This window comes from Salmo trutta, unplaced genomic scaffold (assembly GCF_901001165.1).
Source record: "Salmo trutta unplaced genomic scaffold, fSalTru1.1, whole genome shotgun sequence".
Taxonomy (NCBI): Eukaryota; Metazoa; Chordata; class Actinopteri; order Salmoniformes; family Salmonidae; genus Salmo; species Salmo trutta.
In genome coordinates this window covers 5,013,229-5,068,389 of record NW_021822911.1, presented here as the reverse complement: position 1 = coordinate 5,068,389, position 55,161 = coordinate 5,013,229, and the positions used below count along the sequence as shown (strand labels likewise).

The 55,161-nt window shown below is 40.1% G+C and overlaps 2 protein-coding genes and 1 long non-coding RNA gene across 3 annotated transcripts; 1 reads left to right on the top strand and 2 right to left on the bottom strand.

Moving 5' to 3' along the window:
• Window positions 1-4,635: 4,635 nt before the first annotated feature.
• Window positions 4,636-6,056, bottom strand: LOC115186423 (zinc finger protein 180-like; the record flags this gene model as incomplete). Its single annotated transcript, XM_029746057.1, has 2 exons — window positions 4,636-4,653; window positions 5,091-6,056. Coding segments are annotated over 2 exons (984 nt in total), but the record flags the coding sequence as incomplete, so codon positions are not given.
• A 6,446-nt stretch (window positions 6,057-12,502) lies between these two features.
• LOC115186421 (zinc finger protein 883-like) lies at window positions 12,503-52,730 on the top strand (the record flags this gene model as incomplete). The annotated part of the gene is made up of 4 exons (XM_029746056.1): window positions 12,503-12,584; window positions 22,009-22,731; window positions 30,195-30,211; window positions 52,002-52,730. Coding segments are annotated over exons 1-4 (1,551 nt in total), but the record flags the coding sequence as incomplete, so codon positions are not given.
• On the bottom strand, window positions 34,887-41,303 carry LOC115186605 (uncharacterized). The gene is made up of 2 exons (XR_003875793.1): window positions 41,205-41,303; window positions 34,887-35,002 (listed from the first exon to the last, which is right to left on the bottom strand). It is a non-coding gene; the product is annotated as an uncharacterized LOC115186605 (long non-coding RNA).
• Window positions 52,731-55,161: the final 2,431 nt, after the last annotated feature.

Sequence of the window (55,161 nt, the reverse complement as noted above, 5' to 3'; positions counted from 1 at the left end):
ACCTCTAGTTGTTGTTTCTTCTTGTAATCCTGATAATAATGCAGATATCTCACCTCTAGTTGTTGTTTCTTCTTGTAATCCTGATAATAATGCAGATATCTCACCTCTAGTTGTTGTTTCTTCTTGTAATCCTGATAATAATGCAGATATCTCACCTCTAGTTGTTGTTTCTTCTTGTAATCCTGATAATAATGCAGATATCTCACCTCTAGTTGTTGTTTCTTCTTGTAATCCTGATAATAATGCAGATATCTCACCTCTAGTTGTTGTTTCTTCTTGTAATCCTGATAATAATGCAGATATCTCACCTCTAGTTGTTGTACTCTTCTTGTGGTCACATTTCCATTGAATTCACTGCAAATTGCAGCCCAACCCTCTTGTTCTACTGCTCAGTAGCAGCAGTGTGGTTTTTACCTTGAATAACTGGATGGTTTGACAACATTTGTTTTGGAGCATTTTTTTCATGCACACAAAAGTTTTTTGGAACAAATTATTTTTGCCTCTGCCATTGTTTCGTCTCCAGATTCACACCAGTATTGGTGTTTTCTATTCCGGGTTTTAATGAGCACCACTAGACCAACAGCATGTGTTCATACTGAACCTAATCAGGATTAACCCAGGTGTTCATACTGAACCTAATCAGGATTAACCCAGGTGTTCATACTGAACCTAATCAGGATTAACCCAGGTGTTCATACTGAACCTAGTCAGGATTAACCCAGGTGTTCATACTGAACCTAATCAGGATTAACCCAGGTGTTCATACTGAACCTAATCAGGCTTAACCCAGGTGTTCATACTGAACCTAATCAGGATTAACCCAGGTGTTCATACTGAACCTAATCAGGATTAACCCAGGTGTTCATACTGCACCTAATTAGGATTAACCCAGGTGTTCATACTGAACCTAATCAGGATTAACCCAGGTGTTCATACTGAACCTAATCAGGATTAACCCAGGTGTTCATACTGAACCTAATCAGGATTAACCCAGGTGTTCATACTGAAACTAATCAGGATTAACCCAGGTGTTCATACTGAACCTAATCAGGCTTAACCCAGGTGGTCATACTGAACCTTATCAGGATTAACCCAGGTGTTCATACTGAACCTAATTAGGATTAACCCAGGTGTTCATACTGAACCTAATCAGGATTAACCCAGGTGTTCATACTGAACCTAATCAGGATTAACCCAGGTGTTCATACTGAACCTAGTCAGGATTAACCCAGTTGTTCATACTGAACCTAATCAGGATTAACCCAGGTGTTCATACTGAACCTAATCAGGATTAACCCAGGTGTTCATACTGAACCTAATCAGGATTAACCCAGGTGTTCATACTGAACCTAATCAGGATTAACCCAGGTGTTCATACTGAACCTAATCAGGATTAACCCAGGTGTTCATACTGAACCTAATCAGGATTAACCCAGGTGTTCATACTGAACCTAATCAGCATTAACCCAGGTGTTCATACTGAACCTAATCAGGCTTAACCCAGGTGTTCATACTGAACCTAATCAGGATTAACCCAGGTGTTCATACTGAACCTAGTCAGGATTAACCCAGGTGTTCATATTGAACCTAATCAGGATTAACCCAGGTGTTCATACTGAACCTAATCAGGCTTAACCCAGGTGTTCATGCTGAACCTAATCAGGTTTAACCCAGGTGGTCATACTGAACTTAATCAGGCTTAACCCAGGTGTTCATACTGAACCTAATCAGGATTAACCCAGGTGTTCATACTGAACCTAATCAGGTTTAACCCAGGTGTTCTCATTTAGGCTTACTTACCTGACTCCAGTCTCCGACTAACTAAGCCTAATTTAAGCCACGTTCAGGAAAGCTACTTAAATGTCCTAGTTTAACTAGTTCTGGCTTAATCTAAACCCTGCAGGGTCTGAATGAAACCTAATGTCCAGTGGGATTGATCTGTTTGATCCAATTGTTTGTTTCAGTTTTCAGTTGTTGAATCCTTGACGTATTGTTGACTTCAAAACTTTTCAGTTTCAACAAATGCACTGGGTTGGTTGAAAAGTGATACTGTTTTGACATAGTGGAAGATATACTGAATTGATACTGTTTTTCATACTAAGATATGTGCTCATTGGTTATGCAAGAGGGCGGCAGGTAGCCTAGTGGTTAGAGCTGACAAGGTAAAAATACACTGCTCAAAATAAATAAAGGGAACACTTAAACAACACAATGTAACTCCAAGTCAATCACACTTCTGTGAAATCAAACTGTCCACTTAGGAAGCAACACTGATTGACAATACATTTCACATGCTGTTGTGCAAATGGAATAGACAACAGGTGGAAATTATAGGCAATTAGCAAGACACCCCCAATAAAGGAGTGGTTCTGCAGGTGGGGATCACAGACCACTTCTCAGTTCCTATGCTTCCTGGCTGATGTTTTGGTCACTTTTGAATGCTGGCGGTGCTTTCACTCTAGTGGTAGCATGAGACGGAGTCTACAACCCACACAAGTGGCTCAGGTAGTGCAGCTCATCCAGGATGGCACATCAATGCGAGCTGTGGCAAGAAGGTTTGCTGTGTCTGTCAGCGTAGTGTCCAGAGCATGGAGGCGCTACCAGGAGACAGGCCAGTACATCAGGAGACGTGGAGGAGGCCGTAGGAGGGCAACAACCCAGCAGCAAGACCGCTACCTCCGCCTTTGTGCAAGGAGGAGCACTGCCAGAGCCCTGCAAAATGACCTCCAGCAGGCCACATGTGCATGTGTCTGCTCAAACGGTCAGAAACAGACTCCATGAGGGTGGTATGAGGGCCCGACGTCCACAGGTGGGGGTTGTGCTTACAGCCCAACACCGTGCAGGACGTTTGGCATTTGCCAGAGAACACCAAGATTGGCAAATTCGCCACTGGCGCCCTGTGCTCTTCACAGATGAAAGCAGGTTCACACTGAGCATGTGACAGACGTGACAGAGTCTGGAGACGCCGTGGAGAACGTTCTGCTGCCTGCAACATCCTCCAGCATGACCGGTTTGGCGGTGGGTCAGTCATGGTGTGGGGTGGCATTTCTTTGGGGGGCCGCACAGCACTCCATGTGCTCGCCAGAGGTAGCCTGACTGCCATTAGGTACCGAGATGAGATCCTCAGACCCCTTGTGACACCATATGCTAGTGCGGTTGGCCCTGGGTTCCTCCTAATGCAAGACAATGCTAGATCTCATGTGGCTGGAGTGTGTCAGCAGTTCCTGCAAGAGGAAGGAACTCTACTCTAACTCTACTCTAATACTGACTAACGAGGTGACACCAATCAGTGCTAACGAGCTAGACGTGCTAAAGTCCAACCTCAAAACATAAATGGAAAAACCAAAGCCTGTAACACCTTCCCCTTTAAGACAACAAATATATCCTATTGGACAAGTTTGCTCACCACCAACAGAAAACAACTTCCATTTCACATTATAATCAACTACAATGCTTCACCTTCACCAATATAAACATGATGTCTACTGGCTGTCAACAATTAAAAACAAGAAAAAACAAGTACTTTTAAATAATAATAATATACAATAATATTTTTTCACCTTTTTCTTTCTATAGAATCCCCCACCTTGGTTCACTTACTATAGAATCCTAAAACACACTAGCTTCTAGAACTCTCGTCTTCCTAAAGCTCACTAGCTTCTAGAACTCTCATCCCCTTGGAACGAGCCCAAACTAAACTCATCACCAATACAGAAAAACGTGCAGTCAAAATAAATTGTGATCCATGGCAACGCACTGGCTAAACGCAAAACACAAATCTTTTTGACAAATCTTTTTGAGCCAATCAGCAACCAAGTTGTCCTTACCACAGACATGTCTGATTTCAAGAGGAAACTCCTGCAATATCCGTAGTAACTTTCCACCTCACCGCGGAGCTTCTCTCTCTTTTCAGGGTTCACTAGATAGGCATGTTGTTGGATCGGGGCCCAGTCCCCAATGTCATGCTCTAGCACATTTGGGTTGGCACATCTGCGAATTAACCCTGATATTATAAAAGCAGGGCAACAATGTCAATATAATTGTACCAAAAATTGTCAGTTGGTTACATAAATAATTATGATTACTAAATGTCACATGAAATGTAAATATGAAATATTTGGTTGCATAGTCTTATTTTCAAAGTCTTTTCAATTACATTTTGCTGGGTGGGATATCCCCAATGTCAAAACACAGTTTTAACGTGTCCAAATCAATAACCAATATGCAAAAACTGTTTGTGATATATTGAAAACGTAAACATAAAATGTGCTATATACACAAACATCTACCACAATAATCATATTACTTGGATTTTTTTTTAAACAAGCACCTTATAAAACTGCACAAGCAGCAATAAATCACTGATATCCATTAGGGGGGAAATCAGGTTGTTCGTGCTGTTGAAACTAACACAACTAAAAAAACACATGGAAATGGGAGATATATTTTACCTCACTGGTTAGAGGACAACCTGCAGAAGACAGTCAGCTACATTTTGGAGTGATGCATTTAAATGTAGGGGTCACTAAACAAAGGAACGCAACACTTATTTGTCATAACTCATCGATATCATGTTGAAATCAATTGTGCCGAGAGGAGGGAGATGAGGTTGCAAGTCCTGTTAAAACTAACAGCTCAAAAACCACACGGAATCTGGGAAGAATGTGTACATCACTTGTTAGTGGACAACATGTAGAAAACAGCCAGATACATTTTGAAGTGTTGCATTTTGATTCCAGTGGGTCACCAACGTGGTAAGTGGAACACAACTCTTTTTGTGTTAGTCACTTTTTGTTAAATCACATAAATAGTAACTCTTCCATTTCAGAGCCTGGATTTTCCCCCTGAGGCTAATATCCATATCATGTTGAAATCAATAGAACAGGGGACAAACGTTTAGGTTTCTACATTGTGACATCATTAAAATACTCCTACTACAATGTTAAAACATTCTACATTGTGACATTAATTCATTGATATCATGAAACAACTCCTTCATGTATTTTCTGATGTTTAATCAGAAGTCTTTTATCAGATTATCTCTGGTCACAGCTATAAGATTTCTCTCCTGTGTGTATTCTCTTGTGTACTGTCAGACCTCTAGATGAAACAAAACTCTTCCCACATTGATTACAGCTATAAGGTTTCTCTCCTGTGTGTGTTCGTCGGTGTATAGTCAGATAGCTAGATTGACTAAAACTCTTCCCACATTGATCACAGATATAAGGTTTCTCTCCTGTGTGCGTTCTCTGGTGCATTGTCAGATAGCTAGATTGACTAAAACTCTTCCCACATTGACCACAGATATAAGGTTTCTCTCCTGTGTGCATTCTCTGGTGCTTTGTCAGATAGCTAGATTGACTAAAACTCTTCCCACATTGACCACAGATATAAGGTTTCTCTCCTTTGTGCGTTCTCTGGTGCATTGTCAGATAGCTAGATTGACTAAAACTATTCCCACATTGATCACAGATATAAGGTTTCTCTCCTGTGTGTATTCTCTGGTGTGAAGTCAGAGAGCCAGATGTAGTAAAACTCTTCCCACATTGATTACAGCTAAATGGTTTCTCTCCTGTGTGTGTTCGTCGGTGTATAGTCAGATAGCAAGATGTAGTAAAACTCTTCCCACATTGATCACAGCTATAAGATTTCTCTCCTGTGTGTCTTCTCTGGTGTAGTGTCAGAGTTCTAGTTGCAGCAAAATTCTTCCCACATTGACCACAGCTATAAGGTTTATCTCCTGTGTGTATTCTCTGGTGCACTGTCAGCTCTCCAGATCGACCAAAACTCTTCCCACATTGATCACAGCTATACAATTTCTCTCCTGTGTGTGTTCTCTGGTGTGATACCAGATGGCCAGATTGACCAAAACTTTTCCCACATTGACCACAGCTATAAGGTTTCTCTCCTGTGTGTATTCTCTTGTGTTGAGTCAAATGGCAAGATTGACCAAAACTCTTCCCACATTGACCACAGCTATAAGATTTCTCTCCTGTGTGTGTTCTCTGATGAATTTTAATGCCTGATGAGGAAGTAAATCTCTTCCCGCAGTCAGAGCAGCAGTGAGTTCTCTTCCCTGTGGATCTCTGCAGGTGTTTCTTGAGGTGTTCTGATGTGGAGAGACTCTTCTCTGCCTCTTCAGCATCACGAGGTTGTTGAGGCTCCCCAGAGGATCCACGATAGTCCCGTCTCTCTCCTGTGTTAACAACAAAGTCAGACAGATGATTAAAGGCCCACAACAGCGGTAATCCACTGTAAAAGGTGATGCCAACAGCGGCGCCATGATGTTGGACAACAATTGACGTCTGTAATGAATGTTAAAATTATTTGACATTTGCCTTAAAATGAGCAAGAATAGTCATATTTTGTCTTGTTTTCACATTAGTAGTGACATTGATGATTGTAGGCTAGAAATAAGTTATTCATGTTGTTGAAACTCTAAGCAGTGTGCCGGGCGGCTTTTGGTCTCCAATATAGGCCCCTTTCTGTATTTGCTAAAATTGCGGCACGAGGACAATTTGATTGCAGAAACTCCTCCCTGCTAATAAGGAAACCGATAGTTATGGATGTACTATATCTGCCTGGAGCAAAAATGGTGAGCAAAGATTTTAGTTTTTCACAATGTATTCTGAATGTGAATGGGGGAAAACTCAGGGGAGCAACCTCCATTACCAGGTTGCTTATGAGTGCATTTCACACTACTTTGGATTATAATTGTAAGGCTCGTTTGAATGTCCTGTTTAACCTCTATGGGCTAGGTGGGACGCTCAGCCAGTTGAATCCCGTGGCGTGATATTCAAATACCTTAGAAATGCTATTACTTCAATTTCTCAAACATATGACTATTTTACACCATTTTAAAGACAAGACTCTCCTTTATCTAACCACACTGTCCGATTTCAAAAAGGCTTTACAACAAAAGCAAAACATTAGATTATGTCAGCAGAGTACCCAGCCAGAAATAATCAGACACCCATTTTTCAAGCTAGCATATAATGTCACAAAAACCAAAACCACAGCTAAATGCAGCACTAACCTTTGATGATCTTCATCAGATGACAATCCTAGGACATGATGTTATACAATACATGCATGTTTTGTTCAATCAAGTTCATATTTATATCAAAAACCAGCTTTTTACATGAGCATGTGACGTTCAGAACTAGCATACCCCCCGCAAACTTCCGGTGAATTTACTAAATTACTCACGATAAACAATCACAAAAAACATAACACAATTAATCTTCTCCTTTCCCCCTTCTGATAACCAGGCGGCGAATCGCATCTCTGCATGTCTGGCAGACATATCAGTGTGGATGACGGATCACCACCTCAAGCTGAACCTCGGCAAGACGGAGCTGCTCTTCCTCCCGGGGAAGGACTGCCCGTTCCATGATCTCGCCATCACGGTTGACAACTCCCTTGTGTCCTCCTCCCAGAGTGCTAAGAACCTTGGCGTGATCCTGGACAACACCCTGTCGTTCTCCACTAACATCAAGGCGGTGACCTGATCCTGTAGGTTCATGCTCTACAACATTCGCAGAGTACGACCCTGCCTCACACAGGAAGCGGCGCAGGTCCTAATCCAGGCACTTGTTATCTCCCGTCTGGATTACTGCAACTCGCTGTTGGCTGGGCTCCCTGCCTGTGCCATTAAACCCCTACAACTCATCCAGAACGCCGCAGCCCGTCTGGTGTTCAACCTTCCCAAGTTCTCTCACGTCACCCCGCTCCTCCGCTCTCTCCACTGGCTTCCAGTTGAAGCTCGCATCCGCTACAAGACCATGGTGCTTGCCTACGGAGCTGTGAGGGGAACGGCACCTCCATACCTTCAGGCTCTGATCAGGCCCTACACCCAAACAAGGGCACTGCGTTCATCCACCTCTGGCCTGCCGGCCCCCCTACCTCTGAGGAAGCACGGTTCCCGCTCAGCCCAGTCCAAACTGTTCGCTGCTCTGGCACCCCAATGGTGGAACAAGCTTCCCTCACGACGCCAGGACAGCGGAGTCAATCACCACCTTCCGGAGACACCTGAAACCCCACCTCTTTAAGGAATACCTGGGATAGGATAAAGTAATCGTTCTAACCCCCCCCTTAAAAGATTTAGATGCACTATTGTAAAGTGGTTGTTCCACTGGATATCATAAGGTGAATGCACCAATTTGTAAGTCGCTCTGGATAAGAGCGTCTGCTAAATGACTTAAATGTAAATGTAAATGTAAATAACAATTATTTTAAGAATTATAGATACAGAACTCCTTTATGCACTCGCTATGTCCGATTTTAAAATAGCTTTTCGGTGAAAGCACATTTTGCAATATTCTGAGTACATAGCCCGGCCATCACAGGCTAGCTATTTTGACACCCACCAAGTGTGGTACTCACCAAACTCCGATTTACTATTAGAAAAGTTTGATTACCTTTGCTGTCTTCGTCAGAATGCACTCCCAGGACTTCTACTTCAATAACAAATGTTGGTTTGGTTCAAAATAATCCATAGTTATATCCAAATAGCGGCGTTTTGTTCGTGCGTTCAAGACACTATCCGAAAGGTAAATAAGGGTCATGCGCACGGCGCATTTCGTGACAAAAAATTCTAAATATTCCATTACCGTACTCGAAGCATGTCAACCGCTGTTTAAAATCAATTTTTATGCTATTTTTCTCGTAAAAAAGCGATAATATTCCGACCGGGAAACCCTGTATACGTTCAAAGAGAGAGAAAGTAAACATGGAGTCGTCTCATGCACGCGCGCACCATTCTCATTGTCCTCTGATAGACCACTTACAAAAGGCGCTAATGTGTTTCAGCCTGGGGCTCCAAAGCAACCATTCAAATTTCTGCCGCCTTCTGAGAGCCTATGGGAGCGTTAGAAAATGTCACATCATGCCAGAGATCCCCTGTTTTGGTTAGAGATGATCAAGAAGGCCATGAAATGGTCAGAGAGAGCGCTTCCTGTTTGGAATCTTCTCAGGTTTTGGCCTGCCAAATGAGTTATGTTATACTCACAGACACCATTCAAACAGTTTTAGAAACTTTGGAGTGTTTTCTATCCAAAGCTAATAATTATATGCATATTCTAGTTTCTGGGCAGGAGTAATAATCAGATTAAATCGGGTACGTTTTTTATCCGGCCGTGCAAATACTGCCCCCTATCCCCCTATCCCCAACAGGTTAATATAATGTTTGCTACAGTATTATGAGTTATGTGTAATTATTGAAGAGCTGTGTTAATGACAGTATCCATTTGGGTGTTGTCAATAAAGTAAAAAATATATATATATTATTTTCACCTTTATTTAACCAGGTGGCCAGTCGAGAAACAAGTTCTCATTTACAACTGTGACCTGGTGAAGATAAAGCAAAGCAGTGGGACACAAACAACAGTTACACGTGGGATAAACAAACGAACAGTCAATAACACAATAGAAAAATCTATATACAGTCTGTGCAAATGGAGTACGGAGGTAAGGCAATAAAATAGGCCATAGTAGCGAAGTAATTACAATTTAGCATATTAACACTGGAGTGATAGATGAGCAGATGACGATGTGCAAGTAGAGATACTGGTGCGCAAAAAAAGCAGCAAAGTAAATAAAACAATATGGGGATGAGGTAGGTAGATTGGGTGGGCTATTTACAGATGGACTATGTACAGCTGCAGCGATCGGTTAGCTGCTCAGATAGCTGATGTTTAAAGTTAGTGAGGGAAATGTAAGTCTCCAACTTCACCAAGTTTTGCAATTTGTTCCAGTCATTGGCAGCAGAGAACTGGAAGGAAAGGCGGCCAAAGGAGGTGTTGGCTTTGGGGATGACCAGTGAGATTTACCTGCTGGAGCGCGTGCTACGGGTGGGTGTTGTTTTCGTGACCAGTGAGCTGAGATAAGGCGGAGCTTTACGAAGCATAGGCTTATAGATGACCTGGAGCCAGTGGGACTGGCGACGAATATGTGGCCAGGGCCAGCCGACTAGAGCATACAGGTCACAATGGTGGGTGGTATAAGGGGCTTTGGTAACAAAAACAGATGGCACTGTGATAGCAAATTGTATGTAGTCTAAGTAGAGTATTGGAAGCTATTTTGTAGATGACATCGCCGAAGTCGAGGATCGGTAGGATAGTCAGTTTTACTAGGGTAAGTTTGGCGGAGTGACTGAAGGAGGCTTTGTTGCGAAATAGAAAGCCGATTCATGATTTGATTTTGGAGATGTTTGCTATGAGTCTGGAAGGAGAGTTTACAGTCTAGCCAGACACCTAGGAATTTGTAGTTGTCCACATATTCTAGGTCAGAACCGTCCAGAGTAGTGATGCTAGTCGGGCGGGCGGTTGCTGGCAGCAAACGGTTGAAAGCATGCATTTGGTTTTACTAGTGTTTAAGAGCAGTTGGAGGCCACAGAAGGAGTGTTGTATGGCATTGAAGCTCGTTTGGAGGTTAGTTAACAATGTGTCCAAAGAAGGGCCAGATGTATACAGAACGGTGTCGTCTGCGTAGAGGTGGATTAGGGAATCACCCACAGCAAGAGCGACATCGTTGATTTGTGTTTCCTAGCCTCAGTGCAGTGGGCAGCTGGGAGGAGGTGCTCTTGTTCTCCATGGACTTTACAGTGTCCCAAAACTTTTTGGAGTTAGAGCTACAGGATGCAAATTTCTGTTTGAAAAAGCTAGGCTTTGCTTTCCTGACTGATTGTGTGTATTGGTTCCTGACTTACCTGAACAGTTGCATATCGCGGGGACTATTCGATGCTATTGCAGTACGCCACAGGATGTTTTTGTGCTGGTCGAGGGCAGTCAGGTCTGGAGTGAACCAAGGGCTATATCTGTTCTTAGTTCTACATTTTTTGAAAGGGGCATGCTTATTTAAGGTGGTGAAGAAATTACTTTTAAAGAACGACCAGGCATCCTCGACTGACGGGATGCGGTCAATATCCTTCCAGGATACCCGGGCCAGGTCAATTAGAAAGGCCTGCTCGCAGAAGTGTTTTAGGGAGCGTTTGACAGTGATGAGGGGTGGTCGTTTGATCGCAGACCCATAGCGGATGCAGGCAATGAGGCAGTGATCGCTGAGATCCTGATTGAAAACAGCAGAGGTGTATTTGGAGGGCAAGTTGGTCAGGATAATTTCTATGAGGGTGCCCATGTTTACGGATTTAGGGTTGTACCTGGTGGTTTCCTTGATAATTTGTGTGAGATTGAGGGCATTTAGCTTAGATTGCAGGACGACCGGGGTGTTAAGCATCCCAGTTTAGGTCACCTAACAGAACAAACTTTGAAGATAGATGGGGGGCAATCAATTCACATATGGTGTCCAGGGCACAGCTGGGAGCTGAGGGGGGTCTATAACAGTTGGCAACAGTGAGAGACTTATTTCTGGAGATTAATTTTTTAAATTACAAGCTCAAACTGTTTGGGCATAGACCTGGAAAGTATGACAGAACTATGCAGGCCATCTCTGCAGTAGATTGCAACTCCTCCACCTTTGGCAGTTCTATCTTGACGGAAAATATTGTAGTTGGGTATGGAAATTTCAGAATTTTTGATGGCCTTCCAAAGCCAGGATTCAGACACGGCAAGAACATCAGGGTTGGCGGAGTATGCTAAAGCAGTGAATAAAACAAACTTAGGGAGGAGGCTTCTGATGTTAACATGCATGAAACCAAGGCTTTTTCGATTACAGAAGTCAACAAACGACCCGCGGGGCCTGGGATCGCCTCCACATCACCCGAGGAACAGAAGAGGAGTAGGATGAGGGTACGGCGAAAGGCTAGCAAAACTGGTCATCTAATGTGTTGGGGACAGAGAATAAAAGGAGCAGATTTCTGGGCGTGGTAGAATAGATTCAGGGCATAATGTGCAGACAGGGGTAAGGTGGGGTGGAGGTGAGCCCAGGCACTGGAGGTGAGCCCTGGCACTGAGTGATGATAAGAGAGGTTGCATCTCTGAACATGCTGGTTATACTGGGTGAGGTCACTGCATGTGTGGGAGGTGGGACAAAGGAGGTATCTAAGGCATGTACAGTGGGACTAGGGGCTCCGCAGTAAACTAAAACAATGATAATTATCCTAAACAACAGTATACATGGCATATTGACATTTGAGAGAGACATAAAGCGAGGCATAAAGCAATCACAGGTGTTGATTGGGAGAGCTAGCTAAGACAACAACGGGTAAGACAACAACAGTTAATCAGCTAAGACAACAACAACAGGTAAAATGGCGATGAATGGGCAGAGAGGGTCGATTAACTACACACAGGGCCTGAGTTCGGAATAGGGCCAACAGATAAACAAAGGTAAACCAAGTGGAGATAAATGAACAGTCCAGCAGGCATCAGCTATGTAGCTAAGTGATCATAGGGTCCAGTGTACAGCAATAGATGGAACAGGGAAGCCGCGGGGTAGTCGTTGCTATGCTAGCAAGCGGGAGACACAGCGTTTAAAGTTAGGGGTAAGGGTAAGTAGAAGCATCTGCACCGACGTCCGGCAAAGCCGGTTGAAGGCACAGCGGATGGAATTACGTCTGCGGACCAGTCGCGGTGGTACGGCGGGGCGCCGTATCGACGAAGGGAAAGGGCCAGATGGCGAAAGAGGTATTGTAGTTGTGGTAAATTTGTTTGCAAGCCGGGAGATGCGCCGGGCTCAGGGATAGCTTTTGGGGCTGGGTCACTCAGTGGCAGCTAGCTAGCTGTGATGATCAGGGGTGGCCCAGGGTTTACGGCAGGAATCCGGCGTTGTAGTGGAGAAAAACAGTCCGAGGCTGGCAGGTATTATCCAGGCTAAAAGTGGCTGGTGCCTGAGCAGAGGGTAAAGGCCTCTAGCAGTGGCTAACAATGACTACATAGCTAGTAGCTAATTAGCTGGTTAGCCTCTAATGAATGTTTTGGCTATATTTAAAAGAAAAATAGCGGATCTGTGTCACATTGAGATTAACATCGGGTTAAACTAAGTGTTTGCCAAATTGGCCCATAACTTCACCTAACAATAACATAGACCTACTGTAGGACCCATAACTTCATCTAATAACAACATAGACCTACTGTAGGACCCATAACTTCACCTAATAACAACATAGACCTACTGTAGGACCCTGTAGATGTTATGTCCCTGTATTGCTACTGCTGTATCAAAGGAATTATCTAAGTGAGTTTCAGAGATGAACAGTACAGTGCATTCCAAATTCAATAGGCAGGCAAGTAAACAAAAACGTTTTCAAATAAAAACTATTCCAGAAAATGTATATAACATACAGTCCTTGGACCTTGAGGAGTAACGGGGGCAGCAATCAGCAGTAGAAACAATAACAAAGCGTACTCCCTGCCCGTTTCGGTAAAAAGCTGAGGGATGGGGCTGGAGAAATGCAACCATCCATGATCTCAACATTCTAGTTTTAACCATGTTTTGAGGCTATACAGTGTTTGTTTATATTTACTGACAAACATTGGAGTAAATAAATGCTTATATTTTGGGTTCTGATGGGGTACGACAGTTGAACTAAGCTCATGAGGCATTTATAAGTGATTTATTCAAGAAACAGATGGGTACATATCATTAATGTATAAGTCCCTAAATGGATGTAACAACTGCTGATTGCCCCTTTAAGAGAACATATTGGGCTAATCTAATAGGAGATATTGAGGACTACAGTATTTCAGGCATTGTCATTGGATGCATTTGATCAATTGTTAATGTTTTGTTGATGGTCCACTCTTGATGTTCTACACGTTACAGTGCAGCTTCAGCCATTCCTACAGAACAACATTAAAGTGTAGAACCCCTTTACGGCATATTGGTTCAACGACTGCAGAGACGGTACTTACTGGTGTTAAACAGATCTCCAACCTCCTCTTCTTCCTCCAATGTGACAGTCATCTCCCCCTCCTCCTCTTTCACTCCATAAACTGCTTCCTCCTCTTCTTTTACTGTAACATCCTCCTCCTCTTTCACTCTGAACGCGTCTTCCTCTTCTTCTTTTACTGTAACATCCTCCTCCTCTTTCACTGCAGAAACGGCATCCTCTTTCTCTTCCTCCTCTTCTTTCACTGAAACGTCTTTCTCTTCTTCTTTCACGGTAACAGCCTCACCCTCTACTTGTTGTTGTATTGTAACATCTTTCTCCTCCTCCTCCTCCTCTTTCACGAGAGCTTCTTTCTCTGTCCAGCAGACCTCCTCTTCTTTATCAGGAGGAGAGTAGCTTAGTGAACTCATGGTCGGGGATAATAGCTAGCTAGCATTAGCGACTAGCCTAGTTCTAAGCTAACTTAGCAAACCAGCTAGCTGACAAACAACGTAAATATAGAATTAAATGGGCCAACAAGTACATACGACAGAAATGTGTTTCATACACAGCGACTAATTTACATCAAAACAGTGTAAAGAGCGTGAATGTTGTAGCTATGTTTGCTAGAAAGCTACCGAGGTGTCTGACTAGCTGTTGTTGTTGAAGGAGCGTCCCGTCCACTAGATTATACGTCACACTGGCAGCATCGCCTGAACCTAAAAGACGCACATCGCCATCTGCTGACTGGAGGGCAACGCAGTTGAGGAACCAAACGTTTATTTTTCATTTATTTCATAAAAGTTTAATATTATATTAAGTCGTTCAAAGAGAAGCATGTGTTGATTGATTTGTGTTTAATGAGTGAGCATTTAAAACAAACTTTACACCCACTACATATTTGCATTGAACCATACTTCTGACATGGATCATTTTGACCCCAGACCCTAGACAAATGTGGTTTATTCAATTCTATTACATTTTTCATGACTTTGTCAATCAACTTGTTGTTAGTAAATCTAAATCATGGTTTAGTGTTTCTGTATCAATATGGACTTTTAACAAATTCAAATCCTTTGGAGTCATTTTGACCCCAGCCAAAAGCAGCTTTGATAAATAGGACGTTTATTTCAAATAAAAATCTAATCACATTTTATCATACACATGTTTAGCAGATATTATTGTGGGTGTAGTGAAATGCTTGTGTTTCTAGCTCCGACAGTGCAGTAATATCTAACAAGTAAAATCTAACAATTTCACAACATATACCCAATACACACAAATCTAAGTATTTGAATCTAGGTTTCTCTGTAGACATGGTCCATCCCACCAGAGGGTGGAGACACCTGCAGATACACAGTATAGTGCCTCCCATGTACTCTCCTAAGATTGGACTTTTCTATATCACATGACAGTGTATAAACTTTGATTTGATCATGTACAAAACTGCGGTAGAAAAGTAAAGTATTCAGACCCCTTCACATTTTCCACATTTTGTTACGTTACAGCCTTATTCTAAAATGTACTTTTTCCCCCCTCATCAATCTACACACAATACCCCATAATGACATCACAATACCCCATAATGACATCACAATACCCCATAATGACATCACAATGCCCCATAATGACATCACAATACCCCATAATGACAAAGTGAAAACAGGTTTTTAGAGATTTTTGCAAATGTATTTACTTAGGTATTCAGACCTTTTGCTATGAGACTCGAAATTGAGCTCAGATGCATCCTGATTCCATTGATTATCCTTGAGATGTTTCTACAACTTGATTGGAGTCCACTTGTGGTAAATGCAATTGATTGGAATGATTTGAAAGGCAGACATCTGTATATGTAAGGTCTGTATATGTAAGTTTGGAACCACCAAGACTCTTCCTAGAGCTGGCCGCCTGGCCAAACTGAGAAATCGGGGGAGAAGGGCCTTGGTCAGGGAGGTGAACAAGAACCCGATGTTCACTCTGACAGAGCTCCAGAGTTCCTCTGTGGAGATGGGAGAACCTTCTAGAAGGACAACCATCTCTGCAGCACTCCAGCAATCAGGCCTTAATGTAGCAATGATTAAATTGTCAAAATGTATTTCAATGGACAATTCCGTGAACTGTTCTGTGAAAGGTGTTGGCTAGAGATGACATGCAGGAGCTTGCAGGGATTTGTAGTCTTGATGGACAATTCAGTGAACTGTTCTGTGAAAGGTGTTGGCTAGAGATGACATGCAGGAGCTTGCAGGGATTTGTAGTCTTGCATGTCGTCTACTTTGATGCTAATTAGCTTTTTCGAATCCGAGAGTAAAGAGACACAAATATATTGATACAAGTATTTGTATTGATTGTGGATCCCCATTAGTTCCTGCCAAGGCAGCAGCTACTCTTCCTGGGGTTTATTATGGATCCCCATTAGTTCCTGTCAAGTAAGGTCAGGGAGCGTGCCAGCCTGCCTGAACCACCCCTGAATTAACAGGTATAAATGATGGGTTATGAATTAACAGGTATAAATGATGGGTTATGAATTAACAGGTATAAATGATGGGTTATGAATTAACAGGTATAAATGATGGGTTATGAATTAACAGGTATAAATGATGGGTTATGAATTAACAGGTATCAATGATGGGTTATGAACTAACAGGTATAAATGATTGGTTATGAATTAACAGGTATAAATGATGGGTTATGAATTAACAGGTATAAATGATGGGTTATGAATTAACAGGTATAAATGATGGGTTATAAATTAACAGATATAAATGATGGGTTATGAATTAACAGGTATAAATGATGGGTTATGAATTAACAGGTATAAATGATGGGTTATGAACTAACAGGTATAAATGATGGGTTATGAATTAACAGGTATAAATGATGGGTTATGAATTAACAGGTATAAATGATGGGTTATGAACTAACAGGTATAAATGATGGGTTATGAATTAACAGGTATAAATGATGGGTTATGAATTAACACATCCCCTCCAGGCATTTCAATACATTCAGGACTTCTTATAGTGAGCATAACATGACAATACATAACATCTAAGTAGCTGAATATGATTATGGACTAACAGTTTGAAGGACACAACTCATGTTATTCTAGTTAAACAGTGGGAGACTAGTTGATTAAGGAGTGGGGATATTTTTACAATTAAGAAATAATGTGTCATGTTTTACTCGTACCTCAGCCAGCATTGTGAATGTTTAGGAAATAATATGTAATGTTTTACTCGTACCTCAGCCAGCATTGTGAATGGATAGGAAATAATATGTCATGTTTTACTCGTACCTCAGCCAGCATTGTGAATGGTTAGGATATAATATGTCATGTTTTACTCGTACCTCAGCCAGCATTGTGAATGGTGTCTGATGCAGTGACATACTAGACCATGGCAGTAAATCTAATACTTAGGTGTTTTTAGTCAGGCATGAAAGGTCTGGAGTGGTTCTGTGGTTATAAGTTACTGACCTTGGAATACATTTCTGGCCATGCTGGCAGGGACTGAATCAAACCCAATGTCCACCTGGTACACTGACAGGGTCTGAATCAAACCCAATGTCCACCTGGTACACTGGCAGGGTCTGGATCAAACCCAATGTCCACCTGGTACACTGACAGGGTCTGAATCAAACCCAATGTCCACCTGGTACACTGGCAGGGTCTGGATCAAACCCAATGTCCACCTGATACACTGACAGGGTCTGAATCAAACCCAATGTCCACCTGGTACACTGGCAGGGTCTGAATCAACCCAATGTCCACCTGGTACACTGACAGGGTCTGAATCAAACCCAATGTCCACCTGGTACACTGACAGGGTCTGAATCAAACCCAATGTTAAGGGGAGGGAAGATTGGTCAAGAGGGTGATGATTATTGTTGTTCTACTGCCTGATTGTTATGCAACAACACTGTTAACAAAAGCTTTGTTAAATCAGCACAACAGTTTTCAGCTGTGCTAACATAATTGCAAAAGGGTTTTCTAATGATCAATTAGCCTTTTAAAATGATAAACTTGGATTAGCTAACACAACGTGGCATTGGAACACAGGAGTGATGGTTGCTGATAATGGGCCTCTGTACGCTTATATAGATATTCCATAAACAATCAGCTGTTTCCAGCTACAATAGTCATTTACAACATTAACAATGTCTACACTGTATTTCAGATCAATTTGATGTTATTTTAATGGACAAAAAAAGTGTTTTTTCTTTCAAAAACAAGAACATTTCTAAGTGACTCCAACCTTTTGAACGGTAGTGTTAATCATTTTAGAATAAGGCTGTAATGTAACAAAATGTGGAAAAAGTGAAGGGGTCTGAATACTTTCCGAATGCACTGTATTGTTACACCATGTAGGAGCAGTATAGACCTAGTCTGTTCATTATATACATCTACATGATGTATTGTTACACCATGTAGGAGCAGTATAGACCTAGTCTGTTCATTATATACATCTACATGATGTATTGTTACACCATGTAGCAGCAGTATAGACCTAGTCTGTTCATTATATACATCTACATGATGTATTGTTACACCATGTAGGAGCAGTATAGATCTAGTCTGTTCATTATATACATCTACATGATGTATTGTTACACCATGTAGGAGCAGTATACACCTAGTCTGTTCATTATATACATCTATATGATGTATTGTTACACCATGTAGGAGCAGTATAGACCTGGTCTGTTCATTATATACATCTACATGATGTATTGTTACACCATGTAGGAGCAGTATAGACCTAGTCTGTTCATTATACACATCTACATGATGTATTGTTACACCATGTAGGAGCAGTATAGACCTAGTCTGTTCATTATATACATCTACATGATGTATTGTTACACCATGTAGGAGCAGTATAGACCTAGTCTGTTCATTATATACATCTACATGATGTATTGTTACACCATGTAGGAGCAGGATAGACCTAGTCTGTTCATTATATACATCTACATGATGTATTGTTACACCATGTAGGAGCAGTATAGACCTAGTCTGTTCATTATGTACATCTACATGATGTATTGTTACTCCATGTAGGAGCAGTATAGAGCTACAGTAGCTGGCTACTTATTTATATGTTGTTTGACTGAATGAAACTGCCTTAAATGTGCTGTAGTAAACATGTTTTATTCTCACTAATCAATCATCACATTCCTGTCTTTGTATGTCTCAATATAAAAGTATTATTTAATTAAACCCATGTAAAATAATCTTTGTCCGAATATAAAATGTGATCCTCAACTGCGTTTCCCTCCAGTCAGCAGACGGCGATGTGCGTCTTTCAGGCGATGCTGCAGCGTGACGTATAATCTAGTGGACGGTTCTTCATAAACAGCTCGTCAACCACCTCGGTAGCTTGCTAGCCAACATAGCCGAAACATTCAAGCTATTTATACGCTTTCGGTCTATATTAGCTACTGTGTTTTAGACACACTTCTGTCGGATCTACTTGCTAACCTATTTAATTTAATATTACGTTATTTTTTATTAGTCAGCTATAGTAGCTGGCTGGTTAAGTTAGCATTAGCCTAGTCGCTAATGATAGCTAGCTAGCTAACATCCCCGAACATGAGCTCCCTAAACTACTCCCCTCCTGTTAAAGAAGAGGAGGTCTGCTGGACGGAGAAAGAAGCTCTGGGGCTGAACATTGTCGTGAAAGAGGAGAAGGAAGAGGAGGCTGTTACAGTAAAACAAGAAGTAGAGGGTGAGGCTGTTACAGTGAAAGAAGAGAAAGACGTTTCAGTGAAAGAAGAGGAAGACTCGTTCAGAGTGAAAGAGGAGGAGGCAGTTTTTGAAGTGAAAGAGGAGGAGACAGGTCAGATTAACACCAGTAAATACTAATATTTAATAACGGGGCACAAACCCTGCAGTTGTTGAACTGATGTACACAAACGTGGTTTTAAAGCAGCAATGGTTTTTGTTTTGCACACATTTTAAAATGAAAAATCAGAGTCTGGTGTAATTCTGTTACTGTGGAATTGCCCAGCTCCTAACTATACTCAACAAAAAATATAAACGCAACATGCAACAACTTCAAAGATTTTACTGAGTTACAGTTCATAGAAGCCAATTGAAATATATTCATTAGGCCCTAATCTATGGATTTCACGACTGGGCAGGTGTGCTGCCATATGCCCACCCACTGGGGCACAAGACCCAGCCAAACAGAATGAGTTTTCCACACAAAAGGGTTTTATTACTGACAGAAATACACCTCCGCACCCCCCTCCCACAGACGATCCCGCATGAAACATGGGACCAACACTTTCCATGTTGCGTTTATATTTTTGTTCAGTATATAAACTTAGAAACACATGTCAGCGTAGAGCCCTGAACTATAATAATAAGGCAGCAGTTAATCTGGCAGGACAGTGTGGTGGGTAGTGATCAGCAGTTTATCTGGCAGGACAGTGTGGTGTGTAGTGATCAGCAGTTTATCTGGCAGGACAGTGTGGTGTGTAGTGATCAGTTTATCTGGCAGGACAGTGTGGTGTGTAGTGATCAGCAGTTTATCTGGCAGGACAGTGGTGTGTAGTGATCAGCAGTTTATCTGGCAGGACAGTGTGGTGTGTAGTGATCAGCAGTTTATCTGGCAGGACAGTGTGGTGTGTAGTGATCAGCAGTTTATCTGGCAGGACAGTGTGGTGTGTAGTGATCAGCAGTTTATCTGGCAGGACAGTGTGGTGTATAGTGATCAGCAGTTTATCTGGCAGGACAGTGTGGTGTGTAGTGATCAGCAGTTTATCTGGCAGGACAGTGTGGTGTGTAGTGATCAGCAGTTTATCTGGCAGGACAGTGTGGTGTGTAGTGATCAGCAGTTTATCTGGCAGGACAGTGGTGTGTAGTGATCAGCAGTTTATCTGGCAGGACAGTGTGGTGTGTAGTGATCAGCAGTTTATCTGGCAGGACAGTGTGGTGTGTAGTGATCAGCAGTTTATCTGTCAGGACAGTGTGGTGTGTAGTGATCAGCAGTTTATCAGGCAGGACAGTGTGGTGTGTAGTGATCAGCAGTTTATCTGGCAGGACAGTGTGGTGTGTAGTGATCAGCAGTTTATCTGGCAGGACAGTGTGGTGGGTAGTGATCAGCAGTTTATCTGGCAGGACAGTGTGGTGTGTAGTGATCAGTTTATCTGGCAGGACAGTGTGGTGTGTAGTGATCAGCAGTTTATCTGGCAGGACAGTGTGGTGTGTAGTGATCGGCAGTTTATCTGGCAGGACAGTGTGGTGTGTAGTGATCGGCAGTTTATCTGGCAGGACAGTGTGGTGTGTAGTGATCAGCAGTTTATCTGGCAGGACAGTGTGGTGTGTAGTGATCAGCAGTTTATCTGTCAGGACAGTGTGGTGTGTAGTGATCAGCAGTTTATCTGGCAGGACAGTGTGGTGTGTAGTGATCAGCAGTTTATCTTGCAGGACAGTGTGGTGTGTAGTGATCAGTTTATCTGGCAGGACAGTGTGGTGTGTAGTGATCAGCAGTTTATCTGGCAGGACAGTGTGGTGTGTAGTGGTCAGCAGTTTATCTGGCAGGACAGTGTGGTGTGTAGTGATCAGCAGTTTATCTGGCAGGACAGTGTGGTGTGTAGTGATCAGCAGTTTATCTGGCAGGACAGTGTGGTGTGTAGTGATCAGCAGTTAATCTGGCAGGACAGTGTGGTGTGTAGTGATGTGTTGTGTTATGGAGGCACTTTGTTTTATTCTTGATGTTCACTTGTACAACTGTTCATCATTACTATTGTATCTAAATGAATTATTTTAACACATTGGTTAAAAGACTCTTGTCACAATTTTTTAAAATTACATTGAGCAATATAACACATTACTTCTTACTTACATTCCTTGTGTTACAAACATTGCCAAGCTGCTCATTAGTTTTCTTGTAGTTGTGATTTTTGGTGTGATCAGTCATGGCAAAAAAAGATTTTGGCTGGTAAAAAATCAGTGGCTGGTATATTCTATCATCTGCCTGCTACAGTGGCTGGTATATTCTATCATCTGCCTGCTACAGTGGCTGGTATATTCTATCATCTGCCTGCTACAGTGGCTGGTATATTCTATCATCTACCTGTTACAGTGGCTGGTATATTCTATCATCTGCCTGCTACAGTGGCTGTTGGACCAAAATCAATCTAAAACAAGACTTAGAAGACATTTGTCAAAGTTTGTAAAAACATTTAAACACTACATTCACTACATTGACTGTCTGATTTTGACTTTCATACAGGAGAGAGACGGGACTATCGTGGATCCTCTGGGGAGCCTCAACAACATCATGATGCTGACGAGGCAGAGAAGAGTCTCTCCACATCAGGACACCTCAAGAAACACCATCAGAGACCCACAGGGAAGATATCTCACTGCTCTGACCGTGGGAAACGTTGCAGATTTTCATCAGAACTTAAAAAATACCAGCGAGTACACACAGGAGAGAAACCTTATAGCTGGAATCAATGTGGGAAGAGTTTTACTCATTCAAGTAATCTGAAAACACACCAGAGAACACACACAGGAGAGCAGTCATATAGCTGTGAGCAATGTGGGAAAAACTTTTCTCGGGGAGAAAGCCTTAAAGAGCACCAGAGAATACACACAGGAGAGAAGCCTTATAGCTGTGATCAGTGTGGCAAGAGTTTTACTCAGTCAAGCAACCTGGTAACACACCAGAGAACACACACAGGAGAGCAGCCATATAGCTGTAATCAATGTGGGAAGAGTTTTTCTCGGATAGACCACCTTAAAGGACATCAGAGAACACACACAGGAGAGAGACCTTATAGCTGTGATCAGTGTGGGAAGAGTTTTACTCAGTCAAACAGCCTGAATAGACACAAGAGAACACACACAGGAGAGAAACCTTTTAGCTGTGATCGATGTGAGAAAAGCTTTTCTCGGATAGAATACCTTAAAGGACACCAGATAACACATACAGGAGAGAAACCTTATAGCTGTGATTAATGTGGGAAAAGCTTTGGTAGAACTTATTATCTGACTGAACATAAGCAAACACACCCAGGAGACAAACCTTACCATTGCTCTGACTGTGGGAAGCTCTTTAATTCCCTAAGAAGCCTGACACAACACCAGAGAACACACACAGGAGACACACCTTACCACTGCTCTGACTGTGGGAAGAGCTTTGCTTCCCTAAGAAACCTGACAAAACACCAGAGAACACACACAGGAGACAAACCTTACCAATGCTCTGACTGTGGGAAGAGCTTTACTTCCCTAAGAAGCCTGGCACAACACCAGAGAACACACACAGGAGACAAACCTTACCACTGCTCTGACTGTGGGAAGAGCTTTACTTCCCTAAGAAACCTGACACAACACCAGATGTGTCCTCTCTGGAAAAAAGCAGGAGCAGACATTTCTGAACTCTTAACCAACAGGCCTTTACACCCAAGAAAAAGTATGTGAACCCTTTGGAAATACCTGTATTTTTGCATAAATTGGTCATAAAATTTGATCTGATCTTCATCTAGGTCACAACAATAGACAAACACAGTCTGCTTAAACTAATGACACACAAACAATTATACGTTTTCATGTCTTTATTGAACACACCGTGTAAACATTCACAGTGCAGGGTGGAAAAAATATGTGAACCCTTGGATTTAATAACTGGTTGACCCTCCTTTGGCAGCAATAACCTCAACCAAACGTTTTCTGTAGTTGCGGATCAGTCCTGCACAACGGTCAGGAGGAATTTTGGACCATTCCTCTTTACAAAACTGTTTCAGTTCAGCAATATTCTTGGGATATCTGACGTGAACTGCTCTCTTGAGGTCATGCCACAGCATCTCAATCGGGTTGAGGTCAGGACTCTGACTGGGCCACTCCAGAAGGCGTATTTTATTCTGTTTAAGTTATTCTGTTGTTAATTTACTTCTGTGTTTTGTGTCGTTGTCCTGTTGCATCACCCAACTTGAGCTTCAACTGGCGGACAGATAGTCTAACATTCTCCTGCAAAATATCTTGATAAACTTGGGAATTCATTTTTCTGTTGATGATGGCAAGCTGTCCAGGCCCTGAGGCAGCAAAGCAGCTGCAAACCATGATGCTCCCTCCACCATACTTTACAGTTGGGATGAGGTTTTGATGTTGGTGTGCTGTGCCTTAACAGTGGTCATTTATACCTGTTAATTCACAACCCATCATTTATACCTGTTAATTCATAACCCATCATTTATACCTGTTAATTCATAACCCATCATTTATACCTGTTAATTCATAACCCATCATTTATATCTGTTAATTCATAACCCATCATTTATACCTGTTAATTCATAACCCATCATTTATACCTGTTAATTCATAACCCATCATTTATACCAGTTAATTTATAACCCATTATTTATACCTATTAGTTCATAACCCATCATTTATACCTGTTAGTTCATAACCCATCATTTATACCTGTTAATTCATAACCCATCATTTATACCTGTTAATTCATAACCTATCATGTATACCTGTTAATTCATAACCCATCATGTATACCTGTTAATTCACAACCCATCATTTATACCTGTTAATTCATAACCCATCATGTATACCTGTTAATTCATAACCCATCATGTATACCTGTTAATTTATAACCCATCATTTATACCTGTTAATTCATAACCCATCATTTATACCTGTTAATTCATAACCCATCATTTATACCTTTTGCTCGAAAGGGGCGGTTCAGGCAGGCTGGCACGCTCCCTGACCATACTTCTTACTTGACAGGAACTAATGGGGATCCATAATAAACCCCAGGAAGAGTAGCTGCTGCCTTGGCAGGAACTCATGGGGATCCATAATAAACCCCAGGAAGAGTAGTTGCTGCCTTGGCAGGAACACAGTCATGTGATATGTGGTATAGAAAAGTCCAATCTTAGGTGAGTACATGGGAGGCACTATTCTGTGTGTCTGCAGGTGTCTATCTGGTCAAAACCACTGATACAGGAGCCCCTCCCCTCTCTGGTGGGATGGATCATGTCTACAGAGAAACCTAGATTCAAATACTTAGATGTGTGTGTATTGGGTATATGTTGTGAAATTGTTAGATATTACTGGCTAGATATTACTGCACTGTCGAAGCTAGAAACACAAGCATTTCACTACACCCGCAATAACATCTGCTAAACATGTGTATGTGACCAATAAAATGTGATTTGATTTTGTTTTCAAATAAACGTCCTATTTATCAAAGGTGCTTTTGGCTGGGGTCAAAATGACTCCAAAGGATTTTAATTTGTTAAAAGTCCATTTTGATACAGAAACACTAAACCATGATTTAAATGTATTAAGAACAAGTTGATTGACAAAGTCATGAAAAATTGGTAGAATTGAATAAACCACAATTTGACTATGATCAAAGATATGCCTCTGAGGTCAAAATGATCCATGTCAGAAGTATGGTTCAATGCAAATGTGTAGTGGGTGTAAAGTTTGTTTTAAATTCTCACTCATTAAACACGAATCAATCAACACATGCTTCTCTTTGAACGACTTAATATAATATTAAACTTTTATGAAATAAATGAAAAATAAACGTTTGGTTCCTCAACTGCGTTGCCCTCCAGTCAGCAGATGGCGATGTGCGTCTTTTAGGTTCAGGCGATGCTGCCAGTGTGACGTATAATCTAGTGGACGGGACGCTCCTTCAACAACAACAACAACTCCTCTTTCACTCTGAACGCGTCTTTCTCTTCTTCTTTCACGGTAACAGCCTCACCTTCTACTTGTCTTTGTAGTGTGACATCCTCCTCTTCCTCTTTCACGACAACGTTCAGCCACAGTCCTTCTTTCTCCGTCCAGCAGACCTCTTCTTTAACAGGAGGAGAGTAGCTTAGTGAACTCATGGTCGGGGATAATAGCTAGTTAGCATTAGCGACTAGACTAGTGCTAACTTAACCAGCCAGATAGTTGACTTACAGCGTAAATATTAAATTAAATGGGGTAGCTAGTTGTTTACACATAAGTATGTTTAAATCATAGTAGCAAATAAACCACGAAATTGTCTAAAGAACTTGAATGTTCCGACTTTGTTGGCTAGCGAGCTACCGAGGTGGCTGCAGTTGTTGAAGAAGCGTTCCGTCCACTAGATTATACGTCACACTAGAAACATCGCCTGAAAGACACATATCGCCATCTGCTGTCTGGAGGGAGGAAACGCAGTTGAGGAGGGAAAACTATTTTTCTTCTTCATTGAATTATAATATTATAAAGCAGTTTAGGGAAACGGTTTTTTCTCTCCATTAAATATGAATATTATATCAACACGTACAAAGAGCAACAAGTGTTGTTTGATTAGTTCAGATTTTTTTATGATAATTTAAAACAAACTCTAAATCTACTCCACATCTGTATTTCTGATTCAGTCAAATAACTAGATATCAAAATAAGCAACAAATAAATAAACTTTACCCACTACCAGGATATTTTAGCCCAAAACCTGGTTACCTCTCTGCTAGGAGGCTGAAACTTGGCCATAAGTGGATCTTCCAGCAAGACACATCAACATCCACAAAGAAACGGTTATTTGGCACAAAATCTCAGTCTTCAGACTTGAACTCCATTGAAAACCTGTGGTTTGAATTGAACAGGGCAGTCCATAAGCACAGACAAAAGAAATCAAGGACCTGGAGAGATTCTGTATGGAGGAATGGTCTAAGATCCCACCCAATGTGTTCTCTAATCTCATTAAACATTTCAGTGTCGTTATTCTCCCAAGGGGAGGGTGCTGGAGTATTGAAAACATGGGTGGCAATAATTCAGACCCCTACCTTTTGAGAATTACATGTTAAACTAAATCTCTTTCTCTGAGCAATTGTATTAGTATAAAATAATACAATTTTTTTTTTTTTTTTACATACAATATAAATGAAATGAAAGTTTATTTGTCACGTGCGCCGAATACAACAGGTGTAGACCTTACGGTGAAATGCTGAATACAACAGGTGTAGACCTTACGATGAAATGCTGAATACAACAGGTGTAGTAGACCTTACGGTGAAATGCTGAATACAACAGGCCTTACGGTGAAATGCTGAATACAACAGGTGTAGACCTTACGGTGAAATGCTGAATACAACAGGCCTTACGGTGAAATGCTGAATACAACAGGCCTTACGGTGAAATGCTGAATACAACAGGTGTAGTAGACCTTACGGTGAAATGCTGAATACAACAGGCCTTACGGTGAAATGCTGAATACAACAGGTGTAGACCTTACGGTGAAATGCTGAATACAACAGGCCTTACGGTGAAATGCTGAATACAACAGGCCTTACGGTGAAATGCTGAATACAACAGGTGTAGACCTTACGGTGAAATGCTGAATACAACAGGTGTAGACCTTACGGTGAAATGCTGAATACAACAGGTGTAGACCTTACGGTGAAATGCTTATGTAACAGGGTTATATTGGTGATTCCCCTAATTTATATCAATTTGTTTCTAAATGTTATTCGAACATCACACATAAGATGCAGCGTTTTTTGGTGAATATTGGTTGTGCATTTTGTTGTAGAGAATTCCAGCTAATACTAGCTAGCAACTTACTGTGTCTGGGGGGGTTGTATATTTTGTACAGTGTGTGAGTGCAGAGTTGGATGGTGAGCCGTGTATTGCATGACGTGCAATTTTGTGCTGTTCCTATCAGAATAAAGCTCCATGACTGGTGTTACAAGTTGGAGTTCGTGTCGATGATTGATTGTACACAACGCAAGAAGAGTACTGTTACACCTAAGGACAAACAGTTATGGTTTAATGTTATTACATATTTATTATATAACATAATATACACTACTGGTCAAAAGTCTTAGAACAACTACTCATTCAAGGGGTTTTCTTTATTTTTACTATTTTCTACATTGTAGAATAATAGTGAAGACATCAAAACTATGAAATAACACATCATGTAGTAACCAAAAAAAGTGTTAAACAATTCAAAATATATTTTATATTTGAGATTCTTCAAATAGCCACGTTTTACCTTATTGCCAGCTTTGCACACTCTTGGCATTCTCTTAACCAGCTTCACCTGGAATGCTTTTCCAACAGCCTTGAAGGAGTTCCCACATATGCTGAGCACTTGTTGGCTGCTTTTCCTTCACTCTGCGGTCCGATTCAGGGAGCCGTCAGTTGGACTCATTTCTCAATGTGTCCACCTGACCCGTCAAATAGTAATTCAAGTCATTTGCAATGTCAGGTGGTTTTGGTAATGAATGTTATAATGGGAAGGAATTCAAACATGTCTGCCACTTGTGTTGAATCAAAGTTGTCCATAGATGTTTTCCATCAGCCTTGATTTAGTGATGATAATATCCTTTCTTTTTACCTTGGTCACCAGATGTATTCATTTACAATAACTGGTCTAGCTTGGTCACTAGAAGTATTCATTTACAATACCTGGTCTAGCTTGGTCACTAGATGTATTAATTTACAATAACTGGTCTAGCTTGGTCACTAGAAGTATTCATTTACAATACCTGGTCTAGCTTGGTCACTAGATGTATTCATTTACAATAACTTTGCTCATCAGACAGATCTGTCCGCTACCTTTTTGGTTTCATTACATTGAACCGTTCTTATATAGTGGGGAGGAGGTGTTTATATAGTGGGGAGGAGGTGTTTCATCGTTTATAACCCCATGTCTCTACAAAGGGTTGGGCCACTGATCGGGCAGGGCACTTTCCTTGTGAAAACCCAATTCTCTCATTTGGAAGCTAAAATTACATTTAATCTCCTAAAAAACTATTTCAATATCAAACATTTCAATTGCATAACAATTCCATGTGACTCTGATAACTAGAGGGTGTATACTTTCTCAGGTAAAGTTTATGTCCTCCTGTCATCAATCATAATGTCTCAGATAACAATGAACTGACATACATACTCATTACGTTATCAAGCATATTTCCAACTGGTTTTATTACCAAAATATGGTTCCTTTTCCCCATTTGTTTGATGTTCCCAGACTCTCTATATTTAACACAGGCTATTCCAGTCCTTCAGTAGGGTCAGAGAGAGAGGGGAAGGGAGAAGGTATTTATGGGGGGGGTCATAAACCTTACCCACAGGCCAACGTCATGACAAAGTATTCATTTACAATAACTGGTCAAGCTTGGTCACTAGATGTATTCATTTACAATAACTGGTTTAGCTTGGTCACTAGAAGTATTCATTTACAATAACTGGTCTAGCTTGGTCACTAGATGTATTCATCTACAATAACTGGTCTAGCTTGGTCACTAGATGTATTCATCTACAATAACTGGTCTAGCTTTGTCACTAGATGTATTCATCTACAATAACTGGTCTAGCTTGGTCACTAGATGTATTCATTTACAATAACTGGTCTAGCTTGGTCACTAGATGTATTCATCTACAATAACTGGTCTAGCTTGGTCACTAGATGTATTCATTTACACTAACTGGTCTAGCTTGGTCACTAGATGTATTCATTTACAATAACTGGTCTAGCTTGGTCACTAGAATTATTCATTTACAATAACTGGTCTAGCTTGGTCACTAGATGTATTAATCTACAATAACTGGTCTAGCTTGGTCACTAGATGTATTCATTTACAATAACTGGTCTAGCTTGGTCACTAGATGTATTCATCTACAATAACTGGTCTAGCTTGGTCACTAGATGTATTCATTTACAATAACTTTGCTCATCAGACAGATCTGTCCGCTACCTTTTTGGTTTCATTACAATGAACCGTTCCATTTCTCAGCTCATCAATCCCTGGGGTGTCACGTCCTGACCAGTAGAGGGTGTAGTTGGGTCAGGCCGTGGCAGAAGTGAAGTGTGTGTTTTGATTGTTTTGTTTATTTTGGCCGTGTGACTTCCAATCAGGCACAGCTGTAGAGGGTTGTGGCTGATTGGGAGTCACACATAAGTAGCCTACGTTTCCTTTGGGGGGTTGTGGGTAATTGTTCTTGTTACAGTGTTTGCACCTGACAGGACTGTGTTGGCTGTCAGTTTATTGTTTTTGTAATTGTATAGTGTTCCGTTTCATTAACTACATCATGAACACTAACTCCGCTGCGTTTTGGTCCACTATCTCTAAAGGCAGCCGTTACAGAATTACCCACCACAAAAGGACCAAGCAGCGGAGGAAGGAGCAGCAACAGGAGTACAGCTTGATGGACTCGTGGACATGGGACATGGGAACAAATCCTGGACGGAGAGGGACCATGGACTCAGGCTGGGGATTATCGCCTCCCGCAGTGGGAGATTGAAGCGGCAAGAGCGGAGAGGCGCTATTACGAGGAGAGAGAGCGCAACGAGCGCGAGAGGCAGCCCCAAGAATTTTTTTGGGGGGGCACACGGGACAGTCGGTGGAGCCGAGGTCGGAACCAGAGCCAGTCGGGCTGACATTGGAGGTGAGCGAGGGGTACGAGGCAGAGACTGTGACGGAGTTAATGGGGACTTTCCATTCTCTAACATGTTGCTAGGTGGGATATCCCCAATGTCAAAACAGTTTTAACGTGTCCAAATCAATAACCAATATGCAGAAACAGTTTGGGATGAATTGAAAACCTAAACATAACATGTGCTATATACACAAACATCTGCCACAATAATCATATTACTTGTAATTTTTAAAACAAGCACCTTATAAACTGCACAAGCACCAGAAACGCTGTTGTTTTGACAAGTAGCAATAAATCACTGATATCGATTAGGGGGGAAATCAGGTTGTACGTGCTGTTGAAACTAACACATCTAAAAAAAACACATGGAAATGGGAGATATATTTTACCTCACTGGTTAGAGGACAAGTGTGAGTACCAGTACTGAGTCAATGTGCAGGGGTACCAGGTAGTTGAGGTAATAATGAGACTATAAGGAGAACCAGTACTGAGTCAATGTCCAGGGGTACCAGGTAGTTGAGGTAATAATGAGACTATAAGGAGTACCAGTACTGAGTCAATGTGCAGGGGTACCAGGTAGTTGAGGTAATAATGAGACTATAAGGAGTACCAGTACTGAGTCAATGTGCAGGGGTACCAGGTAGTTGAGGTAATAATGAGACTATAAGGAGAACCAGTACTGAGTCAATGTCCAGGGGTACCAGGTAGTTGAGGAAAGTTGAGGTAATATGTACATGTAAGTAGGGGTAAAAGTGACTAGGCAATCAGGATAGAGATTACATCTCCTCATCCAGGGAGAGCACACACACACACACACACACACACACACAGAGGGAATGTGGTGTTTGTTTAATATTGTTTTAGGACTATGAAAATGGACAATAGGATTAGCCTATGGATTATGAAAACAACAAAATGAAATGTGAAAATGGGAGGAGAAATGACTAGAGACAGTGTTGTTTTACTCACTGACCATGACCCATGAGTTCTTCTTACCTTTGTTCAGTAGAAAAGTCTCCCTCTCTAAACTCTATAGGTTTATCCATAGACCGGTCACTCTTCATGGACACACAGCTGGGAACAGGGGAGGCTGGTCTCTCCTGCTTGATTGGTCTTCAACACAACAGAGACAAACATTACATCTCTCATCTACTCTGAGCTCAGATGGGAAACATAAGAAGAGTTTCATTCCAAAACGCTATATATCACTTTTCAGAAATGTTCGTAAATTACCTTTTATTGTTTAAAAAAATTATGAAAGAGACTGGTGTGTTTTTTCACCATCTAATCATGGCATGGGGTTGTTCAATGACAGACATGTATTTGTTTAAAATCTATCACTTGATGGTTTCATGTAAGAGAGACAAATAACCATGTTTTTTTTCTAAATGCTTTATATGTCATTAATGATATATATCTGTCTCACTCTCAGAGAAATCAGTAGTACTGCTAGGTTTTACACAGTAATAATATATATCTGCCTCACTCTCAGAGAAATCAGTAGTACTGCTAGGTTTTATACAGTAATAATATATATCTGCTTCACTCTCAGAGAAATCAGTAGTACTGCTAGGTTTTATACAGTAAAAATATATATCTGTCTCACTCTCAGAGAAATCAGTAGTACTGCTAGGTTTTACACAGTAATAATATATATCTGCCTCACTCTCAGAGAAATCAGTAGTACTGCTAGGTTTTACACAGTAATAATTTATTATTACCTGTTTTTATCTGAAAGCCAAGGGCATGTTGACGTAAATTTAATTTAAAGGTAAAATGTTGAGGTAAATTTACTAACTGGATGGTTGAATGATGTAATTTATTGGAGGGCTGGAAGACGCACTCGTCTTTTCTATTCTGAGGTTGTTTACTCACAATATCAGATATTAAGATGATTTTTATAATGCATGTATACTGAGGTTGAGGTTCTGACTAGTGATCATTTACCCGGGGTTCAATACCTGCTATAGTCACTATTTTGTTGCTCTCCCAAAAGCAACACAGGCCAAATACCAGATATATAGCTAACTAAAGTAATGAGTGACCATTTTAGAAAATCATGGGACAAATAGTCTTTGGTTGCATGCTATTTTATGTCAATCATATTGCTGCTTGTAGCCTATAACTGATGCTTCTTGGTCTTATGCTGCTGTTACGCACGCCTCTAGGAAGAGGGAACGCAACACCCTGCTACAACTCAACTCCCCGTGGAGCGAAAGAGGTATGGGACTGTAGGTGGAGTGAAAGAGGTATGGGACTGTAGGTGGAGTGATAGAGGTATGGGACTGTAGGTGGAGTGATAGAGGTATGGGACTGTAGGTGGAGGTAAAGAGGTATGGGACTGTAGGTGGAGGTAAAGAGGTATGGGACTGTAGGTGGAGCGAAAGAGGTATGGGACTGTAGGTGGAGCGAAAGAGGTATGGGACTGTAGGTGGAGGTATAGAGGTATGGGACTGTAGGTGGAGGTATAGAGGTATGGGACTGTAGGTGGAGCGAAAGAGGTATGGGACTGTAGGTGGAGCGAAAGAGGTATGGGACTGTAGGTGGAGGTAAAGAGGTATGGGACTGTAGGTGGAGGTATAGAGGTATGGGACTGTAGGTGGAGGTAAAGAGGTATGGGACTGTAGGTGGAGGTAAAGAGGTATGGGACTGTAGGTGGAGCGAAAGAGGTATGGGACTGTAGGTCCGAGTAAGGATGACAAAAGGCAGAAAATTTACCGTTTACTGGGAATTTATTCCTTCACACGGTAAATTTGGGGAAAAGGGTCTGGACGGAACCAAAGCAAAGAAAGTAAATGTCAAAGCCCCCTCTCTTATATTACCTGCCTACCCACTGCTGACCTAACTTAGCACCACCTGGTGACCTACCCACTACTGACCTAACTTAGCACCACCTGGTGACCTACCCACTACTGACCTAACTTAGCACCACCTGGTGACCTACCCACTACTGACCTAACTTAGCACCACCTGGTGACCTACCCACTACTTACCTAACTTAGCACCACCTGGTGACCTACCCACTACTGACCTAACTTAGCACCACCTGGTGACCTACCCACTACTGACCTAACTTAGCACCACCTGGTGACCTACCCACTACTGACCTAACTTAGCACCACCTGGTGACCTACCCACTACTGACCTAACTTAGCACCACCTGGTGACCTACCCACTACTGACCTAACTTAGCACCACCTGGTGACCTACCCACTACTGACCTAACTTAGCACCACCTGGTGACCTACCCACTACTTACCTAACTTAGCACCACCTGGTGACCTACCCACTACTGACCTAACTTAGCACCACCTGGTGACCTACCCACTACTGACCTAACTTAGCACCACCTGGTGACCTACCCACTACTGACCTAACTTAGCACCACCTGGTGACCTACCCACTACTGACCTAACTTAGCACCACCTGGTGACCTACCCACTACTGACCTAACTTAGCACCACCTGGTGACCTACCCACTACTTACCTAACTTAGCACCACCTGGTGCGCTAACCAAAATACAGGGGATGGTCCGCCCAGGTCTTACCTAGTGTGCATAGACAGTAAATACTACGGGTTATGTATGCCTGCAGGCCTCTTGCCTAAGCACTCCCTAGGTGCCTTCCCCTTCCCCCCTAGGAACAAAAACAGAATACTACAAACAATGTCAATAATCCAAAGAAACTGCGTCCTATTGACACACAGGACATACCAATCAGCTCTCTCTCTCAGCAACAACCAACATAGGACATACCAATCAGCTCTCTCGCTCAGCAACAACCAACACAGGACATACCATCAGCTCTCTCTCAGCAACAACCAACACAGGACATACCAATCAGCTCTCTCTCTCAGCAACAACCAACACAGGACATACCAATCAGCTCTCTCTCTCAGCAACAACCAACACAGGACATACTAATCAGCTCTCTCTCTCAGCAACAACCAACACAGGACATACCAATCAGCTCTCTCTCTCAGCAACAACCAACACAGGACATACTAATCAGCTCTCTCTCTCAGCATCAACCAACACAGGCCATACCAATCAGCTCTCTCTCTCAGCAACAACCAACACAGGACATACCAATCAGCTCTCTCTCTCAGCAACAACCAACACAGGACATACCAATCAGCTCTCTCTCTCTCAGCAACAACCAACACAGGACATACCAATCAGCTCTCTCTCTCAGCAACAACCAACACAGGACATACCAATCATGATATTACATCTCCTCATCCAGGGAGTAAGTGAGTGAGTACAGACAGACAGACAGACAGACAGACAGACAGACAGACACACACACAGAGAGACACACAGAGGCATACAGAAACAGAGACAGACACACAGAGACATACACACAGAGACATACAGACAAAGACAGACAGAGAGACAGACAGAGAGACAGACTGACAGACAGAGACAGACACAGAGACAGACAGATACACAGACAGAAAGATACAGACATACAGAGACTGACACACAGACACAGAGCCAGCCAGCCAGCCAGCCAGCCAGCCAGACGGACGGACAGACGGAGAGACGGAGAGAGGGAGAGAGGGAATGTTGTCTTTGTTTAATTTTGTTTTAGGACTATGGAAATGGACAAAAGGTGGATTATGAAAACAACAAAAAGAAATGTGAAAATGGGAGAGGAGAAATGACTAGAGACAGTGTTGTTTAACTCACTGACCATGACCCATGAGTTCTTCTTACCTTTGTTCAGTAGTAAAGTCTCCCTCTCTAAACTCTATAGGTCGATACATAGACTGGTCACTCTTCATGGACACACAGCTGGGAACAGGGGAGGCTGGTCTCTCCTGCTTGATTGGACTTCAACACAGCAGAGACAAACATTACATCTCTCATCTACTAAATGTATGGGGTTTTTGGTTTATGTCAGTTTCATTGTTTGTTATGCTATAAATTGTTATTTTATGGTTGTAAGTGGTAAAATGAACTAGAAAATGTTATATTTTGCAATTCGGAGTAAATACTACTTTAGTAAGGAATTACACATTATTCAGTAGTACTGTATTTGCTAAATAATTTCAATAGATGGAAGTATATGACCACGATAGATAGTTCAACAGATTAGTTTAGTTCTCCCACCACTCCCCCCCCACAGGAAAATAATCAGGATGCTGCTGGTGGAGTAGCTAGCTAGCTTACCTAGCTGTACCGACTAGCTAGGATAACTAGGATGCTGCTGGTAGAGTAGCTAGCTAGCTTTCCTAGCTGTACCGACTAGCTTGGATAGGTAGCAGGTTGTTCTGTACCTCGTCTCGAGGCTGATGACGAATCCGATGAACAACAAAATGAAACAAGGATAGAGAGTGAAAAGGATCTGGCTACACTCATACTATCCCTGACCATTAAGCAAAAAGCAAATTGAATAATAAACTTCGGCATCTCAACACTGTAGTGAACTCTGTAGTTATTCCCCAAGATCACCTCAGCCCACTCTGCTCGTAACCGCGTGGCACCACACAGGACGTGGACACGGACAGTTCTGTACGGGAAGTTCCAGAACAGTGGCACAAAACAACTAAACCCATTCTTTATGGTGGGTTACATTAGTAATATTCATTTTTTTTTATTATAAACAAACATTCAAAGTTTTTTTATAACTATATTTTGAGATCTGGGCCCATATCCACAAAGCATCTCTGAGGAGAAAATTGGTTGTAGAAGTGCTGAGAATAAAGACAATTTACTCTTATGGTTATATGGGTGGGGGGGGGGGGGGGGGGGGGGGGTTAAGAACGAAGCAGAAGAGGCATGTTGGTTGTTTGCTGTAACTAATGGACAAAGTTGTATTGTAATGTATTGTATTCTATTGTAATGTATTGTAATTCATTGTATTGTAAAAAAAGTCAGCCAGAGTTGACGTGGGCCATCGTTCAAACAAAGAGATGCCTCCCTGACCACCAGTGTGTTTGGATATAATGAAGATCAATTCAGAGAAGAAGAACCTCTAGAGTTCTGATCAAAGAGCCCAATAAAGGATTCTATATATATATTATATATACTGTATACTCAGACACTTCCTAACCTCCTATAAAGGGTTCTATATATATTATATATACTGTATACTCAGACAGGCTAACCTCCTATTAAGGGTTCTATATATATTCTATATATACTGTATACTCAGACACTTCCTAACCTCCTATAAAGGGTTCTATATATATATTATATATACTGTATACTCAGACACATCCTAACCTCCTATAAAGGGTTCTATATATATTATATATACTGTATACCCAGACACTTCCTAACCTCCTGTAAAGGGTTCTATATATATTCTATATGTACTGTATACTCAGACAGGCTAACCTCCTATAAAGGGTTCTATATATATTCTATATATACTGTATACTCAGACACTTCCTAACCTCCTATAAAGGATTCTATATATATATTATATATACTGTATACTCAGACACTTCCTAACCTCCTATAAAGGGTTCTATATATATATTATATATACTGTATACACAGACACTTCCTAACCTCCTATAAAGGGTTCTATATATATTCTATATATACTGTATACCCAGACACTTCCTAACCTCCTATAAAGGATTCTATATATATTATATATACACTGTATACCCAGACACTTCCTAACCTCCTATAAAGGATTCTATATATATTATATATACTGTATACCCAGACACTACCTAACCTCCTATAAAGGGTTATATATATATATATATTCTATATATACTGTATACTCAGACAGACTAACCTCCTATAAAGGATTCTATATATATATATATATATATATATATATATATAATATATACTGTATACTCAGACACTTCCTAACCTCCTATAAAGGGTTATATATATATATTCTATATATACTGTATACCCAGACACTTCCTAACCTCCTATAAAGGGTTCTATATATATTCTATATATACTGTATACTCAGACACTTCCTAACCTCCTATAAAGGGTTATATATATATATTCTATATATACTGTATACTCAGACACTTCCTAACCTCCTATAAAGGATTCTATATATATTCTATATATACTGTATACTCAGACACTTCCTAACCTCCTATAAAGGATTCTATATATACTGTATACCCAGACACTTCCTAACCTCCTATAAAGGGTTCTATATATATTCTATATATACTGTATACTCAGACACTTCCTAACCTCCTATAAAGGGTTCTATATATATTATATATACTGTATACTCAGACACTTCCTAACCTCCTATAAAGGATTCTATATATACTGTATACCCAGACACTTCCTAACCTCCTATAAAGGGTTCTATATATATTCTATATATACTGTATACTCAGACACTTCCTAACCTCCTATAAAGGGTTCTATATATATTATATATACTGTATACTCAGACACTTCCTAACCTCCTATAAAGGGTTCTATATATATTCTATATATACTGTATACTCAGACAGGCTAACCTCCTATAAAGGGTTCTATATATATTCTATATATACTGTATACTCAGACACTTCCTAACCCCCTATAAAGGGTTCTATATATATTCTATATATACTGTATACCCAGACACTTCCTAACCTCCTATAAAGGGTTCTATATATATATTCTATATACTGTATACTCAGACACTTCCTAACCTCCTATAAAGGGTTCTATATATATTCTATATATACTGTATACTCAGACAGGCTAACCTCCTATAATGGGTTCTATATATATTATATATACTGTATACTCAGACACTTCCTAACCTCCTATAAAGGGTTCTATATATATTCTATATATACTGTATACTCAGACACTTCCTAACCCCTTATAAAGGGTTCTATATATATTATATATACTGTATACTCAGACACTTCCTAACCTCCTATAAAGGGTTCTATATATATATTCTATATATACTGTATACCCAGACACTTCCTAACCTCCTATAAAGGATTCTATATATATTATATATACTGTATACTCAGACACTTCCTAACCTCCTATAAAGGGTTCTATATATATTCTATATATACTGTATACTCAGACACTTCCTAACCTCCTATAAAGGGTTCTATATATATTATATATACTGTATACTCAGACAGGCTAACCTCCTATAAAGGGTTCTATATATATTCTATATATACTGTATACTCAGACAGGCTAACCTCCTATAAAGGATTCTATATATATTCTATATATACTGTATACTCAGACACTTCCTAACCTCCTATAAAGGGTTCTATATATATATTCTATATACTGTATACTCAGACACTTCCTAACCTCCTATAAAGGGTTCTATATATATTATATATACTGTATACCCAGACACTTCCTAACCTCCTGTAAAGGGTTCTATATATATTCTATATGTACTGTATACTCAGACAGGCTAACCTCCTATAAAGGGTTCTATATATATTCTATATATACTGTATACTCAGACACTTCCTAACCTCCTATAAAGGATTCTATATATATATTATATATACTGTATACTCAGACACTTCCTAACCTCCTATAAAGGGTTCTATATATATATTATATATACTGTATACACAGACACTTCCTAACCTCCTATAAAGGGTTCTATATATATTCTATATATACTGTATACCCAGACACTTCCTAACCTCCTATAAAGGATTCTATATATATTATATATACACTGTATACCCAGACACTTCCTAACCTCCTATAAAGGATTCTATATATATTATATATACTGTATACCCAGACACTACCTAACCTCCTATAAAGGGTTATATATATATATATATTCTATATATACTGTATACTCAGACAGACTAACCTCCTATAAAGGATTCTATATATATATATATATATATATATATATATATATAATATATACTGTATACTCAGACACTTCCTAACCTCCTATAAAGGGTTATATATATATATTCTATATATACTGTATACCCAGACACTTCCTAACCTCCTATAAAGGGTTCTATATATATTCTATATATACTGTATACTCAGACACTTCCTAACCTCCTATAAAGGGTTATATATATATATTCTATATATACTGTATACCCAGACACTTCCTAACCTCCTATAAAGGGTTCTATATATATTCTATATATACTGTATACTCAGACACTTCCTAACCTCCTATAAAGGGTTCTATATATATTCTATATATACTGTATACCCAGACACTTCCAAACCTCCTATAAAGGATTCTATATATATTCTATATATACTGTATACTCAGACACTTCCTAACCTCCTATAAAGGGTTCTATATATATTATATATACTGTATACTCAGACACTTCCTAACCTCCTATAAAGGGTTCTATATATATTATATATATACTGTATACTCAGACACTTCCTAACCTCCTATAAAGGGTTCTATATATATATTCTATATATACTGTATACTCAGACACTTCCTAACCTCCTATAAAGGGTTCTATATATATATTCTATATATACTGTATACCCAGACACTTCCTAACCTCCTATAAAGGATTCTATATATATTATATATACTGTATACTCAGACACTTCCTAACCTCCTATAAAGGATTCTATATATATATTATATATACTGTATACTCAGACAGGCTAACCTCCTATAAAGGGTTCTATATATATTCTATATATACTGTATACTCAGACAGGCTAACCTCCTATAAAGGATTCTATATATATTCTATATATACTGTATACCCAGACACTTCCTAACCTCCTATAAAGGGTTCTATATATATTATATATACTGTATACTCAGACACTTCCTAACCTCCTATGAAGGATTCTATATATATATTATATATACTGTATACTCAGACACTTCCTAACCTCCTATAAAGGGTTCTATATATATTCTATATATACTGTATACTCAGACAGGCTAACCTCCTATAAAGGATTCTATATATATTCTATATATACTGTATACCCAGACACTTCCTAACCTCCTATAAAGGGTTCTATATATATTATATATACTGTATACTCAGACACTTCCTAACCTCCTGTAAAGGATTCTATATATATTCTATATGTACTGTATACTCAGACAGGCTAACCTCCTATAAAGGGTTCTATATATATTCTATATATACTGTATACTCAGACACTTCCTAACCTCCTATAAAGGATTCTATATATATTCTATATATACTGTATACTCAGACACTTCCTAACCTCCTATAAAGGGTTCTGTATATATTCTATATATACTGTATACTCAGACACTTCCTAACCTCCTATAAAGGATTCTATATATATTCTATATATACTGTATACTCAGACACTTCCTAACCTCCTATAAAGGATTCTATATAGATATTATATATACTGTATACTCAGACACTTCCTAACCTCCTATAAAGGGATCTATATATTCTATATATACACACTGTATACCCAGACAGGTTAACCTCCTATAAAGGGTTCTATATATATTATATATACTGTATACTCAGACAGGCTAACCTCCTATAAAGGATTCTATGTAGAACTTTAGTGGTTCCGTATATTAAGCAAGACAGAACCCTTTTTGGTTTAAACAGGAGTGAAGAGTGGGTTGATATAACGGATATATTGTCCAAATTCAGCTTGTAACAACGATCAGAATAAGAAAGAACAATAAAGTTATGCCTGCCAACATATTAGGCAATAATTAAGAGTAGGCTAAATGATTGTGTCATGCTAAAATTCTATAGATATGTGTGTGTATACTGGTAAAGGTGTGTGTGTGTGTGTGTGTGTGTGTGTGTGTGTGTGTGTGTGTGTGTGTGTGTGTGTGTGTGTGTGTGTGTGTGTGTGCTTGTGAGACAACCACATATCACAGTGAAATATACAGGATACAAACATTTCATTCCAGCTATATAGTGTTTTGCAAAACAAAAATTAATACACAAAAATCTATGAATTAAAATCAATATTTTAGACACAAGGTACCCGTAAGCAATAATTTCCGATGAAAAATAACAAATGTGAAAAAATGGTGGAAATAATGTTTTAGAAACAAAGTCCTTAAACAACATTGTCATCTCACCTCTTAGCTTTGTTGTCATGTTCCCCAGAGAGATGCATTTTAGAGGCAGGGCCCCCTCTCTCTCCCCAGAGAGACTCATTTTAGAGGCAGGGCCCCCCTCCTCTCTCTCCCCAGAGAGACTCATTTTAGAGCACTGACCCCTGTAAACAGAGATCCAGCATGTTGGTTGTGGTTAACACAGTGACAACTAAACAGAGATCCAGCATGTTGGTTGTGGTTAACACAGTGACAACTAAACAGAGATCCAGCATGTTGGTTGTGGTCAACACAGTGACAACTAAACAGAGATCCAACATGTTGGTTGTAGTTAACACAGTGACAACTAAACAGAGATCCAGCATGTTGGTTGTGGTTAACACAGGACAACTAAACAGAGATCCAGCATGTTGGTTGTGGTTAACACAGTGACAACTAAACAGAGATCCAACATGTTGGTTGTGGTTAACACAGTGACAACTAAACAGAGATCCAACATGTTGGTTGTGGTTAACACAGTGACATCTAAACAGAGATCCAGCATGTTGGTTGTGGTTAACACAGTGACAACTAAACAGAGATCCAGCATGTTGGTTGTGGTTAACACAGTGACATCTAAACAGAGATCCAGCATGTTGGTTGTGGTTAACACAGTAACAACTAATTATTGAATGTCAATTGTTGTATTTTATTCATTATCTCTTAGAAATAAAACATTTACTAACAGATACATCCCAACAGTCAGGTGATTTAATGCATCACATGAACATGTAGTCGTGACTGATATTTTTCACCTTTTCTCCATGTAGTGGAACTAATAATAATAATAATAATGTCTAACTTTCTCTTTTAATAATTTCTCTCATTCTAGTGTGTTTCTTTGTTCAACAGGTATGATATTATTATGCTGTTACTGAATTCAGTTCATAATATCAATGTTAAGAAAAGTATGTTCAGTGGTTTCAAACCAAATTACACAGGAAGCAGGAGATCATTGTAGTTTAGAAAACAACAAATGTTCTGATATTCTGAAAGAGGATTTAGAACTATGATACATTAACATTTTTACAAATGGTAAAATAATTACGATATATGAATCGTATAATACGATATATGAACAATATGTTATTGAATGTGACTTGCCTACGCCCAGTTAGCACCATCTTGTATGATTGAACTGTCACATAACTGTCCCAGGTGAAATGGACTGTTAGATCTGAGTGTTTTACTGTCAGTCACTATACTAAAATAACACCATACATTTAATTTCTCTACACACTTTACAATAATCCCTGGGAAGATTCTTACCTTGTAGCCTGAATTCACAACCAGAACGTGTCAAGTCATTGAGATATTTTCCGTTGTTCTGAGAGAGCAGCTTCCTGATAACAAGTGGCTCTGTATCTATGTTCTAGGTACAGTTGATCTTTGGATGCAATAATATCTGGTCAAAGTCTAGTGACACAACACCATAGTATATCATAAACATAACAGCAGTTTAACCTTTGGCCAGTAAAGGCCATGGCATACTATAACATGTAGAATCATTATGATGGATCCAGGTTCATACTATAACATGTAGAATCATTATGATGGATCCAGGTTCATACTATAACATGTAGAATCATTATGATGGATCCAGGTTCATACTATAACATGTAGAATCATTATGATGGATCCAGGTTCATACTATAACATGTAGAATCATTATGATGGATCCAGGTTCATGCTATAACATGTAGAATCATTACGATGGATCCAGGTTCATACTATAACATGTAGAATCATTATGATGGATCCAGGTTCATACTATAACATGTAGAATCATTATGATGGATCCAGGTTCATACTATAACATGTAGAATCATTATGATGGATCCAGGTTCATACTATAACATGTAGAATCATTATGATGGATCCAGGTTCATACTATAACATGTAGAATCATTATGATGGATCCAGGTTCATACTATAACATGTAGAATCATTATGATGGATCCAGCTTCATACTATAACATGTAGAATCATTATGATGGATCCAGTTTCAACATATCTCTAACTTTGAAGTATACAGTGGGGTCCCTCAAACCAACTCTTAGTTTCCTGATTCAGATCTGTTCAAACCAACTCTTAGTTTCCTGATTCAGATCTGTCCAAACCAACTCTTAGTTTCCTGATTCAGATCTGTTCAAACCAACTCTTAGTTTCCTGATTCAGATCTGTTCAAACCAACTCTTAGTTTCCTGATTCAGATCTGTTCAAACCAACTCTTAGTTTCCTGATTCAGATCTGTCCAAACCAACTCTTAGTTTCCTGATTCAGATCTGATCAAACCAACTCTTAGTTTCCTGATTCAGATCTGTTCAAACCAACTCTTAGTTTCCTGATTCAGATCTGTTCAAACCAACTCTTCGTTTCATGATTCAGATCTGTTCAAACCAACTCTTAGTTTCCTGATTCAGATCTGTCCAAACCAAGTCTTAGTTTCCTGATTCAGATCTGATCAAACCAACTCTTAGTTTCCTGATTCAGATCTGTTCAAACCAACTCTTAGTTTCCTGATTCAGATCTGTTCAAACCAACTCTTAGTTTCCTGATTCAGATCTGTCCAAACCAACTCTTAGTTTCCTGATTCAGATCTGTTCAAACCAACTCTTAGTTTCCTGATTCAGATCTGTTCAAACCAACTCTTAGTTTCCTGATTTAAGAGCAGTTGGAGGCCACGGAAGGAGAGTTGTATGGCATTGAAGCTCGTCTGGAGGTTAGTTAACACAGTGTCCAAAGAAGGGCCAGAAGTATACAGAATAACACCAATAACAGAGGGGGTCTGATCTTTGTGCCTCTGTAAATTTCTCATTCATCATCATTCACGATTTATTCATGATTATTCATAATCATGGTAGCATCCACATGAATGTAGAAGTGTTCAGAAACATCTTCTATTCTTACTGACAATACAAATGAAGTGACTCCAAAATGACAGGACATTATTCACCAATCAGTTTCTATTAGGAAAAACATCATCTAAAACACAACCAAGACAAACTGCAAATGAATTCAACAAGTTTGTAGAATCACAAGCTTGATGTAATCACTGCAGGCATGGAACATGGGACCACATACTAAACTTATGACTACTTTAATACAATATAAGTGAATTTGTCTGAATATTTAAAACTTTTTCAAATGGGAGAACTAAATACATAAAGTGCTTTCCTTTCTTAACAGTAACACAGCTATGTATGAAAATACCCTCAAATTAAAGGTGACATTCTGTACTGTCACCTAATATGAAACATTCTATCTCAAATCCAAAATGCTGGAGCATAGCACCACATTTAAAACTGTAAGCTTCACTGTCCAAACACATATGGTGTGGACTATGTGCCTGGTAAACACATGTGGATCTGGTGAACATTTATCACTTGTTGACCAACTACAGGAATACTGACCTCAGAGTCTCCAGTTTACAGTGGGGATTCCCCAGTCCAGCAGAGAGCAGCTCCACTCCTGAATCCTTCAGGTCATTGTTACTCAGGTCCAGCTCTCTCAGGTGTGAGGGGTTTGACTCCAGAGCTGAGACCAGAGAAGCACAGTCTTCCTCTGTGACTCCACAGCTTGACAGCCTGACAAAGAATCAAATCATATCAAAATCACACTGCTATTCTCTGATGGTGAAAATAGTGGCAGTATATTTTTACAAAATGTTCAGATTCATTAGTGTCCTGAAACCTTCAATATCTTTTCATAAATGAATGTATCATTATTAGAAATGACACATTATCAAAGTATTGCTTGTAGATAGAAAAATGCATATTACAAATATTTGAGTAGACTGACCAGACCAGTTTAAAAAGCAGTATCAGTCAAAAGACAGACAGTAAGGTATCAGATTTAGATTGTATTGAGTATACAGTCCACACCATATCTATTTTGACAGTGAAGCTAACATTTTAAATGTAGCTCTATACTCCAACATTTTGGATTTGAGATCAAATGTTTCATATGAGGTGACAGTATATAATGTCACCTTTTATTTGAGGATAATTTAATACATATCTGTTTCACCATTTAGAAATGAAAGCACTTGTAACGGTCGTCGTACGTAGTGGACCAAGGCGCAGCGGGTTGATGTTCATAATGACTTTTATTGAACACAAACAAAAGAAAACGATCGAACAAACAGGATTGCAGGCTAAACCACACAGCTATGCAACCACAACAATGTACAGCTGTTCCTGATTGAGAGCCATACCAGGCCAACACAAAGAAATATACAACATAGATAGAGCATAGAAATACAAAACATAGAACATAACCAAAACCCCGGAATACTCTAAACAAACATCCCTCTACATAAACACATATATCAACACATCCCGAACCACATAAAACAAACACTCCTCTGCCACGTCCTGACCAAACTACAATAACAAATAACCCCTTTACTGGTCAGGACGTGACAGCACTTTATGTATCTTGTCCCCCCATTTGAAGAAGTCATAAGTATTTTGACAAATTCACTCACTGTATTAACCCCTGTGCGGTCCCATCCCGTGAGCGGGACGGACATCCAGCAAAAAACTCCTATGACATTAGCATAACGAAATTTAATATTATTATTTTTTCAAATATAGGACTGTCTCATATCGTTTTATTGATACACCTCTCCTGAATCGACCCACGTTGTCCGATTTTCAAAAAGGCTTTACAGGAAAAGCAAAACATTAGATTATGTTAGAGGAGTATATCGTAAAAGTAGCCACATAGCCATTTTCCGACCAACCACATGCATCACAAATAACCAAAAAACAGCTAAATGCAGCACTAACCTTTTACAAACTTCATCAGATGACACACCTAGGACATCATGTTACACAATGCATGCATTCTTTTGTTCGATAAAGTTCATATTTATATATAAAAACAGCATTTTACATCGGCACGTAACGTTGACTAACTATTTTCCCTCAAATGCATCCAGTGAAACAGTGCTACAATTTACTCAATTACTATTCGAAAACATTTTTAAAATGTAATATTGTCATTCTAAGATTTATAGATGAATATCTCTTGAACGCACCTGTCATACCAGATTTAAAAATAACTTTACTGGGTAATCACACTTTGCGATAAAAGGGGATGCGATACTCAGAAAAGTACCTAGTAAATACAGGTCTGCGCCATCTTTGAACAATCGCATATCACATCTAGTCTTGTATACTATTGTCAACAATCCCTTACCTTCGATTATCGTTATCAGAATGCACTTCTAGGGATCCCAGGTCCACAACAAATGTATTTTAGTTCGAAAAAGTTCATCCTTTATGTTCCATTAGCTTGTTGTTGTTAGCGCGTCTGAAGGTTGATTCAAATGCTCCGTCGGCCGCGGGACAGCTATTTCGACAAAAAGCATTTTTTTCCCATTTAGGTTCGTTCAAACATGTCAAACGTTGTATAACATTAATCTTCAGGGCCTGTTTCAACAAGAGAGCCAATAAGATTCGAGTGGGACGATTTCATTGTGTTTCAAAACGTTTCCAAAGGTGGGGGCAGACACGGCCGCCGACGTCACAATGCTGATGGCCCTCCTACTGTGACCAATTGCCACATCGTCTCCTTCACTGAGTATCGACAGCAGAAGCCTCAAAACACTTTGTAAAGACTGGGGACATCTAGTGGAAGCACTGGAAAGTGCTCAAGTATAATTTTTTCACGTTGTGAATTACAGGGAAGGCTGTGAATTCGAGTCCACAATTCAGAATCCCACTTCCTGGTTCAATCGGTCTCGGGGTTTTGACTGCCATACGAGTTCTGTTATACTCACAGACACCATTCAAACAGTTTTAGAAACTTTAGGGTGTTTTCTATCCATATAAAATAAGTATATGCATGTCCTAGCTTCTGAGTTTGATTAGTAGGCCGTTGAAAATGGGAACGAATTTTTTCCAAAATGCGCTGTGGCGCCCCCAGTGGTAGGATATACGCAAGAGGTTAACCTCTCTGGGCTAGGTGGGACGCTAGCCCAGAGAGGTTATGTCAGCAGAGTACCCAGCCAGAAATAATCAGACACCCATTTTTCAAGCTAGCATATAATGTCACATAAACCCAAACCACAGCTAAATGCAGCACTAACCTTTGATGATCTTCATCAGATGACACTCCAAGGACATTATGTTATACAATCCATGTCAACCGCTGTTTAACCTGTTAATAACCTCTTATGGCTAGGGGGCAGTATTTTCACGGCTGGATAAAAAACGTACCCGATTTAATCTGATTATTAGTCCTGCCCAGAAACTGGAATATGCATATAATTAATAGCTTTGGAGAGAAAACACTCCAAAGTTTCTGAAACTGTTTGAATGGTGTCTGTGAGTATAACAGAACTCCTATGGCAGGCAAAAACCTGAGATGCTTCTGTTCAGGAAGTACCCTGTCTGAACATTTCTTGCCCTTCTTGATTATCTCTATCGTTTACAAAGGATCTCTGCTCTTACGTGACACTTCACACGTCTCCAATGAGGTCTCATAGCCCGGGAAAAACAGGAATGACGTAATTCAAAGCCCTGGCTGAAACAAAGGAGAGCAAAAGCTGAGTGGTCACTCAATGGACTAAGCCTTAGGCGCGTGACACGCCCCGCCCCCGGCTTTCGGTTTTTTCCTCAGTTTACAGACAGGCAGATTCCCGGTCGGAATATTATCGCTTCTCTACGAGATAAATTGCATAAATATTGGTTTTAAACAGCGGTTGACATGCTTCGAAGTACGGTAATGGAATATTTAGAAATTTTTTGTCATATTTTGCGTCATGCTCGTGGCCGAGATTTAGCGTTGGGATAGTGTCTAGAAAGCACGAACAAAACGTCGCTGTTTGGATATAACGATGGATTATTTGGGACCAAACCTACATTTGTTATTGAAGTAGAAGTCCTGGCAGTGTATTCTGATGAAGAACAAGCAAGGTAAGAACATTTTTCTTATAGGAAATGTGATTTTGGTGAAGGCTAAACTTGCAGGGTGTCTAAATAGCTAGCCCTGTAACGCCGGGCTATGTACTTACATTATTGCAAAATGTGCTTCATCCGAAAAGCTATTTTAAAATCGGACATATCGAGTGCATAGAGGAGTTCTGTATCTATAATTCTTAAAATAATTGTTATGCTTTTTGTGAACGTTTATCGTAAGTAATTTAGTAAAATCACCGGAAGTGTTCGGTGGGAATGCTAGTTCTGAACGTCACATGCTAATGTAAAAAGCTGGTTTTTGATATAAATATGAACTTGATTGAACAGACATGCATGTATTGTATAACACAATGTCCTAGGAGTGTCATCTGATGAAGATCATCAAAGGTTAGTGCTGCATTTAGAAATGGTTTGGGTTTATGTGACATGATATGCTAGCTTGAAAAATGGCTGTGTGATTATTTCTGGCTGGGTACTCTGCTGACATAATCTAATGTTTTGCTTTCGCTGTAAAGCCTTTTTGAAATCGGACAGTTTGGTTAGATAAAGGAGAGCCTTGTCTTTAAATAGCTGTAAAATAGTCATATGTTTGAAAAGTGTAAGTTTTCGGATTTAGAGGAGTTTGAATTTCGCGCCCCGCCCATCATTGGATATTGGAGCAATCGTTCCGCTAGCGGAACGTGTAGATGTAAGAGGTTTTAAGATGCGTTTGGGAAACCGAGCCCAGATATCCAGTTTCCTCCTCTTTCATTCTGAACGCGTCCTTCTCTTCTTCTTTCACTGAAATGTCTTTCTCTTCTTCTTTCACTGTAACAGCCTCACCCTCTACTTGTTTTTGTATTGTGACATCCTCCTCTTCCTCCTCTTTCACGACAACGTTCAGCCACAGACCCTCTTTCTCCGTCCAGCAGACCTCTTCTTTAGCAGGAGGAGAGTAGCTTAATGAACTCATGGTCGGGATGTTAGCTAGCCATGCTAATGTTAACTTAACCAGCCCGCTAGCTGACCAATAACAACAACACCGTAAATATGAAATTAAATCGAATAACTAACTAGAAGACAGAAGTGGGTTTAAAACACAGTGGCTAATATACACGAAAGCGTCTAAAGAGCTTTATTGGTTCGGCTATTTTGTCTAGCAAGCTACCGAGGAGGCTGAATAACTGTTGCTACTGTTGAAAGAAGAGTTCCGTCCACTACATAATACGTCACACCAACAGCATCACCTTAAAGCCCCACATGATGTATTGTTACACCATGTAGGAGCAGTATAGACCTAGTCTGTTCATTATATACATCTACATGATGTATTGTTACACCATGTAGGAGCAGTATAGACCTAGTCTGTTCATTATATACATCTACATGATGTATTGTAACACCATGTAGGAGCAGTATAGACCTAGTCTGTTTATTATATGCATCTACATGATGTATTGTTACCTACAGTAGCTGGCTACTTATTTAGACGTTGTTTGACTGAATGAAACTGTCTTAAATGTGCTGTAGTAAACATTTTCTATTGGCACTAATCAATCAACACATTCAGGTGTTTGTATGTCTCAATATAATAGTATTATTTAATTAAATCCATGTAAAATAATCTTTGTCTGAAAATAAAATGTGATCCTCAACTGCGTTTCCCTCCAGTCAGCAGACGGCGATGTGCGTCTTTCAGGCGATGCTGCAGCGTGACGTATAATCTAGTGGACGGTTCTTCATAAACAGCTCGTCAACCACCTCGGTAGCTTGCTAGCCAACATAGCCGAAACATTCAACCTATTTAGACGCTTTCGGTCTATATTAGCTACTGTGTTTTAGACACACTTCTGTCGTATCTACTTGTTAACCTATTTAATTTAATATTACGTTATTTTGTATTAGTCAGCTATAGTAGCTGGCTGGTTAAGTTATCATTAGCCTAGTCGCTAATGGTAGCTAGCTAGCTAACATCCCCGAACATGAGCTCCCTAAACTACTCCCCTCCTGTTAAAGAAGAGGAGGTCTGCTGGACGGAGAAAGAAGCTCTGGGGCTGAACATTGTCGTGAAAGAGGAGAAGGAAGAGGAGGATGTTACAGTAAAACAAGAAGTAGAGGGTGAGGCTGTTACAGTGAAAGAAGAAGAGAAAGACGTTTCAGTTAAACAAGAGGAAGACGCGTTCAGAGTGAAAGAGGAGGAGGATGTTACAGTAAAAGATGAGAAAGAGGAGGATGCCGTTTTTGGAGTGAAGAAGGAAGGAGAGATTACTGTCACATTGAAAGATGAAGAGGAGGAGACAGGAGATCTGAGTAACACCAGTAAGTACCGCCTTCAATTAGTTTTTAACTTTTGATATTCGGAGTTGGCTCGTCAATACCTCTTCAACGGAGGGTCCTGGGATGATGACTGATATGTCTAGAATCAGACGACGTAGAGAACAAGCTACCCCTTGTTTTCTCCGTTCCGTTTCCAAAAAGTGACTTAACATATATATTTGAGGAGGGTCTATCTGCTGACCGCAGACTGGGGGGCCACGGCATGTAGTGATTTTAATGTAGTGATGTTTTACTACACACCGTGACCCCCAATAGAGCCATGTGAGAGTTGGGTTGGCTACACCAAAGATTATGGATATACTGACAAGATGTCTCTCCGCCCTAACAAGGGGAGTCGTTGTCCACAAAGCTGCACTGTGGGTTGTCTATCTCCCACCTATCCTGTCTTTGGATTGGTGGATACATCTTATTATTGTAATCTATTGTTTATATTCTATGAGGGTTGTTGACGTCAACCGCCTGTATTCAATGGAGAGAGATGCTAAGCTACTAGCATGAATATGCATAGCGATCTGGAGACAACTCCTATAGTGTTTTATCAAAGTTGTCGGTATGTCACGTGTCCACGTAACAACTTAATCATTACGAAACTTCTGTTAGATCAAGTAAACCTCACGTAGCAAATAAGCCATTCATTTTGTTGTTGACCAAATTCAACACTTTCCACATTGGGTTGATAATTGTTTCCACTTGGATACAACCTACTGTAACCTACTGGCATGACCAAGAGAGATACAACCTACTGTAACCTACTGGCATGTGAGTTTCCTTGAGTAGCACTCCTGATCTTGTGCTGTAATATTCAGAATACATTGTGATAACTAAAATCTTCGCTCACCATTTTTTGCTCCAGGCAGATATACAACATCCATAACTAGGGGTTTCCTCATTAGCAGATATACTACATCCATAACTAGTGGTTTCCTCATTACCAGATATACTACATCCATAACTAGTGGTTTCTTCATTACCAGATATACTACATCCATAACTAGTGGTTTCCTCATTAGCAGATATACTCATCCATAACTAGTGGTTTCCTCATTATCAGGTTTTGCAATCAAATTGCATGTGCATTGCCTTCGTGCTGCAATTTTAGAAAACACAGGAAGGGGCCTATATTGGAGACCAAAAGTCGTCTGGCACACTGCTTAGAGTTTCAACAACATTAATAACTTATTTCTAGTTACTACTAATGTGAAAGCAAGACAAAATATGATTGTTGCTAAGTTGACTGTCTTAATTGTGAAATAATTTAACAGATGTCAATTGTTGTACAACTTCATGGGTATGATCTGGGCATCACCTTTTACCTCAAATAAACAGTGGATTTCTGCTGTTGTGGGCCTTTAATCATCTGTCTGACTTTGTTGTTCACACAGGAGAGAGACGGGACTACCGTGGGTCCTCTGGGGAGCCTCAACAACCACATGATGCTGAAGAGGCAGAGAAGAGTCTCTCCACATCAGAACACCTCAAGAAACACCTGCAGAGATCCACAGGGAAGAGAACTCACTGCTGCTCTGACTGTGAGAAGAGATTTACTTCCTCATCAGGCATTAAAATTAATCAGAGAACACACACAGGAGAGAAATCTTATAGCTGTGGTCAATGTGGGAAGAGTTTTGGTCGATCTTGCCATCTGACTCAACACAAGAGAATACACACAGGAGAGAAACCTTATACCTGTGGTCAATGTGGGAAAAGTTTTGGTCAATCTGGCAATCTGGTATCACACCAGAGAACACACACAGGAGAGAAATCTTATAGCTGTGGTCAATGTGGGAAGAGGTTTGCTACATCTAGCGCTCTGACTCTACACCAGAGAATACACACAGGAGATAAACCTTATAGCTGTGGTCAATGTGGGAAGAGGTTTGCTGCATCTAGCACTCTGACTCTACACCAGAGAACACACACAGGAGAGAAACCTTATAGCTGTGGTCAATGTGGGATGAGTTTTGCTACATCTAGCGCTCTGACTCTACACCAGAGAATACACACAGGAGATAAACCTTATAGCTGTGGTGAATGTGGGAAGAGGTTTGCTGCATCTAGCACTCTGACTCTACACCAGAGAACACACACAGGAGAGAAACCTTATAGCTGTGGTCAATGTGGGAAGAGTTTTGGTCGATCTTGCCACTTGACTCAACACAAGAGAATACACATAGGAGAGAAATCTTATAGCTGTGGTAAATGTGGGAAGAGGTTTGCTGCATCTAGCACTCTGACTCAACACCAGAGAATACACACAGGAGAAAAACCTTATAGCTGTGCTCAATGTGGGAAGAGTTTTACTTACTTTAGCATGTGGACCAGACACCAAAGAACACACACAAGAGAGAAACCTTATAGCTGCAATCAATGTGGGAAGAGATACTGTCAAAAACGTTCTCTGATTAAACATCAGAAAATACATGAAGGAATTGATGGAGTTGTTTCATGATATCAATGAATTAATGTCACAATGTAGAATGTTTTAACATTGTAGTAGGAGTATATTAATGATGTCACAATGTAGAACCCTAAACGTTTGTCCCCTGTTCTATTGATTTCAACATGATATGGATATTAGCCTCAGGGGGAAAATCCAGGCTCTGAAATGGAAGAGTTACTATTTATGTGATTTAACAAAAAGTGACTAACACAAAAATAGTTTTGTTGGTGACCCACTTGAATCACAATTCAACACTTCAAAATGTAGCGAGCTGTTTTCTACAAATTCTCCTCTAACCAGTGATGTACACATTATTCCCAGATTCCATGTGGTTTTTGAGCTGTTAGTTTTAACAGGACGTGCAACCTCATCTCGGCACAATTGATTTTAGCATGATATTGATGAGTTATGACAAATAAGTGTTGCGTTCCTTTGTTTAGCGACCCTTAAATTTAAATGCATCATTCCAAAATGTAGCTGACTGTCTCCTGCAGGTTGTCCTCTAACCAGTGAGATAAAAGATATCTCCCATTTCCATGTGTTTTTTTAGTTGTGTTAGTTTCAACATCACGTACAACCTGATTTCCCCCTTAATCGATATTGATTTATTGCTAAAACAACAGCGTTTTTGGTGCTTGTGCAGTTTATAAGGTGCTTGTTTTAAAAAAAATACAAGTAATATGATTATTATGGCAGATGTTTTTGGATATAGTACATTTTACGTTTAGGTTTTCAATTTATCACAAACTGTTTCTGCATTAGGACACGTTAAAACTGTGACATTGGGGATATCCCACCTAGCAAAATGTCGTTGAAACTAAGACTATGCCCGACATACAATACAAGTTTGGTTTTAGTTGAAAACTATTTAATTTCAATGTACTTGCAGCTTATACACATGGACGTCTATAATCAGTTTTATTAACAATCATAATAAATTGAGTCATAAATATACAATATATTTGTTGTCCTAAGGGGAAGGTGGTTCAATCTTTAATTTTGAGGTTTGACGTTAGCACGTCTAGCTCGTTAGCCCGTCTAGCTCGTTAGCCCGTCTAGCTCGTTAGCCCGTCTAGCTCGTTAGCCCGTCTAGCTCGTTAGCCCGTCTAGCTCGTTAGCACGTACAGCTCGTTAGCCCGTCTAGCTCGTTAGCACGTCTAGCTCGTTAGCACGTACAGCTCGTTAGCACGTCTAGCTCGTTAGCACGTCTAGCTCGTTAGCACGTCTAGCTCGTTAGCACGTACAGCTCGTCAGCACGTCTAGCTCGTTAGCAGGTATAGCTCGTTAGCCCGTCTAGCTCGTTAGCACGTCTAGCTCGTTAGCACGTAGGACGCACTGATTGGTGTCACCTCGTTAGTCAGTATGTGTTACACCTGTGCTGGCTTGTCCATCTCGTTAGTGGGAAGGTGTTTCACCTGAGCTGGTCCAGGTTCTATTTAAGAGTGTCTGGCCCAGTGCTCCAGTCGTCTTGATACATGTGGAGAGTCAACACCTTTAGTTGCTCCACCTTTTTGGTTTGCTTCCTGTCTTTAAGTTTGGTGTGGGTTTTTCTTTTGTTTCCCTCTTCTTGGCCAGATTTAGTGGTTCTCATGGTGGGTGTCTTTTAGGTCCCAGTTGTTGTTACTAGTCAACTTTCAGTGGACACCCCCATAGTGTCTTTCAGAACCCCTCCTAAAACCCCACCTGTTTAGTTGTGGTTCTTGTCAGTGACTCTTTGTTTGTTCCCCTCTTCTATTTTAGGGATATTTGCTGGGGATCTTAGCAACAAACTATGGACTAAAACATGCTTATATTTTGGGTTGGATATTGCATCCAATTCTTAGTATTTTAATCAATGGCATTTCATCAGAATGCTCATTAGTCTTTCAGTTGTTATTATTCTGTTGTGTACTAAATATTTGTTTTTTCCTGTGATTTGAACATATTGTAAAACAAATGAACCCAATGACTGACCAATTAACATATGTACAAAAGCAACACGTATCTTGGTCCATCTTAGTATGAAAAACAGTATAAATTCAGTATATCTTCCACTGTCAAAATGTATGATATGTACATTTATTATCCCTTTTTTTTTTAAATCAACAATACTTCAAAGGATTCAACTATTAAAAAACAAACAAAATTATCAAACAGCTCTGCTTATGTCATGTTCTGTGGCCTTGCTGTTCCATTTCTTGACTGCCCCTGTAACACAGAAACACATTTAGTCATATTATGTAAAACACTCAAAGTAATGGATATGGAGCATCTATGG